The 72,089-nt window shown below is 48.1% G+C and overlaps 2 pseudogenes; both read right to left on the bottom strand.

Annotated features, from left to right (window-relative positions):
• Nucleotides 1-32,545: 32,545 nt before the first annotated feature.
• On the bottom strand, nt 32,546-49,099 carry LOC128845991 (olfactory receptor 11A1-like; annotated as a pseudogene).
• A 13,453-nt stretch (nt 49,100-62,552) lies between these two features.
• Nucleotides 62,553-63,529, bottom strand: LOC128845990 (olfactory receptor 6N1-like; annotated as a pseudogene).
• Between the last annotated feature and the right edge of the window lie 8,560 nt (nt 63,530-72,089).

The following is a 72,089-nucleotide window of genomic DNA, read 5'->3' as shown; positions in this document are numbered from 1 at the left end:
AAGATGTGATAAACCCTCCTCACCTAGGGTGAATGTTTAACTAACAGCATGGAGAAAATACCAGCATCTAGTATGTATAAGTGTTGCACTGCTGAACAGTAGGTTCCAACAGGTTAAAAGAACGGTCCCCAATCTCACGTTCCTATATGTTACATGTACACAGTGAGGGACTATAAACACTCTGCCTCAGTCACTCCATGCAGATTATGTCCATTTCTTCTTCACATCAACACTGACATATTCAGTGGGAATTTTCAACTTAATTGCAGTGGGGGCTGTTTGTCTAAATCACTTGGGCAGCTTTGAAAATCTCAGCCTCAGTTATGATCTAGGAATCACTGCAGATTTTTTTGAATGCCACATATTTACTGTATGTTTTGCTAAAGACATCCCTGACCTCTTTGTTTCTCAGGCTGTAGATGAGGGGTTCACCAGGGGAGTCAGGACCGTGTAGCAAAGGGAGAGCATTTTCTTTAACACTCTCAGTGTATCAAGTGTTGGTAGCATGGAGACACTCATTATGGTCCCGTAGTAAATTGTCACCATGATGAGGTGAGAGTTACAGGTGAAAAAGGCCTTCTGCCTCCCCATGGTGGATGGGATTCTCAGGATAGTGGCGATGATACATACATAGGATGTCAGGGTTAGTAAGAATGGAGGCAGGGTGAATATACCTGCTAGGATAAAATCCAGCAACACCATCAAATATGTGTCACTGCAGGCAAGTTTTATCACTGGGATGACATCACAGTAGAAATTGTCAATTTCATTCGGGCCACAGAATATTAACTGTGACATGACTAATATAAAGATGGTTGTAGCCAAACAACCATTTAACTAGGACCCAGTCTTCAACTGGAGGCAAAACCTGTCATTCATCAGAGCTGAATAATGCAGGGATTTACATATCACAAAATACCGATCATAAGACATCGCTGCTAGAAGATAGTATTCTGTAGCTGCCAGAACACCAAAGTAGTAAATCTGTGTGATGCAGCCACTGACTGAGATGGTTTTGTCCCCAGTCAGGAGACGGGCCAGCATCCTGGGCAGGATAGTGGAGGTATAGCAGATCTCCACGCAGGACAAGTTCCCCAGGAAGAAGTACATGGAGGTATGAAGGTGCTGATAAGCCACAATTAGCACCATGACAAGGATGTTTCTGGCCACTGTTGTGATGTAGATCACTAGGAACAGCAGAAAGAGAAAAATTTGCAGGTCAGGGATATCCCCGAATCCCAAGATGATGAATTCCGTGACGGTTGTTTGGTTTCCCCAGTGTGTGTCAGCCATGGCTTGAGTCTAGGAATAATAAAACGAACTGTGCAATTGAATCAGTAGAACATCAAGTGTCAGGAATTCATTCCATAAGTTTTCAAAAACTCCTCCCCTGCTTCAGGTTACCCGCTGAAATGTTAAGGTTAAATAGAAACTTCAAAGCAAAGTGCCAGGAGTCTCAGTCTGAGAACAGAACTGTGGTATCCCTGCAGACACACCCTCTGCTGTATCAAAGCCATAACTACAACAACAACAGCCCATTTCTCTGGTAGCCCAGTTAGTGAGGTGACAGTTCAGACCCCTTCTTGATCTGCTTTCATATCCCGTCTACTGACATACTGGGGTTTAACAATGATACTTCAAAGCAGCATTGCACTGGTAGCCATGGCCAGAATCATGTCATGTCTTAGGAGAGTTAAAAATCAATAAGTCCATCAACTGAAATCTTGGACTGTGATTTTCAATACCATCTAGTGTCTGTTAGAATTTATGGGAATTAATCTAATAAAAGATCTTGGCATATTGAGCATTTCAGTGTTCTACAGGAAAAGGAATAATTATTTTCATCCCCGAACAAGAGATCAGTTTTTCATAAATTATGAAGTGGAGTCAGTTCTTCCTTACTTCATGTAAAGTCAATAATGAAGAGGAGGAGATGAAGCCCAAGATTTGGTGGGGATGGGGGACTTCAACTATCCGGATATATGTTGGGAAAATAACACAGCAGGGCACAGACTATCCAACAAATTCTTGGACTGCATTGCAGACATTTTATTTCAGAAGGTTAAAAAAGCTACTAGGGGGGAAGCTGTTCTAGACTTGATTTTAACAAATAGGGAGGAACTCGTTGAGAATTTGAAAGTAGAAGGCAGCTTGGGTGAAAGTGATCATGAAATCATAGAGTTTGCAATTCTAAGGAAGGGTAGAAGGGAGAACAGCAAAATAGAGACAATGGATTTCAGGAAGGCAGATTTTGGTAAGCTCAGAGAGCTGATCGGTAAGGTCCCATGGGAATCAAGACTGAGGGGAAAAACAACTGAGGAGAGTTGGCAGTTTTTCAAAGGGACACTATTAAGAGCCCAAAAGCAAGCTATTCCGCTGGTTAGGAAAGATAGAAAATGTGGGAAAAGACCACCTTGGCTTAACCACGAGATCTTGCATGATCTAAAAAATAAAAAGGAGTCTCATAAAAAATGGAAACTAGGACAGACTACAAAGGATGAATATAGGCAAATAACACAGGAATGCAGGGGCAAGATTAGAAAGGCAACAGCACAAAATGAGCTCAAACTAGCTACAGGAATAAAGGGAAACAAGAAGACTTTTTATCAATACATTAGAAGCAAGAGGAAGACCAAAGGCAGGGTAGGCCCACTGCTTAGTGAAGAGGGAGAAACAGTAACAGGAAACTAGGAAATGGCAGAGATGCTTAATGACTTCTTTGTTTCGGTCTTCACCGAGAAGTCTGAAGGAATGCCTAACATAGTGAATGCTACTGGGAAGGGGGTAGGTTTAGCAGATAAAATAAAAAAAGAACAAGTTAAAAATCACTTAGAAAAGTTAGATGCCTGCAAGTCACCAGGGCCTGATGAAATGCATCCTAGAATACTCAAGGAGCTAATAGAGGAGGTATCTGAGCCTCTAGCTATTATCTTTGGAAAGTCATGGGAGACGGGAGAGATTCCAGAAGATTGGAAAAGGGCAAATATAGTGCCCATCTATAAAAAGGGAAATAAAAACAACCCAGGAAACTACAGACCAGTTAGTTTAAATTCTGTGCCAGGGAAGATAATGGAGCAAGTAATTAAGGAAATCATCTGCAAACACTTGGAAGGTGGTAAGGTGATAGGAGACAGCCAGCATGGATTTGTAAAGAACAAATCATGTCAAACTAATCTGATAGCTTTCTTCGATACGATAACGAGTCTTGTGGATAAGGGAGAAGCTGTGGATGTGGTATACCTAGACTTTAGTAAGGCATTTGATATGGTCTCGAATGATATTCTTATCAATAAACTAGGCAAATACAATTTAGATGGGGCTACTATAAGGTGGGTGCATAACTGGCTGGATAACCATAGTCAGAGAGTTATTAATTGTTCCCAATCCTGCTGGAAAGGCATAACGAGTGGGGTTCCTCAGGGGTCTGTTTTGGGACCGGCGCTGTTCAATATCTTCACTAACGACTTGGATATTGGCATAGAAAGTACGCTTATTAAGTTTGCGGATGATATCAAACTGGGAGGGATTGCAATGGCTTTGGAGGACAGGGTCATAATTCAAAATGATCTGGACAAATTGGAGAAATGGTCTGAGTTAAACAGGATGAAGTTTAACAAAGACAAATGCAAAGTGCTCCACTTAGGAAGAAAAAATCAGTTTCACACATACAGAATGGGAAGAGACTGTCTAGGAAGGAGTACGGCAGAAAGGGATCTAGGGGTAATAGTGGACCACAAGCTAAATATGAGTCAACAGTGTGATGCTGTTGCAAAAAAAGCAAACATGATTCTGGGATGTATTAACAGGTGTGTTGTGAGCAAGACATGAGTCATTCTTCCGCTCCACTCTGCTCTGGTTAGGCCTCAGCTGGAGTATTGTGTTCAGTTCTGGGCACCGCATTTCAAGAAAGATGTGGAGAAATTGGAAAGGGTGCAGAGAAGAGCAACAAGAATGATTAAAGGTCTTGAGAACATAACGTATGAAGGAAGGTTGAAAGAATTGGGTTTGTTTAGTTTGGAAAAGAGAAGACTGAGAGGGGACCTGATAGCAGTTTTCAGGTATCTAAAAGGGTGTCATACGAGGAGGGAGAAAACTTGTTCACCTTAGCCTCTAAGGATAGAAAAAGAAGCAATGGGCTTAAACTGCAGCAAGGGAGTGTGACAGTGTACCCCATAAGGCTTTATGGGGAGGGGGTGCTTATAAATGTATGTATGACATAACTGGAATATGTTTTGTGCTGCCTGTGCCATGTAACATATCTCCGTAAGGGTTATGGTCTACTATATCTATTCATCCTATTTGTACATATATATCATTTTCTACTCGAGGTTAAGAATATGGGCTGTATGCTTGCCTGATTTCTAAGTAAGCTTTGTGAGGCATTTGGTCAGCTTCTTTAGGAAGGAATTTGCCAGGTTAAGTACCTGATCAGGAGACACTTAGGGAACAATGCATCTTGGAATGCTCCAATCCACATGAGAAGTCTTCCTGGAGACATGCAAGATGCCATGTGGACAATGGCGTCGGCCTGCAAAGACTGAGTCATGCAGGGGCATGTGACTTGCCCAGGTGACTCCAAAACTCCATCTTGGAGCTGGGCTTTGCATAGGAGGGAGGAGGGAGGTCTCCACCCACAAGAGAGAGTCTACTTAAACCTATGGGAGACCCCTCCAGGTTGTCTTCAGCTGGCTAAAGAAGGAGCCTCTCCACCCCCCCCAGGATACTGGAAGGAGACTGAAACAAAGGACAGTAACTACAGGGGGTGTGAGTGATTGCTGGACCCAGGCTAAAAGGAGCTTAGCCTGTAAAAGGGAGCACTCTGGAACTGGTGAGGAAATTATCTGTATTCAGTTTGATTAGGCATAGATCTGCGCATTTTATTTTATTTTGCTTGGTGACTTACTTTGTTCTGTCTGTTACTACTTTGAACCACTTAAATCCTACTGTCTGTATTTAATAAAATCACTTTTTATTTAGTAATTTACTCAGAGTATGTATTAATACCTGGGGGAGCAAACAACTGTGCATATCTCTCTATCAGTGTTAAAGAGGGCGAACAATCTATGAGTTTGCCCTGCATAAGCTTTATGCAGGGTAAAACGGATTTATCTGGGTTTAAACCCCATTGGGAGTTGGGCATCTGAGTGCTAAAGACAAGCACGCTACTGCGAGCTGTTTTCAGGTAAACTTGCAGCTTTGGGACAAGTGATTCAGACCCTGGGTCTGTGTCTGGAGCCAGACGGGAGTGTCTGGCTCAGCAAGACAGGGTGCTGGAGTCCTGAGCTGGCAGGGAAAGCAGAAGCAGGGGTAGTCTTTGCACATCGGGTGGCAGCTCCCAAGGGGGTTTCTGTGATCCAACCCGTCACAGTGGCGTAGTCGAGCAGGATCTGTGCACAGTTGATTGCTTTGAGATACTGGTAGTGATTTTAAGTGAGTTTTAAGTGTGGTGGCTAGAGAACAGACAAAGTGGTTACTGGTTTGTTATTTTCTGTTTGCTTATTTCAGGCAAGGGAAGTAGGGACAGAAAAGGAAGCTCTCTGTTAACTAAGAATCCCCTGAGCTGAGTGCATCTCAGTTTCAGTGAACTGCAGAGGGGTTGTGGCCCAGCACGAGAAAGCAGGACAATGAGTACCAGTGACGCTGCTATTAAACTAAAGCTGGCCAGGTTGGAAGCAAAAGAGAGAGAAAGTGAACATAAGAGACGGCTGGAACTAAGACAATTAGAAATTAGTGCCATGGAGGCAGAGGCAGCGAGAGAGGCAGCGAGGGCGGCAGCGAGAGCGGAGGCAGAGGCAGCTGCCCACGAGAGGGCTATGGAGGCCCAGAGGGAGGCCCGGAAGCATGAACTGGCTGTTATGGAGTCAAAGAGACGAAACCCTCCCCCTGCTGGCTCCACTTCCCCAAAAATCCACAAATGGGAGCGGCTATGTCCACAGTATGACGAGTCCAGCGATATCGCTGAATATTTCATCACCTTTGAGAGACTGTGCACCCTCCATGCCATCCCTGAAGATCAGAAGATGACCACATTGATAGCAAAATTGACTGGCAGAGCTCTGGACATATTCAATAAGATGCCTATTGATGATGCTTCAAACTATGGTAAATTTAAAGAACTGGTTTTGAAACAGTTTCAGGTTACACCTGAAACCTACAGGGTTAAATTCAGGAGCCTTAAGAGGGGATCTGGATTAAGTAATGTGGCTTATGCCAATGAAATGAGAGATTTGGTAGATAAATGGGTGCGGGGGAGAGGCATTACCAGCTTTGAAGGGATGTGTGATCTAGTTACTCAGGAACATTTCCTGAATATGTGCAGTGATGAGGTAAAACAGTATTTGTGGGACAAAAAGGTAAATGCAGTGGGTGAATTAGCTGAGTATGCTGACTCTTATGAACAAGCCCAAGCTGCAATCAAACACAAACCACTGGCAGAAGGGTATAAGGTTGGGGGAAAGCAGAATCACCGTTTTACCCCTGGGTCTGGGAAAAAAGAGGCTGGGCGGTCACCTCCCCATTCCCCTGGTACTCGACCCAAATTTCCTGTGCAAGCAGAGGAGCCCAAGAGGTGCTATCATTGTAAGTCCACTGAGCACCTGAGGAATAAGTGTCCCTTACTGAGTGAAGCTGCGGCTTCTCAGAGCCAGGCTGTGGCCTCTTTCCACACAGGATTTGTAAAGCTTGCTTCCACACAACCAAGCAGTGAGCATATGCATGCTGTTAAATTGAATGGTCAAATGCTTCTTGGATTAAGGGACACGGGTGCTGAGATTTCTGTGGTCAGGAGGGACCTGATCCAAGAAAAGGATTTGTTGCCAGGTAAAATGGCAGAATTAGAGCTGGTCGGGGGTTACAAAGTCCTTGCACCTTTAGCTAAAGTACACATGCAAACTCGGGATTTGCAGGCTGAACTGACTGTTGCAACGGTGGCACACAATTTTGCACCGTTTCTACTGGGGAATGATTTCTTTAGTGTGGCAGAATCTGTCCCAGGGTTGGTTAGCAGTGAGAAGGAATCTTGTGCCAAAAGCCCCAGAGGGGGGGGCCAAGTCACACAGACTGCTGGGGGAATAGGAGGGTGTCTCTTAGATTCCTCTGCAGCAGTAAAGGATGCAGATTCGGGGGCAGGGCTGATCGTAGCCAGTTCCTGTAGCTCTGGGGCTCAAGGGAAGTTCCAGAGGGAGGAGCTGGGTTCCTGTAGCTCTGGGGCTCAAGGGAAGTTCCAGAGGGAGGAGCTGGATGAAGCCAGCTCCTGTCCCCTAATCATCTCCCCGGGGGAGGGGGATGTACCACCTTGTAGCAAGGAGGCCACCACAGCTGCTGACTGCCAGGAAGTTGCAGGTCAGCAGGGGGCCGGGCCTGCCCTGGGGTGCACAGAGGTGTGTGTCCCAAAGGTGGAAGTTGGGGGCCTGGGGACCACTGTGGTGGGAACAGGCCCCAAGGACTCTATAGCTGAGTGCCAGCCCAACCCGAGTGGAAGGGGAGGGAATTTGCGGGCCAGTGAGAGGTCTGTTGTAGCTGGTAGCTGTGAGTCCACAGCTGGGGCAGGATCACCTTCCCTTTCAGGGGACACAAGAGTGTCGGACCCAGCGGGGAGCCCAAAGAGGGAAGCCCAAATGGAAGGTCAGGGGGGGCCAGAGAGTCCACCCACCTTTTGTGGGGAGGGGCTTTCCCAGGAGGAGGGTGAAAAGTCTGCATTCGAAATGCCAACCCCCTCTCCTGTGGATCAGGTTTTAAGGGAAACCTGGGGGTCAGGTCTCCAGGATGAGGGGGTCTATCCAGCTGACCCATTGGAAACAGAAAGTGGAGTGCCCAAAGGGGTCCAGAGCACCCCAGGGAAAGCTGCTGTTCTTGCTACACTTGCAAGAGATAAAACTCTCTCTCCAAGACAGGGGGGGGGGAAATCTCTTCATGGGAGGAACTTCACGAGGGAGTGGGGCCCAGCCCAGAGAAACTCCAGAGGGAGGGGCCGAGGACAAGTATGGTTGTAGTACACCCTGTCCTGGCCAAAGACCCAAGCACATGCCCGAACTAGAAGTCTTCCCCAAAGAGGCAGAGGAATCTGCATCAGAGGGTCTACCAGAGGGCACAGAGAACTGGGAAAATGCAATAGATGCTAAACAAGTCAAATTGAGTGAACGAAGCCTGTCCACTGTAGATTTGCTGTTAACCTTGTGTCTTTTGCTAATTCACCTATGGGTTAAAACAAAAGAATTCACACCAGTGGTAAACCCTTTAAAGATGTGGAACATATCTGATTTGTGGAATAAGCTGTTATACATGCTGGGGATGGTGAAAGGACAGCCCCACCAGCATGTTACTTTACAGCCCATACCTGTAAAAAGCAGCAAAAGCATAACAGGCCTATGCTGCTGTGTAGAAGGGGAAACTGAGGCACACCGCCTCATGGCATTGGGGGCTAAATGCCAAGATACCTCCACGTTAATGAGTATTGCTGCCTGCATTCTGTTAGCAATACTACATCCCTACCTGTTTGCAAGCATCTGGGGACCAGGGACCCCAAAACGGGCTAGAACCCCCAGGAGTGACATCATATGGTTTCAAGGTACTGAAAGGAAGTGTGACCAGAAACAAACAGAAATTTTACAGGTACTGCCTCCGCCATGGACAGTGTCCAAGTCTCTGGCAGTAAGTTCAGGGGGAGGGTGTGACAGTGTACCCCATAAGGCTTTATGGGGAGGGGGTGCTTATAAATGTATGTATGACATAACTGGAATATGTTTTGTGCTGCCTGTGCCATGTAACATATCTCCGTAAGGGTTATGGTCTACTATATCTATTCATCCTATTTGTACATATATATCATTTTCTACTCGAGGTTAAGAATATGGGCTGTATGCTTGCCTGATTTCTAAGTAAGCTTTGTGAGGCATTTGGTCAGCTTCTTTAGGAAGGAATTTGCCAGGTTAAGTACCTGATCAGGAGACACTTAGGGAACAATGCATCTTGGAATGCTCCAATCCACATGAGAAGTCTTCCTGGAGACATGCAAGATGCCATGTGGACAATGGCGTCGGCCTGCAAAGACTGAGGCCTGGTCTACACTACGACTTTAATTCGGATTTATCAGCTTTAATTCGAATTAACCCTGTAACCGTCCACACAACTACGCCATTTAATTCGATGTAAAGGGCCCTTTAAATCGATTTCTGTACTCCACCCCAACGAGCGGAGTAGCGCCAAAATCGATTTTAGCAATTCGAATTAGGGTTAGTGTGGCCGCAATTCGATGGTATTGGCCTCCGGGAGCTATCCCACAGTGCATCATTGTGACCGCTCTGGACAGCAATCCGAACTCGGATGCACTGGCCAAGTAGACAGGAAAAGCCCCGCGAACATTTGAACTTCATTTCCTGTTTGCCCAGCGTGGAGAGCACAGGTGACCACAGATACCTCATCAGCACAGGTAACCATGCAGGCTGATAATCGAAAAAGAGCACCAGCATGGACCCTGAGGGAGGTACTGGATCTGATCGCTGTATGGGGAGAGGATTCAGTGCTTGCAGAACTTCGTTCTAAAAGACGAAATGCAAAAACTTTTGAAAAAATTTCCAAAGGCATGATGGAGAGAGGCCACAATAGGGACTCTGAGCAGTGCCGCGTGAAGGTCAAGGAGCTCAGACAAGCCTATCAAAAAACAAAGGAGGCAAACGGTCGCTCCGGGTCAGAGCCGCGGACATGCCGCTACTACGCCGAGCTGCATGCAATTCTAGGGGGGGCTGCCACCACTACCCCACCTTTGTTCGTGGATTCTGGGTCGGGGATAGTCTCGACGCCTGAGGATTCTGCCGATGGGGTAGAGGAGGAGGAGGAGGAGGAGGATGAGCTTGCAGAGAGCACACAGCACTCCATTCTCCCCAACAGCCAGGATCTTTTTATCACCCTGACTGAAGTACCCTCCCAAGCCTCCCAAGCCAGTACCCAAGACTCTGACCCCATGGAAGGGACCTCAGGTGAGTTTACCTTTTAAAATATAAAACTTGTTTTAAAAGCAAACGGTTTTTAATGATTACTTTGCCTGACTTTGCATTCGCGGTCAGTTCAGCTACTGGAAATGTCTGTAGCTACTGGAAAAGTCTGTTAACGTGTATGGGGATGGAGCGGAAATCCTCCAGGGACATCTCCATGAAGCTCTCCTGGAGATACTCTGAAAGCCTTGCCAGAAGGTTTCTGGGCAGTGCATCCTTATTCCCTCCTCCATGGTAGGACACTTGACCACGCCATGCTTGCAGCAAGTAATCTGGTATCATTGCCTGACAAAGCCTGGCAGCGTATGGTCCCGGTGTTTGCTGGCATTCAAGCAACATCCATTCTTTATCTTGTTGTGTAATCCTCAGGAGAGTGATATCACTCCTGGTAACCTGGTTGAAATACGGGAACTTAATTAAGGGGACAGAGGTGGCCGTTCCTACTGGGCTGTTTGCCTGTGGCGGAAAATAAATCCTTCCCTGCAGTTAGCCAAGCGCAGATGGGAAATTGGCCCTGAAGTTTTCCGCGTTTGGCTAGCAGGGATCTTCCCTGTTACCAGCCACGCGGTGGGGGGAGGGTACCGTGATCATCCCAGAGAATTCATGGCGGGGGGGGGGTCGGCGGCGGGGGGGGGGTAGTTTGGTGCCTGCAGGGATCTTCCCTGATACCAGCCACGCGGTGGGGGGAAGGGTACCGTGATCATCCCAGAGAATTCATGGCGGGGGGGGGGTTAGTTTGTTTTCTGGTGCTGCTGAATGTTAATAGAAAAACCGCAGCACTCTACTTGCCTGAAGGGGCCCAGACAAGCCCCCCCACACTGCCCCCCCCCAACTGGCTGAGATTGGCCAGGCTTCTGCAGCACTCTACAGGCTATGCTTGGTATGTGGGAAAGGAGGGTGCAGAAGCTGTAAAACAATGGCTTACCATGGCCGCATGCAAGCCGAATTCTGTTGCCCAGACCTGTGATCTCTAGCAGCAAAGCCACAAGCACTCAGCATTAAGAGGCAAAATGCGACCTTGCACAGAAATCACATGTGCTATGTAATGTGAACAGTGTTGGTCACCGTGAAAGAGTATAAGCATTGTTCTGCAAAATGTAGCTTTTAAAACAATTCTCTCTTTTTTCCCCTCCCTACAGCAGCTGCAAATTCCTCAAGCCTCCCTCCTCCATCCCGAAGGTTATCACAGATAAGGCGTCGTAAGAAGAAGACGCGGGAGGACATGTTTTCTGAAATTATGCAATCCAGCAGGAGTGACAGAGCTCATCTGAATGAGTGGAAGGAAACAGTTTCAAAGTATAGGAAAGAAGTCAGTGAACGTGAGGAGAGGAGGGACCAACGTGAGGAGAGGAGGGACCAACGTGAGGAGAGGAGAGACGATCGAGATGAGAGATGGCGGCAGGAAGACCAGAGGATGAAGGATGCAACGCTGGGGCTGCTCCGGCGTCTGGTGGAGGTTCAGGAACGGCTGCTGGAAAACAGACTGCCGCTTCAGCCCCTGTTCCACCCTCCCCCCTCCCCATGTTCCGTATCCTCCTCACCCAGACGTGTAAGAACGCGGGGGGGGGGAGGCTCCGTACACCTTCCCATTCCACCCCAGTAGACAGCCCAAGCAAAAGGCTGTCATTTTTTTAACCTTTTCTTTGTGGCTTTTTCCTTCCCAGCAATCCTCCTCCCAAATACCACCCGGGTTCCCTCCCTCTTTTTCTAATCTATTAATAAAGAATAAATGATTTTTAAATGATAGTGACTTTATTTGGTTTGAAAGAAAGATGGGGGAAGGGGCAGGGTGGGTTCCTTACAGAAAATCAGTCAGTAAAGGGGGAGGGTTTTCATGAAGGAGAAACAAACAGATATTTCACACGGTAGCCTGGCCAGCCATGAAACTAGTTTTCAAAGCTTCTCTGATGCACAGCGCTTCATGGTGTGATCTTCTAATCGCCCTGGTGTCTGGCTGCGCGTAATCAGCAGCCAGGCGATTTGCCTCAGCCTCCCACCCCGCCATAAAGGTCTCCCCCTTACTTTCACAGAGATTGTGGAGCACACAGCAAGCAGAAATAACAATGGGGAGATTTCTTTGGCTGAGGTCAGAGCGAGTCAATAATGAACGCCAGCGACCTTTTAAACGGCCAAATGCACATTCTACCACCATTCTGCACTTGCTTAGCCTGTAGTTAAACAGCTCCTGACTCCTGTCCAGGCTGCCTGTGTATGGCTTCATAAGCCATGGCATTAAGGGGTAGGCTGGGTCCCCAAGAATAACTATGGGCATTTCAACATCCCCAACTGTTATTTTCTGGTCCGGAAAGTAAGTCCCTTGCTGCAGCCCTTTAAACAGAGTAGTGTTCCTGAAGACGCGAGCGTCATGAACCCTTCCCGCCCAGCCCGCGTTGATGTTGGTGAAATGTCCCTTGTGATCCACAAGTGCTTGCAGCACCATTGAAAAGTACCCCTTGCGGTTTATGTACTCGGTGGCTTGGTGCTCCGGTGCCAAGATAGGGATATGGGTTCCGTCTATTGCCCCACCACAGTTAGGGAATCCCATTGCAGCAAAACCATCCACTATAGCCTGCACATTTCCCAGAGTCACTAACTTTCGTAGCAGCACCTGAGTGATTGCTTTGGCTACTTGCATCACAGCAGCCCCCACAGTAGATTTGCCCACTCCAAATTGATTCCCGACTGACCGGTAGCTGTCTGGCGTTGCAAGCTTCCACAGGGCTATCGCCACGCGCTTCTCAACTGTGAGGGCTGCTCTCATCTTGGTATTCTGGCGTTTCAGGGCAGGAGACAGCAAGTCACAAAGTTCCATGAAAGTGCCCTTACGCATGCGAAAGTTCCGCAGCCACTGGGAATCGTCCCAGACCTGCAACACTATGCGGTCCCACCAGTCTGTGCTTGTTTCCCTTGCCCAGAATCGGCGTTCCAGGGATAGAATCTGCCCCATTAACAACATGATCTCCAAAGCACCGGGGCCTGTGGTTTCACTGAATTCTGTGTCCGTGTCCGTGTCCATGTCCTCATCATGCTTGTCGCTGCGCTGCCGCCGCCGCTGCCTCCTCGCCTCGTTTTTCTGGTCCTGGCTGAGCATAAACTCCACGAGAATGCGCGAGGTGTTTGCAATATTCATGAGTGCTGTCTTGACCTCAGCGGGCTCCATGCTTGCCATGGTATGGAGTCTGCAGTGTTCACCCACCCAGGAAAAAAGGCGCGAAAATGGTTGTCTGCCGTCCGTTGCTTTCATGCAGGGAGGGAGGGAGGGAGGAAGTGAGGCTGTACCCAGAACCACCTGCGACGATGTTTTTTGTCCCATCAGGCACTGGGATCTTAACCCACAATCCCAATGGGCGCGGGAGACTGCGGGAACTATGGGATAGCTATGGAATTGCTACCCACAGTGCAACGGTGCAGAAATCGACGCTAGCCCCGGTACTTGGACGCACACCACCGAATTACTGTGCTAGTGTGGCCGCACTCATTTCGACTTTATACAACCTGTTTCTCAAATCCGAATTATCTAAATTCGGATTAATCCCGTAGTGTAGACATACCCTGAGTCATGCAGGGGCATGTGACTTGCCCAGGTGACTCCAAAACTCCATCTTGGAGCTGGGCTTTGCATAGGAGGGAGGAGGGGGGTCTCCACCCACAAGAGAGAGTCTACTTAAACCTATGGGAGACCCCTCCAGGTTGTCTTCAGCTGGCTAAAGAAGGAGCCTCTCCACCCCCCCAGGATACTTGAAGGAGACTGAAACAAAGGACAGTAACTACAGGGGGTGTGAGTGATTGCTGGACCCAGGCTAAAAGGAGCTTAGCCTGTAAAAGGGAGCACTCTGGAACTGGTGAGGAAATTATCTGTATTCAGTTTGATTAGGCATAGATCTGCGCATTTTATTTTATTTTGCTTGGTAACTTACTTTGTTCTGTCTGTTACTACTTTGAACCACTTAAATCCTACTGTCTGTATTTAATAAAATCACTTTTTATTTAGTAATTTACTCAGAGTATGTATTAATACCTGGGGGAGCAAACAACTGTGCATATCTCTCTATCAGTGTTAAAGAGGGCGAACAATCTATGAGTTTGCCCTGCATAAGCTTTATGCAGGGTAAAACGGATTTATCTGGGTTTAAACCCCATTGGGAGTTGGGCATCTGAGTGCTAAAGACAAGCACGCTACTGCGAGCTGTTTTCAGGTAAACTTGCAGCTTTGGGACAAGTGATTCAGACCCTGGGTCTGTGTCTGGAGCCAGACGGGAGTGTCTGGCTCAGCAAGACAGGGTGCTGGAGTCCTGAGCTGGCAGGGAAAGCAGAAGCAGGGGTAGTCTTTGCACATCGGGTGGCAGCTCCCAAGGGGGTTTCTGTGATCCAACCCGTCACAGGGAGGTCTAGGTTGGACATGAGGAAAAAGTTCCTAACTGTCAGGGTGGTTAAACACTGGAATAAATTGCCTAGGGAGGTTGTGGAATCTCTATCTCTGGAGATATTTAAGAGTAGGTTAGATAAATGTCTATCAGGGATGGTCTAGATAGTATTTGGTCCTGCCATCCGGGCAGGGGACTGGACTCGATGACCTCTCGAGGTCCCTTCCAGTCCTAGAATCTATGAATCTATGCAGAGGAACTGGCAATGCATTTTGTGTTTTAGATTAGAGTTCCCTTTGTTAACTCTGAAACAATAATATCCTGGCTCTCTTCAGGGTAGATTTCAGGACAGGGCGAAACCAGGCTGTTGTGCAGCTCTAATTGGGGAGTGACTCTGCGCACTTCGTAACGACTGAGGGCTGATAATACAGGAACAAGAAGGGCACTGGGGAAGAAAGATGCTGCCTCTGAACTCAGAAACCATCTGGCATGTGCTACAATGGGATCTTGGCTAGTAACATTTTATCACCACTCCCCCACCATTGGGACTCACACTGAGCCAGATTCCAGCTGGAGTCTAGTGGCCATAGCCCCATTGGAGTCAGTGGTTCAGATCTTTGGCTGAGGACCTTTCACAAGAGGTATCTCAATTTCCCCATTGTTAAGTGGTGCTATTATCATGGACTGGCACTGCTGTGGGAAGGTGAGGCCAAAACTCTTAATATTTCACAAAACACATTCATGCCCCGGTTTCGAAGGTGATATAGAAAGGTAGTCAGGAAACTAACCTGGATGGCTCAAGCTTGAAGCAATGAGCTCGTATGTCTCTGGGTTTGGCCGCCAGAACTCAGATTCTTCAGCAGCAGTTTTTGTCTCATCATTCTGCAGAATCTGGATCTTCTCAGTCGACAGACCTGCATGTACATGAACAGACGAACAGCTGCCGTGATCTGTCTTAGCACAGGCTCTTCCCCCTCAATGTACAAAGTGCAGATGTCTCCTCAGACTTGTATCCTTCTCCATGGCATGCTTTGTCTCCCTTGAGTCCATCTCTGAAGGGATGAGCCTGGGGAGTTAGCTCTGTGTTTTCCGTGCAGACGGTACAAACAACTGTCCTGATGCAATGTACCTCCCAACCCAGAGGAATTGACTTTCTGCTACCTGCTGTCTGAGGTCATTGCTCTGAATGACTGAAATGTAACAGAGCCCATGGAGTGCATGACCCTGCAGAGACTGACTCTGCTCTGTAATCTTTACTCATATCAGTTGTCCCATAACCTTCAATTACAGTGACCATACAGCAAGTGTGAAAAATTGGGACGGGCTGGTGGGTAATAGGAGCCTATATAAGAAAAGGACCCAAAGTTGGGTCTGTCCCTATAAAATCAGGACATCTGGTCACCCTATCTTCAATGGCAAAAAAGTGGATGAGTAACAATGGCTAAAATCAGTCAGGTCTGGCAGACTGGGTGTTGAAGCTGTGAAGTTTAATGAAAGCACAGGAAACTGAATGTAAATTAAATTTAATCTGTAGTTTAAAATTGAAATATTTGGATGAAAGGAACTCTCTCTCTCTCTCTGTATCACACACAGACAGACACACAAACCAAACTGAAATTTTTATCCCAAGGAACTAGGATGTGCTTAGTAATTACCATTGTATATTTATTTATTTAACAATATTGTCTCCCTTCTGCTAAGCAGAAGTGGAATTGCAGGTCTTGAGGTGAATTATTGCCCATTGTCCATCACTTATCGTTATGGGATACTGAAGTGAGCAAAAATGCACTTCCGTTTGCTGATTACACTGTGACTTGTTATGTCTTTCAGTACATTATTATTAGTCTGGAGAAGAGAAGATAAAGGGGGGACATGATAATTTTCAAATCAATAAAAGGTTGTTACAAGGAGAAGGGAGAAAAAATGTTCTCCTTAACCTCTAAGAACAGGAAAAGAAGCATTGAGCTTAAATTGAAGTAATGGTGGTTTAGATTGGACATTAGGAAAAACACTGAAATAAATTGACCAAGGAGGTTGTGGAATTTCCATCATTGTAGATTTTTAAGAGCAGGTGAGACAAACACCTGTCGGGGATGGTCCAGATCATACTTAGTCCTGCCATGAGTGCAGGGGACTGGACCAGATGACCTCTTGAGATCCTTTCCAGTCCTACACTTCTATGATTCTATGTTTTCTATATACCTGGGAAAATAGTCCACTATGACCAAGGAATGATGTCCTCTGCATACACATAAATGTGCAGCTAGTTTCTTCCAAGAGCTCTCTGGTAGAGATATTTGTATAGTGTCTCATTCAGCATTGTTTCTTAATTTGATTTATACTGTATTTCCTTTCAAAAAGTCCAGTATCATCAAATCCTCTCTTGAGTTCTTCCACCTTTCTCACTAGGCCCGGCATGACTGCCTTGCTGCATCTGACAAGGTTGTTGGTCTTTGATTCTTGAATACATGCACTCTGAATGCATAGGCTTCTGTCTTTGTAAGTTGTTTCTGTTGCAAAAGGTCCATGAAGTTCAGAATACCTCCAGGGCAAGTCAGAGCTGTGTCAGGTGACCTCACCTCATATTCATCATAGTTGTATGGTTATGATATGATTATGACATAATTATGATACATCTTGTACAAGACATGTCTTGTGAGGTGTCTATGGGAAAATTATGATTTAATGAGTATGAGTATCCTATTTATGTGCATGTGTCATTTTTATATCTGAAGTTATGAATATTGACTAGGTATCTATTTCAAATGTGCTTACTCTAGGTAACACACATAGCTACCCCTTCAGGTACAACAATGAAGAAGCTAGACAGTGCTGATGGCTAAGCATTAAAGACAATGGACCATGGAAGAGCTGAGCCTTCCTGTAAATGTTTCAGCCAGCCTGTAAGTAATGGCTGCTATGAGCCAGCAAGGCACTTGACACTGAACCACTTGACTAAACCACTTGACACTGAACTCCATTTTGGTACCTGTATTTTTCCACACATTGGACTGGGAACTGAGTTTGAAACAAAAAGGTTCCTGTCTTATGGAAAAGCTATGTAAGGTGGGTTGTAACATCGTCTCTTGGCCTCACTCCCCACACAAGAGAACTACTGAAAACATCTGAGGAACAAAGAGTGAACTGGGGGAATTGCTGCTCCCAGGCTAAAGGGATTTCTAGCCTGTATATGGAAACTTGGAGGATGGCTTGTATCATCAGTTAGGGTGAGAAATTGCTAATTCAAACCCTATCCATCTAGTAGGTTATGTTTAGTTTGTATTTCTGTTTATTTGCTAGGTAATCTGTTTTGATCTGTTGGTTATCACTTATAATCTATTTTTCTGTAGTTAATAAACTTGTTTTATGCTTTTTCTTGACCAATGTGTTTCAAGTGAAGTGTTTGGGGAAAATCTCGCCTTGTTGTGCATATCTTTACTACATCAAGGGGAAAGCAAACTATATTAATGAGCTTACGTTGTACAGATCCCTGTGCAGTGTAAAATGGTATAATGCTGGCTTTATACTCCAGTGGGGGTGCATGGCTGGGGAGCTGTGAAATTGGCTGTCTGTCCTTGAGTGGCTTAGGTAAAGTGCTCACGTAATTTAGTTGGGTTGTGGCACCATCTGCTGTCATGCTGCGTGATAACAGGGCTGGGAAAGGCTGTCTCTGTGTCACCAAAAGAGCAATATGACAGTGGCCAGCCCACCTGGACAGTTAGAGGGCACAGCAGTTCATCGGCTCCCAGACTGCACTCCAGGGCTGAAAACCCATCACAACCTCATCTTTGGGAGGGGTTGAAGGTGATTGTAAGTCCATTCTGCAACGACTGTGGAGCCGACTCCTGAGTAATTTTTAAAGTCATAGCCTTGCCTTGAATATTCATTTTCACTGTCCAGGCAGACTCTGTCATCAGAGTTGACAGATCCCAGAAACAATGGCTTGTGATTGTCTGTGATATGAATCAACTCCCTGACTGCCTGGGTGAGGCAAATGGCTGCAAAATGCCCATATTTCATGTATTTATTACTCCATGCACTCAAGTTCCTGTTTACAATTTATAACCTTGTCATAACTATAAAGGGAAGGGTAACAACCCTCCTGTGTACAATACTATAAAATCCCTCCTGGTCAGAGACTCCAAAATCCTTTTACCCGTAAAGGGTTAAGAAGCTCAGGTAACCTGGCTGACACCTGACCCAAAGGACCAATAAGGGGACAAGATGCTTTCAAATCTTGGGGGGGGGAAGGCTTTTCTTTATGCTCTTTGTTTTGGGGGGGTTGTTCGCTCTTGGGACTAAGAGGGACCAGACATCAATCCATGCTCTCCAAATCTTCTGAACAAGTCTCTCATATTTCAAACTTGAGAGTAACAGCCAGGCAAGGCATGCTAGGTTTATCTTTATTTTCTCAACTTGTAAACGTTCCTTTTGCTAGAGGGTTTATCTCGGTTTGCTGTAACTTTGAACTTAAGGCTAGAGGGGGTTCCGCTGGGCTCGTTGAATCTGATTACCCTGTAAAGTTATTTCCATCCTGATTTTACAGAGATGATTTTTACCTTTCTTTCTTTAATTAAAAGCCTTCTTTTTAAGAACCTAATTGATTTTTCCTTGTTTTAAGATCCAAGGGGATTGGATCTGGACTCACCAGGAATTGGTGGGGGAAAGGAGGGGGGATGGTTAAATTCTCTTTGTGTTAAGATCCAAGGGTTTGGATCGGTGTTCACCAGAAAATTGGTGAAGAAGTCTCTCAAGGCTACCCAGGGAAGGGAGTTAGTACTTGGGAGTGGTGACAGCAAAACATGCAGGGCAGCTTTAGAACCTGTGGGGCTCGATTCTGTGGTCCGGGTCTTCGGCGGCAGCAGGTCTGTGCCGCATCTTCCGTGGCACTGAAGGACCCCCCGTTGCCAAAATGCTGCTGAAGACCCCAGAGCAGACACCCCCCACTGCCGAAATGCCGCCGGAGTGGACCACCGCCAGGTGAGCCTAAGACGCGGGGCCCTCTTACCTGCAGGGCCTGATTTTGGGGAATCGGGGGAATCGGCCTAAAGCCGGCCCTGCCAACATGGCTACAACAGAACTGCATACAAGTTTCTCTAATATTAGCAGTTTCCACCTCACCATTCCACAACAGAGCCAATCGGAGTTAATAGCAACATTTAACATTGAGGAAATTTAGGTGCATGTCTTGTAAAAGGTCCTCAACTGGGGATCTAGCCCATTGACTCCAATTGAGCTATGGCCAATTGACATCAACGGGGGATCTGGCTCAGTGTGAGTCCCCATGGGAGACAATTGGTGCTAAAATGTTACTAGCCTAGATCACATGTAGAACATGATAGATTGTTTCTCAGTTCAGGGGCAGCATCTTTCTTCCCCAGTGCCCTGCTCATTCCTGTATTATCAGCCCTCAGTCGTTACGCAGTGCGGAGAGTCATTCCTCAGTTAGGGTTGCACATCAGCCTGGTTTTGCCCTTTCCTAAAATCCAACCTCAAGAGAGCTGTATGTTATTATTGCTTCAGAGTTAACACAGGAAATGCGAATCTGAAACAGAAAAGGCATTGCCAGTGCCTCATCATGTCACCACCATCATCATTATCAGTACATGAAGTAAGGAAGAACGGACTCCAATTCATAATTCATGACATAAACTGATCTCCTATGGGGGTGAAAATGTTCATTCCTTTTCCTGTAGGACCCTAAAATTCTGAATTTACCAAGATCTATTATTAGATTAACTCCCATAAAGCCTAACAGAAGAGCCGTGCTTAAGGAAACTAGATGTTATTGAAAAATCTCAGTCCAAGATTTGAGTTTATGGACTCATTGATTTTGACTCATCCTAAGACATAACATGATTCTGGCCATAGCCATCAGGGCAATGCTGCTTTGAAGAATCATTTTTAAACCCCAGTGTGTAGGTGAGATATGATAGCAGATCAAGATGGGGTCTGATCAGTCACATCACTAATTGGGCTTTGTGACAGTGTTCGGACTCACCACCCAGTGCCTCCTGCTGGTCATCTCCAGGAATTAGCTCAGTCCCGTGGAGCACCCTCTCCTGGTGGTGTCCCAACTGCTGTCTCGCCCTTGGTTGGCGTCTGAGCCCGCATCGCTCTCCAGCTTGCGGCGTCCTCTTCCAGACCACTGCCCTCCAGCAGTGTCCCTCAATCCATCCACACTCCCTTCCGGGGGCGGGGTGATCAGTAGTCTTCCCACACCCCAGTCTCTTGTCCAACCACACCCCCAAAGTCTAATCCCTCTTGTCAGGGATCTGGCATAGTCTATGACGGCCGCTCCCTATGATGGATGGCTAGGTGTACTGCAAGGGAGAAAGGGAGGGACCCAGGCCAGCCCTCTACTCTGGGTCCCAGCCCAGAGACCGTCTGGTGTCAGTCTTGCTGTCCTCCTTCTCTCTCCTTGTCCACTTCCCTGGGCCGCTGCCCCTACAGTCCCTTGCACCCGCTAGGCCCTTCCCTTCTGCTCCCCGAGGCTGGCCAGCACTGCACTGTCCACAGTGCAAGTCTCCCAGCTCTGGAGACTGACCTTCCCCTGTTGAAGGCCTGGGACAGATTGACTCTCCTTTCCCTGAGCAGCCTTTTTCTAGGGTTGAGCCTGGACTTGATTGGCTGTCTCCAATCTGGGTCCTGATTGGCTCCCAATAAGTCCTTCTCTAATTGGCTGCCTGTCTGTGTGGGTGCACTGGCCTGCTGCAGCGCACACTCTCAGGGAGAGGTCAGTCCACTTAGGCTGCCCTGCTGGCTGGAGCTCTCCCTTTCTGGCTGCTCTGGGCTGCTGCCGTTGGCTGGAGCTCCCTCCTTTCCTGGGCTGTTGCTGCTGGCTGGAGCCCTCCCTCCCTTCCTGGGCTGCTGCTGCTTCTGCTGGCTGGAGTTTTCCTCCCTGGACTACCGCTGCTGTTGCTGCTGAGTGGGGGTGCCTTGCCAGCCTGCCCCCCCACACACACCTCTGGAGGGAGACGCACGGGCCCCACCACCACCTAGGGGTTCCTCCTGCCTGACCAGCTGAATGCTGCTCGCTGCTGCTGTGTCGGAGCCGCTGCCACCATCAAGGAGACAGAAGAGCAGGATTCCTACCGAGGGGTTTGTTTACAAACTGAGTGACTCTTAACATCTCTGCTCCTGGGGTGGTGGTGACTCCTGTTGCTGTCGAGGGGAGCACAGGGGAGAGGCGCGGAGCCCTCCCCCTCGGCCATCTGCTCCCCCTACCACCGCTGCCCCCTCCAGCACCCCACATACCACCTGGACCTGCTCTTCACCCCTCAACATGGCTGTTTGTTCTCCCCTTTCACCACCTGGGACTATGTTCAGCAGTGAGCAGCAAGGACTGAGCTACACAAGCGCATGTGGGCGCACATGCCTCCCCACCTTGGACTTACCATACCCCCCAGCTGCATTTGGCTGGTGGGGCCCCCTCCCTGCTGTTCCCCCTGCTGCCCCTGTGTTAGTTTGCCCCTCCACCCCTCCAGCCTGCCCCGTCCACCACCTGCTTTGACCATTAAGGGGTTTCCCCTTCTGTTGGTTTGCCAACCCTGCCCCAGCCCTTCAGTATTTGTTACCTGCCCTGCTCCAAACTATGGGCTTTGGTTTGGTTGCCTGTCCCACCCTTACCCTGGAAGCTCCTACCTGTGATTTTCCTGGCATCTTTCTTTTTCTGCCCTCCCTTGTTCCCTTCCAGTTCGGTCCTTCTTACCTGTGTGCCCATGACCCCTCCATAAGCGCTTGTGTCCCCTTTTAGTTTTGCCCCCACCACTGTTCACAGCCTCCCCACTGATATTGTAGTCCCTTCCCTTCCCAGTGCAGCTGGAGGAGCCGGTATCCCTACCCAGTACCTGTGCCCCCCTTTTGCCACTGCATACCCCACCGCCGGCGTCCTCCCCTGCCTGCAGCCTAGCGGGGAGGAGCAGTTGCTTCTTCCCTTTCCCCCAGTTCCCCCTGTAGTTACCTGCTTACTGGTGCCCTCCTTCTCTGTACACAGCTTAGCAGGAAGGAGTGGTTAGCCCGGTTCCCTCTCCCCCATCCCCCCTGCCCCACCTGCTGGACCCTCCTCCCCTGCGTGTTGCCTAGCAGGGAGAAGTGGCTGCCCGTCACCTGACCTGCATATTGGGGACTCCTCTTGCCACTGTAGAGGAGGACCCTGCTCCTGCCTCTGTCCCAACCCCTGCTTCGACCTCCACCCCTGCTTTGTCCCTGCCTCTGCTGACCCTGTGGTTCCCCCCTTGCCACCGCCCCTGCCCGCCCCAGCGGCTGGCCTCTCAGACACCCCTAGCCCCAACTCCGCCGCTGCCATGGCAGCCCCTTCCATTGGCAAAAAGGGCCAGGGGAATAAAAAGGGCAAAGGCCCCACCCGGAAACCAAAACCTGCCGCTGGCGGGGCCACCCTCTCTGCCGTGGTCCCGACACCTGCCGTGGCCCTTCCTTCCCCTGCCGTTCCTTCCACCAGCTCTGGAGGCATTCCATCTCAAGCCCCCGGAGCATACGCCCAGGTAGCTGCCGCCCCTCCATGCCCCACCACACCATCCGCCCCGACTGCTGCCTCCAGTACCATCCCTAGCGGCTGGGACCCCTTCCCCTCGATGACCAGGAAGCACGGCATCCACTGCCTCCTGGTGCCCGCCTCGCCCCACGTCGAAACATATGTGCGGGCACTGGCGAGGGTGGTGGGGACCACGGCCATCGTGGCGGCCTCCAAAATGTACAGAAGGTTGTATTCTTCCTGGCATTGGAGGCCACCACGCAGGAGGCGGTGGAGAAGGGCCTGGTGGTAGGGGCGTGTTTGTTCCCTTGGAACTCCTGGAGGACCTGGGCGTATGGGTGGTGTTAACCTCCGTCCCATCCTTGCTTCCCAGCGCTGCCCTGTTGCCTGCCCTCTCCACCCTGGGGAAGCCCATTTCCGTCATCAACCCTCTCCCGCTGAGCTGTAAGGACCCCACCCTCCGTCACGTCCTGTCCCTCCACCAGCAGGTCCAGATCCAACTACCACCGGTGGCGTGTGACGGAGTAGCTCTCGAGGGGTCCTTCCTGGTGCCCTACCAGGGTCCATTATACGATGGGGGAGGTCCAGTGCTTCCTCTGCCGGGTGACGGGGCATGTCCGGAGGGACTGTCCCCTGGCCTGGCACGGAGGGGCATCCGGGACCCCCGAGACCCAGGAGGGTGCTGGCCTTGTCATCGGCTACCACTGCCGCCACCCCTCCTCCTCCTGCCGCAGGGGACAGCCGAGCGGGCAGGCCTCGCCTCCATTGGTTGCAGTTCGGCGGGGCCCATGGAGGAGAGGGCAGCGAGACCCCTGCCGGTTGGGGGGGGGGCGCTCCAGTGGGAGGTTTGCCTTCCCCTCACTGTCCTGCCCTTGCCGCCCCGAGCCCCGAAACCATCGCCCTTGCTCCCTGGCCCTGCCCCCGCTGACCGGCCCTCCACTTCCACCTTGGAGGGCTGGGTACTCATCCAGGGGAAGCGCAGCACCTGCAAATTGTGGCCTCGATCCCTCCCCTCTGATGAGGAGGGAGAGGAGGCCCCCCGAAAGATGCTGTGGGGGGCCGGGGTGGCTACATCTTCCGCTGCACCCCTGGACGGAGCCCAGCAGGAGTGCCGGCCATAGGAGCATGGCAGCAGACAGAGGCAATCCTGCTCTCCTTGTTGAGTCCCCCACCGAAGGACGGCAGCAGATTGGCTGCTGCATCCCCCTCCACGCTGAGGGATGAGCTGCGCCGCTTCCTGAAGGACACCTGTGGCTCAAAGGGCAAGGTGCAGCTCGCTCTCCAGCGCTGGGGGGACTTCCATCACATCCTCCAGGCCATGAGAGCCCTATTGGGGGAGGGGAGAGGGACCAGAAGACAGGACATCACGGCCTACCAGAGGACCCGCAAGTTCCGCAACTCCCTCATGACCTTTGGGGTCGAACATGGGTTGTTGCGGGGCCCACTGGAGGCTGTCGATCACCCTGCCCGTGAGGATCCGCCCCAGCCCTCCCTATGAAAGCTGTCATCTTTGCCACATTAAACACCCGGGGCTGTAGGGTGGGTCTCCGCAGGAGCCAGGTGCTCTCCTTCCTTCAGGAGGGGGGTAATCTATAATCTTCCTGCAGGAGACCCACATGGCTCCAGCTGTCAAGGCTAGCTGGCAGCTGGAGTGGGGAGACGGGGTATATTTTAGCCACCTTGGCACCCAATTGGCCGGGGCGGCCACCCTGTTCTCCCCCGAGCTACGGCCGAAGGTGCTGGAGCTCACTGAGCTTGTGCCAGGCTGCCTGCTGCACGTTCGAGCCTGTGTGGAGGGGCTGACATTAAACCTGATCAACGTCTATGCCCCGAACACGGGCCCGGAACTAGTGCGTTTCTATCAGCAAGCGTCGGCCTTCCTCGGCACCCTGGATACTCACGAGTGCCTGGTCCTGGACAGGGACTTCAACACCACCCTCGAGGACCAGGATCACTCAGGAGTCGAGAAATCCCAGGCAGCCGCGGGCATCCTCAGGGAGTTTGTGGGCCATCACTCCCTGGTGGACGTCTGGCGCTACCACCACCCGGACGACAACACTACCTTCACCTATGTCCAGGTGGAGGATGATCGGTCGTGCCACTCCCAGTTGGACTGCTTTTATTTTTCATGTTTCCATCTGGCATGGGCCCATGCCTCCGGCATCCAGCCGGCCCCGTTCTCGGATCACCACCTGGTGACCGTGACGGCCTCTCTCAGTTCGAAGAGGCCAGGGCCGGCCTATTGGCATTTTAACAACAGCTTGCTGGAGGATGTGGGCTTCGTGGCATCCTTCCGGGTGTTCTGGCTGGCCTGGAGGGGGCAGCGGCATGCCTTTCACTCAGCAAGACGGTGGTGGGATGTGGTGAAGCTGCGTGCACTGCTCTTCTACCGCGACTTCTCCCGGGGTGCCAGCCGGCAGAGAGATGCGGTGATAGGGCAGTTGGAGTGGAAGGTCTTAGAGCTAGAGAGGCATCTGGCCTCTGGCCCGGAGGATCCACCCCTCTGCGCAGCGTACTGGGAGAAGCGGGAGGAGCTCCGGGCCCTGGAGGACCATCGGGCCCGGGGCACCTTTGTTCAATCCCGCATCCATCTCCTTCAGGAGATGGATCGTGGCTCCCGCTTCTTCTATGCCCTGGAGAAAAAGGGGAAAAGCATGTCACCTGCCTCCTGGCGAAGGATGGCACCCCCCTCACAGATCCGGAGGAGATGCGTGGAAGGGCCAGGGCCTTCTACGCCAGCTTTTTCTCCCCGGATCCGACTGACGATGAAGCCTGCAGGGTGCTCTGGACCGGACTCCCTATGGTCAGCACAGGCAACCGAGACCGGCTGGAGCTGCCTCTCTCTCTGGCCGAGCTCTCGGAAGCCCTCCGTCTCATGCCCACCAACAAATCCCCGGGCATGGACAGTCTGACCGTGGAGTTCTACCACGTGTTCTGGGACGTCCTTGGCCCGGACCTCGTCACCATCTGGGCCAAGTCCTTGCAAAGTGGGGTCCTCCCTCTCTCATGCAGGCGAGCCATGCTCGCCTTATTGACGAAGAAGGGGGATCCCCACGAACTACGGAATTGGCGTCCCGTCTCGTTCCTCAGCACAGACTATAAGGTCATAACCAAGGCCATCTCGCTGCGGCTGGGGTCCGTGCTGGCGGACGTGGTCCATCCCAACCAGACCTACACTGTCCTGGGCCGGACCATTTTCCATAACTTGTATTTGGTCTGGGACCTCTTGGAGCTGGGGTATAGGGATGGTCTGTCGTTTGCCCTCCTGTCCCTGGGCCAGGAGAAGGCGTTCGACAGGATGGACCACGGGTATCTCCTGGGCACTCTGTGGGCATTCAGCTTCGGACCCCAGTTCGTGGGCTTTCTCCAGGTGCTGTACGCTGAGGCAGAGTGTCTGGTCAGGCTCAACTGGACCCTGACCAAGCCGGTCAGCTTCGGGCAGGGAGTATGGCGGGGTGCCCCCCTCGGGCCAGTTGTAGGCTCTGGCGATCAAGCTCTTCCTCTGTCTACTCTGCCGGAGGTTGACGGGGTTGGTGCTTCGGGATCCGGAGCTGCGGCTGGTCCTGTCAGTGTACGCCAACGACGTGCTCCTCGCGGTCCAGGACCCGGGCGACCTGGTATGGGGGGAGGCCTGCCAGGCCGTTTACTCAGCAGTTTCCTCTGCCCGGGCCAACTGGGTCAAGAGCTCTAGCCTGGTGGTCGGGGATGGGTGTCAGGCAAGCTCTCTCCCACCTTCAAGCCATTCGGTGGAGCATGGGTCCGCTGCTCTATCTTGGCATTTATCTATCTGCCACGCATCCTTCTCCACCAAAGAACTGGCAGGATTTGGAGGCCAGGGTGGATGAGTGGCTGCGGAGATGGACAGGACTACTCCGGTGTCTCTCCCTGCAAGGGAGGGCCCTGGTGCTGAACCAGCTAGTCCTGCCCATGCTCTGGCACTGGCTCAACACCCTGAGCCTGGCCCGGGGACCCTGGCCAGGCTTCAGAGGATGGCCCTGGAGTTCTTCTGGCCGGGGCTGCACTGAGTCCCTGCAGGGGTTTTGAGTCTTCCCCTGGAGGAGGGAGGGCAGGGCCTGGTCTGCCTTCGCCAGGTCCTGCAGAGTCTCCTTTATGGTGCAGGTAGTCCGGCGTGGAGCACGTTGGTGCATGCCTTCCTCCGTCGCCTCTGAGGGCTCCGATATGACCGGCAGCTCTTTTTTCTCCACCCGAGGGGTCTTCCGTGAGACCTCTCAGAGCTGCCTGTCTTCTACCAGGACCTCCTCCAGATCAGGAAGCTCTTTTTGGCAAGGTCCTTTGTGGCCGCCGAGGGGTCGGACCTCCTCGCGGAGCCCCTGCTACACAACCCTGATCTACATGTGCAGGTGGCGGAGTCTCCCTCGGTGCGCCAGAGGTTGGTCCTGGCAGAAACCACTAGGGTTGGAAACCTTCTGGACTACGACAGGGGGGACTGGGTGGATCCCCATGTGCTTGGTTGGCGCATGGGGCTCTCAACCCTTCCGACCCCCCTGCGCGTACTCCAGGTGGTGAAGGCCACCTAGTCACCCGTTTCTCTCATCTTCCTGCAGCGGGCCCTGTGAGTGGGCGCTCCCCGCCCACCCCTCACCCTGGGCCCTCCGGACATTTTTATTTGGCCCCTGTTCAGTGAGCCCCCCCGGCCTCCCCGTTCCCACACCCCGAGCCGGCTGCGCACCCTGCAGTCGGTCCGGTTCCAGACTGTGCCTAGAGACCAACTGTACACGCTCATGCTCCACACACTGCACTTCCTCACCCTCGCGTCCTGCCCTGACACCAAATGGCGGGACTAAAGAGGGTGAGGAGTCCCAGTGGGCCAGCCTTTATTCCACCTTGGTCCCACTGCCCGCCGGGGACATCGGTTGGCGGCTCCTTCACGCAGCCATGAGCATGGGCGCGTACCTGGCACGGTTCACACCCATACCCGAGGCCTGCCCCTTTGTGGTGTGAAGGAGAACCTGGTGCACGCCTATCTTGAATGCGCCAGGTTGCAGCCCCTATTCCGGCTTCTCCAGAACCTCTTGCTGAGGTTCTGGCGGCACTTTTCCCCACACCTGTTCCTTTTTGCACACCCCATCCGTGGCCCCATGAAGTTGTGAAACCTCCTCGTCAACCATCCGGTACCCTTGTTTTGAACCTATGACCTTCACCGCAATCCCTGTTTTTCTCATTTGTTGTCCCCTGTGTTCATTTGGTCCCTGGGTCCAGTAGTCCCTCCCTCTAGGCTGGGAGAGGGGCCTTTAGAAGTGTTTCCAATAAGACTACAGGCTACCAGAGAAATGGACTGTTGTAATCATAGTTATTGCTCTGATACACCAGAAGGTGAATCTGCAGGGATACCAAAGATCTTTTCTCACACTGCGACTCCGGGGAATTTGCTCGGAAAGCTATATTTAGCCTTAACATTTCAGTGAGCAACTGGAAGCGAACGAGGAGTTTTTGAAAATTTATGGAATGAATTCCTGACACTTGATTAACTTTCAGCAATCTGTTCTACTGATTCGATTGCACAGCTTGTTTTCTGGTTCCTAGGCTCAACCCATTGCAGATACGGACTGGGGAAACCAAACGGCCATCACAGAATTCATTCTCTTGGGATTCGAGGATATCCCTGACCTGCAAATTCTTCTCTTCCTGCTATTCCTAATGATCTACATAGCAACTGTGGCCAGGAACAGCCTTGTCATGGTGCTAATTGTGGCTGATCAACACCTGCACACCCCCATGTACTTCTTCCCAAGGAACTTGTCCGCCTTGGAGATCTGCTGCACATCCACAATCCTGCCCAGGATACTGGACAGTCTCCTTACTGAGGACAGAAACATCTCCGTCAGTGGCTGCATGACACAAATGTACTTCTTTGGTGGTCTGGTAGGTACAGAATGCTCTCTCCTAGTAGCCATGTCTTATGGTAGTTATTTAGCAACATGTAACACTATTCAGCATTTATGAATACCACGTTTTGTCTCCAACTGGCTGCTGGGAACTGGATAAATGGCTGTTTGCCTGTTGCTATCTTTATATTCTTCATCTCACAGTCAGTATTCTGTGGCCTGAATGAAATTGACCATTTCTATTGTAATCCCATCCCACTGATAAAACTCTCCTGCTGGGACACACACCTGATCATATTGTTGTATTTCATACTCTCCTTTATATTCACTCTGCCTCCATTTCTACTAACCCTGATGTCCTATGTTTGTATCATCACCATGATCCTGAGAATCCCTTCCACCACTGGGAGGCAGAAGGCCTTTTCCACCTGTTCCTCTCACCTCTTTGTGCTGACAATTTTCTATGGGACCATAATGATCGTCTACATGCTACGAAAACATGATACACTGAGAGTGCTAAAGAAAGTGCTCTCTCTTTGGTATAGAGTCCTGACTCCCCTGGTTAACCCCCTCATCTACAGCCTGAGAAACAGAGAGGTCAGGGAAGCCTTGAGCAAAGCACTCAGTCAATATGTGGCTTTTAAAAAAAACATGCAGAGACATTACTGAGGCTGAGGGTTTCAAAGTGGCTTGGGGCACTTAGTGGGGGCTGATTCTCTGAAATTAAGTTGAAAACTCCCATTGAATATGTCAGGGCTGATGGGGAAAAACAATGGAGATGATCTGCATGGAGTTACTGAGGCAGAGTGTTTATGGTCCCATGCCATATCCATGTTACATATAGGAATGTTAAGTTGTGGGCAGTTCTATCGCCCTCTCATGTCCAGCAGTGCAGCACTGATACTTACAGTATGCGTGGTTTTGGCTTAACATTCGCCTTAAGTGAGGAGTGTTGATGGCATCTGATAACGCACAGAGCTGTCTTGTTGTGTAAGGCACAAACTCTAGTAAATATCAAAGTAAATCCTTGTGTACATCCTCTGTTGATCGTTTCTGTGTTAGACAACAAAATGTGGTAGCCAAATTCCGACAGCCTAGTAAAAACAAAACACTATGTGTGACCGTATCAGAAGGTTTGTTACTCCAAATTATTTCTTATGCCCTCAAGAACACAAAGGAGAATCCAGTCGGAGCCGTGGTCAGTGTGGTCCATCTCAGCAGAAGGACCAGCGAGGGAGGTGGCCATCACCGTGTTCCCATCTTGCAGTTTTTAACTGGGCACTGGTCAGAGTGGAGACAAAATTTTCACCAATTTTTTATTGCTGGCAAAATGCCATTTTCGATCAAAAATAAACGTTTGGAGGTCTCTTCCAACCCTAATCTTCTAGGATGCTATGCAGAGTAAAAATCCTGCTTTAACCATCTTAATTTAAATGAAAGGGATACAGTCATCTGGAAATGTTGAGAACCCCTGATCTCATCTAACCTCCTGTATACACAGACCATGTATTTGTCTTCTCAGAAGATGGATTAAAATGTGCCTTTTAGAAGGGTGTCTCATCTTGTTTTAAAACCTCCATATAATGGCAATTCTACCACCTCCAATTAGCAGTATGTAGACAGCTAAATAGATGGATCAAGAGAAACTGTCTGAAAATATAGTGCTAAAGAGAGGCCAAATTCTAGAGATGCTGAGCATGTTAAAATCCCAATGAATTCAATGTGAGAGACTGAGTCTAATTTCAGTGGAAGGTGGGTATGACCGGTCCGAATCACATATGCTGTCTCATTTGGATTTCATTTGAATGGCTCCATGAGAAAGGACTAATATGTGAGAGGGTTTGAAATGTGCTCCATTTCGTTGTGCCCCGCACTCCCTTATCTTGCTATCTCTGAATTCTTGTGGGAAAGGAGCTGTTAGAGTTCAAGGCAACTGCACATACCCTCTGAGGTCCAGCACGGTGTCCCAGTTCCCCAACCATTGCCACCCCAGGGTAAAACCTGGAACTGGGGTGCCACTGAGCCTTCTGCTCACCAGCCTGGACTCCCTCTTACGCTGTGCTGCTGTGACAAGATGCAGACCACCCTTGGTCTTGCACTCACACAAACCTTAGACAGCTGCAGTTACATGAAGACTTCTCCCCAGCTCCCCAGGCTAGAACGCCAGTCTAGGACCCCAGGCTAGGACCCCAGAGCTGTACCATCTTGCCAGGTCAAAAACCTGACCAGTATAAGTTTATTACCAAGTCCACCCCTCCCTCAAAGTGGAGAGGACAATGCACCCGGTTTTGTTCCTGACTAGATTCCCCAAGCGCTTCTAGCAAAAGACACTGATTTAGGTAAAAAATATAAACCAAATTTATTAACTACAGAAGATAGATTTTAAGTGATTGTAAGTAACAAGCACACAGATCAAAGCAGATTACCTAAGAAATAAAGAAGAATGCAGTCTAAGCCTTATAAACTACACAGGATTTGAATCAAGAGTGTCTCACCCTCAGGGCCAGCTCTACAGTTTTTGCCGCCCGAACTGCCAAAGCAAAAAAAAAAAAAAAGCCGCTTGGACTGTGCCGCCCCAAGCATGGATGGAATGCTGCCCCTTAGCATGTGCCGCACCGTGCTTCCTCCGTTGGTGCCTGGAGCCGGCTCACCCTGTTAAATAGCACAAATAGTCCACCAAGCTTTCTTCTTTCCCACCTGGATTCGCCTTCCCCCGTTCAGTCTTTGTTCCTTAGGTATTTCCAGGTGTTGTGTTTTAGGGGGAATGAGGCCCTGTGATTATGTCACTTCCCCCTTTTATAGCTTCTTCCATGTTTGTCCCAAACAAAGCCCCCAGTACAGTTTCTGCAAAAGTACAGTCACCAAAATGGAGTCCAATATCACATGATATAGTCACATGCCCTCGCATGCTTCAATGAGGCATGGCAGCCATTACCCATATTTTGGCTGAAGCGTCCACAGGAAAGCTTATCAGGTGAGGCTAAGATTTTCCCATGGCCCATTGTTTTTGTTGATGGGCCATTGAATTTGAATAGGCCATTTACAATGTGCTAGCTAGACTGGATTAAAAGTACCTTGTGGGTGTTACCACAGGAGCAAGCATATTTGAAATACAGGTACATAGTCAATAGATGATACACGCCTACAAATAGGATAAACATATTCAGCAACCCATAACTTTTCTATTGACACCTCACGAGACATATTTTATACAAGATGCATCATAATTATTTCAAAATTAGATCACTATGGTGAATATGGGGTGCAGAGTGTCACACCTGGCTGCCTACCTACACTGTGATATCCCTAGCACAAGACAGTCTGCTTATGCAGCCCTGTTTTGCTTTTCCTTCAGAGATGGGGCACAGTGGAATTACCACAGTTAACTTACCACACAGATCTTTAGAAGCAAGCTTATTTGTTTTTAAGGTGAAAACATTGCAGAAAAAACATTTTAAACCAATAAAAAGACCTACACACATGATAACCAGCTTATCAGAGTCCACCCTACCTACATCAAGGTTTCTGGGAGGTGATTTGTCATTCCAAACCCACCCAGGGTTTCCCTTTGGTCTCAAGTCATTTATCCAGTCCTTTGAAGAGACTGTGAATAGGTAATCAGCCAGACAACAGGTCCCCTTCCCAGGCTAATCTTCAAGAAACTCCCTTTTGCTTATTTTAGAAGTTCACACTGTATGAAGTTCCTAACATTTCTCAAGATTTGTGTGAGCCAAGTCTCCTAGAGAAGTCACATACAATCTCACAACAACATGTAAACAATTTCATTTTTATACAATGGAATGACTTAATTCAATAAAGTTTGTCCACGAGAATGCAGGTGGTTGCCCTCTGTTATATAAGCATTTTCCTGATAGGTCTTCTCAGGGCCCCCTTGACCTCTTTGTTTCTCAGGCTGTATATGAAAGGATTGGCCATAGGAGTTAGGACAGTGTAGAAGACAGAGAACAATTTGTTCAGGGTTCTCATGGTATTGGTTCTTGGTAACAGGTACACAATAATCAGGGTCCCATAGAAAATGGTAACCACCATGAGGTGAGAGGAACAAGTGGAAAAAGCTTTTTGTCTCCCAGTGCTGGAAGGGATTCTCAGGATAGTGATGATGATACAAGTATAGGATGCCAGGATTAATATGAACAGGGGCAGAGTGAATAAGGATGAGAATATGAAGGTCACAAGTTCCATCACTGCAGGAGAGTTTCATAACCAGGGTGAGGTCACAAAAGAAATGGTCAATTTCACTGGGACTGCAGAATTTTAATTGTGACACTTAGGATATGATAATAATTACTACAAAGCCATTAATCCAAGCCTCTGCCACTAGATAGAAGCAGAACCTTCCACTCATATGGCCTGCATAATGCAATTGTTTGCATATCGCTAAATACCAATCATAAGACATCATTGACAAGAGACAACACTCTGAACCCACCAGAGAAGCAAAGAAATAAAACTGTACAATACAACCACGGAGAGAAATGGTTCTGTACCCAGTCAGGAGACTGGCCAGGATCCTGGGCAGGATGGTGGAGCTATAACAGGTCTTCTAGAAGGACAAGTTCACCAGGAAGAAGTACATGGGTGTCACCGAAATATCGAGTCCACCTAGCTGAGAGCCAATAACAGGCAGACAGGGATAAGGAAGAGTTGCTTTATTCTGCAGAAGAAAGGAGAGCTTTGCACCTTAGTACAAAAACTCTGCCTTACACACATTTTACAGGTCCTTTATACACATTCAGACAAAGGCCCTTGCCGTGTTAACACTTGATTGGTGGTTGTCAGACCCGTGCTTTTGCTATCTGGTCAGTGAAAACCGGCTTGGGGACAGTTCAAAAGTTCAGGCTACTGTGTAGTGAGGTATCTGCTTCTCCCTAATGGCCACTGGTTGACATAAAGGCTGCTAGGTGTTAAGGGGGGGTCACTAGTAACTTTCACAGTCTCCCCTTCTGGCCTGACAAACCCAAATTGTCAGACCCGCTACGCAATTTGCGATCAAGCTGGAGGGACAGATACTGGGTTTTCTTATGGACAGCAGAGCTTTTGATCATAGCATTACACTGGCATTTGGCACATTGTATCATTATCCAAATAAAACATAGAAAGAAAAGAAAGAAAATAATCCATTTAACAATTGTTTGAAAGAGCCCCGTAAACCATGACTCAAGGTCTGGAAGGAGGTCCTCAAAACTAAAGGTGTGATCAAGAGATACAGCATGGAAAACAACAGCAGCATTCTTAATGGCTTGTAAATCCTGCTCAATTAAGCCGGAATGATTAACATAGAAACAACATTTTTCCCCGATGCGAGCACAAGCCCCTCCTAATTGGTTCATATGCTTGGAAGGAGCATTGAGAATGTTTGCACTTCCACCCAGAAAGTTTCCAAGTATGTCTCCATGGCCACAGATCAGAGAGTTCTCCTGATGTGTCTGTAAGGGCAGTGGGCCCAGCCTGAACATGCTAGATCCCACTGCAATGCCTTCCCAGCCTCAGTGATATTCAATATCATTTCTGTCAGCAACTTCTGGGTCATAGAACTAAGGGCAGAAATAACATTATTCCTTACTGGAATAATTTCTATGCAGGTAAAATTTCCAGTGGCAGAACAAACTCTTTGGGTATTCATTTGATTGTTCACTAATTGGGTGACCAAATAACAATAAGGGCCTCTCTCATTTAACACAGTGCAAATTCCAGGAACAGCCATCATATCTACTTCGCTATAGAACCCATCAATTGCAATTACAGATCCTTGGGGTTCACTGGTAGTGATATCATATACTTTTATCTCCACCGATCCATTTATTTTCCACTCAATTGTTCACTTATATGGGATATCCTGAACCTTAAAAATAATTTTTTTCAAACAACATTTAAATAAATCACTAAAGTATGAAGGCCTTGGCCATTGGTTTTATCAAATATGGCATTGTCTGTATTTGGATGTGTTACAGGGGTAATAGTGTAATGGAGGAGATGGCAGGGGTAGTGGCAACAAGGTGCCTTTGGTACATGTCATTTAAAATCGAATTAGGGAGGGCAATACATGCTGCAGGACTTATTCAAAACACAGGGCGCAGCCTGTAGAATAAACCCCCAAATCCAATCAATACCACATTCCCAAGCGTGGGTCCCACAAGTTTCTTAATGCCAGTGTATAATTCTTTGTTTCTTCACCAGGGTCAGTTCTTAATGTCTCTTATAGGAATCCCTGGACTTTGGTGATTCCAATGGAGCGAGCTTTCCTTCTTCTCTTTTTCTGAAACAGTGTGGTTCAGCATCATACAGGGGAGAGGTTACTAGCACATCACCCTGTAATGGTTTTGTGTCTTCTAAAAAAAAAAAAATTCAAAGGCACAGACCTAAAAGGCACAGTAAGTCTGTCAGTGGACAAGGGAGAGATTACTATCACTTCACCTTGTCTTTTTTTCCTTTTTCCTGCTGTTCAGAAGGCACAGCAGAGCTAGAAGGAGAAATAGGCTTGTCAGTCGGAGAGTCCTCCCGAGGTGGAGGGGTCTTTTTACAGTGAGAAGCATGGGTCCAGGTAGGCAGTCCTTGGCACTTCACAGCGGTGTTGGTGGTTAACAGCACTTGGAAAGGGCCTTTCCATCATGGAGCCAAAGCAGTCTTTCATTGGTGGATCTTTACATAGACTCAGTCTCCTTGTTTCAGTGAATGGCAGGGCTGCTAGGGTCTTTGGGTAGCACTTCTTTTATCTGTGAGAAAAGAAACCTAACACATTTCATTAATGCCTGGCAGTGTTTTGCAGATCTCATAGTTGCTTGGGCACATTCAGGCCCCCCTTTTCTTGGCTGTAGGCCAAGTCTCAGCTGTGGGCAGTGTCCTTGGATGGGGCCAGCATCTTATCTTTGGACTGAGCTTGCTAACTATTTTTTTTTCCTTCCAGTTAACTTGTTCTGTTCTTTTTCCTTCTCGCCTTCTTGGGTTCTTTTAACCTACAAAGGAAACTACCACTCTTCACTCATACACCTTTTCCCAACAATGAACATATACACATTGCCATTATACAGTACATTCATCTTATTATTCAATGTATGCCATGTACACCCTTCCAGTAAAATAACTTTATTACAGCGCTTTGGAGCAACAAACCAGGACAAGCACACACACTTTTGAGGAGTCCACTTGGTACAATCTCTGGTGTCCAATAGCTTTCCTCCCTCCCCAGCCTTCTGGCTAGAAATCTGAGGTAGCCAGAAGGATCCCATGGGCAATATGGAGAGTGGGTTAACCTTCCATGTCCTTGCTTCCAAAGACTGTTGGTATGCAAATTTTAACAACAATTTTGGCCATAGAACACAAAAATAATTCCTATTGTGCCAGTAAATGCATGGTACGTTGAATGCTATTTAGCTGGCATCCGTTTTCTCTGATGATCTGAAAGAAAAGAACAGAGGTCTACCCCTTCTGGGTAGTCAGTCATTGCTTAAAATATTTCCTTTATATACACATACTCTTGTTGATTTTAGACAAAACAGAGGAATTACCCCATATTTCCTTGTATTTGTTTCATAGGCAGCCCAGATTTCAATGGCTCCTACCTTATTAGTTAGGAAATTACATTAATAGAGATGCTTTCTGGCTTGCTTCCAGATCCAAAGCTATCCACAGCTTAAAAATTCTTACTTAAAAAGGGACACAATTAACTTTCCCAGACTTTTGATTGCCTTTTACTTCTAACTTCTGCTTTCAAACACACAGTGATCTGAAAAAGACAACACAACCTATATTGGTAGGTTTGCATTTCTTTTACCTCTGCTTCAATATACACTGCACATGTTCTGGGGGAAATGCACATCCTCTCCACAATTCAATTTCCACAACACTAGCCACATCAATTTTTACACAAAGTGTAACTATTTATTTTTTGAACACCGGGTAAAGGCCATTTACTTAGCATATAATACAAAGGGCTATCCTTAGAGGGTTTTACCAGAGACCCACCCATCTGCCTGCTGACACTCTAACAGAGAATTACACAGAGAACAGAGGGAATTATGGCCTAATAGGATCCTATTACAGGAATTTCTACTAATACTGACCGCTACAGGGGATGGGACAGAAGGATCCCAATTCGACCTCAGAGCTTCATCGCATGCGATGGCTTCCACTCTGAGGAATTACGAATGAGAGGCTCAGTTCCATCCACACATCTAATGCCCAAATGTATAAGGCAGAAATTCATTAACCGGTTAACCAGAACAGAACCAGACCAGAACCAGAACCAGATAGTGTCTTCTTATCCTATTAGGACTCACCTTATTGGAACACGAACCCCAGGGGCCGCGGTGAAGCAGAGAAAAGGGGCAAAACGCCCCGTTGGTGCCGTTCCCAGTTCGCCGCAGCCGTTCGAAGTCCAATGTCCGAGCTAGGAGAGTCCCGGCAGAGTCGCCAGAAACTGTCACCGAAATATCGGGTCCACCTAGCTGAGAGCCAATAACAGGTGGACAGGGATAAGGAAGAGTTGCTTTATTCTGCAGAAGAAAGGAGAGCTTTGCACCTTGGTACAAAGACTCTGTCTTACACACATTTTACAGGTCCTTTATACACATTCAGACAAAGGCCCTTGCTGTATTAACACTTGATTGGTGGTTGTCAGACCCGTGCTTTTGCTATCTGGTCAGTGAAAACTGGCTTGGGGCTTGTTCCCTCTGCCTCAAGGCAGAGGAGAGAAGACAGTTCAAAAGTTCAGGCTACTGTGTAGTGAGGTATCTGCTTCCCCCTAATGGCCACTGGTTGACATAAAGGCTGCTAGCTGTTAAGGAGGGTCACTAGTAACTTTCAAATGGGGGTGTGAATATGTTGATCAGCTACAGCTAGCACAATGATGAGGATGTTCCAGTCACAATGTAGATCACTAGAAACAGCAGGAAAGGTGGATTTGCAGTTCAGAGAGATTCCCGAATCCTAGGAGGATGAATTCCTTGACGGATGTTTGGTTTCCCTGTTCTGTGTTTGCCGCGGGTTTAACTAGAGAATTAAACAAATACGATATCAGAGTGATACCCTTTTCTTCTAGTAGAATGGCACTTAAATTCCATTAATATTTACATACCCACCAGCCTAAATGTTGGGTCAAGACACCTTTCCTGGATAACATAGGGAAGTAGCCTGCTGTCTCTGTTGGAGTCATCCAACCTCTTCCTTGTGTTACCCTGAAAAGATATGTTGATTACTGCAATCACAAATCTTATCACCATGGTCAGACATCTCTAAAGCTGGGGACATTTTTCACTGAAAAATGAGCATCTGGGTTAACTTAAATATTTTGTAAATTCATATCAAATTTGAAAATTGTTTCAGTCAAAAACAGACAGAAACTCCCAGAATACTGAAATGTTTTGTTCTGACATTTTAAAAAGAAAATATTTCAAATTTTTTATTCAGAATGACTTTTTGTTTTAAATTGCATTTCAATTTTATTCTTAAAAGGTAAAATATACCCCAAAAACTTGAAAATAAAACACAAGGTATCATGGTGGGTCAAGCGAAACATTTTATGTGACCCAAAACATTTTTCGTTTTAACTTTCCTGGTTGGCCGGAAAACAAAAAAATCTGTTGTTCACACAGTTCTATACAGATCTTATCCACATTTAGGGCTGTGTTATGTCCCAATGACAGAGCACCATTATGGAGGTCAGAAGAGTTGAATTTAACTCTTGACTCTGTGTTACACTGAGCGAGTCAATCCCACTCTCAGTCCCTCTGTTTTCTCCTGTGTAAAATGGAGATCATTTTACTGACCCCCTTTATGAAGTGTTCTAAGGAGATTGGGACCACATAATACTATCCATTTAACAACACAAAGAGCCAAAGCATTTAAGGCCAGAAGGGGGCACCAGATCATCTAGTCTCACCTCCTGTGTAGCACAGGCCATCAACACCACCCAGCACCTGCACAACTAAACCCAAAAAATGAAATGGGACCAAAGTATCACAGCCCACAGCATAGGTGCAGACTCTGTTGGTGCTCTGGGGATGGAGCACCCAAAGTGAAAAATTAGTGAGTGCTCTGCACCCACTGGCAGCCAAGCTCCCCGCCCCTCCCACCCCACCTCCTTCACCGCCTCTGCCCCTGAGCACACCCTGTCCCTGCTCCTCTTCCTACCTCCCAGCACTTCCCACCTGGCCGCCGCCAAACAGCTGTTTGGCTGCTCTGGGATGGGGGGGGAGGATCAGGAATGTGTTGCACTCAGGGTAGCAGGCAGGGAAGAGGCAGGGAGGGGTGGGAATTTGGGGAAGAAGTCGGGATAGGGCCAGGGAGGGGGAGGAGTTGGGCGGGGACTTTGAAAAAGGGGTTGGAATGGGGTTGGGGTAGTGTGGGAGGGGTGAGTAAGGGGTGGGGTCTCATGGAAGGGGTGGAGTCGGGGTGGGGCTGGGGGGAAAGGAGGGTCGAGCACTCACCAGCGGGAGCAGAAGAGGGTGCCTATGGCCCACAGGAGACAGTGCCTGAGGCCCCCACAATGGCTTGGAAATGATTAAGTGAGACAGACCCACATAATCCTGGCAAGTGACCCACACCCACATGCTGCAGAAGAAGGTGAAATACCTGGAAGAAAAATTCCATCCAGACCCGGAGCATGTGAGCAAGAACCAAGCAGCCACCTGCAAGCTTCAACCCTCCCCATCCAGTGTCCCACCTCCAGCCTTGGCCGTCCCAATGCTTCACAGGAAGGAGATTAAAAGATAAAATCAGAACACATTGGACAAGGTAGAGGAGAGGAATACCCTTCCTGAGCCCTGCAGCTGCCTGGGTAAAACCCTGAAGCATGATCTTTTAGTAACATAAGACATTAACCAGAAGTGAGTTCCAGGGCTGCTCAGACCTGTGCCCCACCATCCCAAGCAGTCCTATCACACCATTGCACTCACAAAGCAAGACCGGCTGCAATGGCCCTGGTAATGGAGCTATTTAACATGAGAAGGGATATCACGATTCAGCCTACAGAAATTAGAAAGAACACATGTAAAAGAGAAACAACTTGTGCACGTTCACAGAGCAGGTCAGTAGAGACCCAAGGCTAGAACCCACATGTTTTGCATCCTGAACCACAGACTCACCTGCTCTCCTACTACACTAGAGTTAGCCCATGCACAGCTTTCTGTGTACACTCAGAAATGAATCTAAACCCACTTTCCATGTCACAACTGGTTATTACCATTATAGATTACTATCAGCTTCCATGGGATTTGACCCAGGCTCTAACACTCAGGGTTATTTCCTTTTCCTGACAGTATATCACGGTTCTAAATTCAAGCCCAGGTAGGGATTTGAATGGTAATAATTGGATAGACACCCCCCTGCCTCAGCAAGAAATCCTGCCACCTCTAATGTGGCTGGCACAGATTCAGAAAAAAAAACAGTGTCCTACATACATCTGCCACTCCCTGCTAAGGGTCTTTAACAGCACATAACATTGCTGTACCTCTGTCATCAGACTAGGCACCAGCCTGAAGGCAAAATAACCATGTTTCAGGCATAGGGGATAAGATGTCTTGTGATGCCTTCTCGTGTCTCTAAATCTGATATAAAATATTAGTTTATCTCTGAGGTGAACATATGGCAAGTTTGAGTCTCTGATATGCCCTCTTCATGAGAAGGTCTGGGATCAGGAGTTGGGTCCTTCTCTCTGTCTTTTTCATACGTGCCTGAGCTTTAAGTAAATAGCCCTGGTTGTTCTCAGCAAAGTGCACTGGATTTACTGCTTTACTTACTGCTTTTTTGTCATTTGTCTATTCCCAAAAAGTGAATGTCTCCTCTGCGTCATTGTGCATCATTGAGAGTAGAACATGGCTCTCCCTAGGTGCCTCTGCTGATTGGCATGCTAAATTAATGAAAAGGGAAAGTAAATAGCATATTTATTTTTAGACCATGGGAATAAGGGTGTCAAATAGAGTCAAACTTTGAACCTGACAGGGAAATTGATGGAGAGAGAACAGCTTACCTTAAAAGAAAAGTTTCTCTTTAGCAGGAATATTAGACATAGTAATTAAACTACTAGATGAGGTCACTGCTCTTTCTAGTCCAAAAGGAAGGAGAAGTTACCCAATGGGACCCAAATATTCACAAAAGAAATTCAAGAAGGTACAACAAGCAGCACACTCAAAAAAGGCATGGCAAGAGAACACTGAGAAAAAAAGAAAGAATAAAAATGCAGAAATTTTGCAACATACAATAGCTTAGAATTCAAGGAGAAATGCACAAAAACATTAAGAATTACTCCTTTTTTCTATCCATCCATCTATCTATCTAATTAGATACTTATATGGTCTCCGTGAGCATAGTATCTGAGATCTCAAAATGCTTTCCAAACAAGAAAGAGCGGAGGGAATTAAGCCTCAGAAATGTGACATGACCAGGACAAGTCCACTCAACAGGTCAGTGTGACAGGTTAGACCCCCTTTCTGGGATGTCACCTGATGTACTGGGGTTTCACTGAGCCACTCCTGATCCACCAGCCTGGATTCCCTCCCCCTGTTTTGCTTAATTAGGCTCTCTGGCCTCTTGCAGCACACACGCACAGGTAGGGCCAAACCCCGCTGAAGACACAGACTGAAGTCAGCTCTGTGTGAGAGGATTCACCCAGCACTCATGTGCACACACCCTTTGGGGAATAAACCTAAAATCATACCCTCTTGTACTGTATAGAAAGATCTGCACAGTGCAAGCTCATAAAAAATTGCCCTCTCCCTCAATGTGAAGAGAAATATGCGCAACTTCTTGTCCTCCCAGTTAGAAATTGCACAAACTGAGTTTCATAATAAACAAACCAAATTTAATAACTATAAAAGGCAGATTTAAAGTGATTAGAAGGGATATCAAATATAACAAAGCAGATTACTGAGCAAATAAAACAAAACATGCATACTAAGATTAAGATCTTAAAGAGACTGGTTTCAAGAAGTAATTTCTCACCCTAAAGGTTATTTTAGGCAAGTTGCAGAGTTTCAATAGCTTAGCATTCCAATTATTTCCTCTTACAGACTGGACCGTCTGTCTCAGTCTGGACTCACCCCTGCCTTTCCCCTCAGGTTAGTTCCTTTGTCCCTTCAGGTACTTTCAGCAGTCTTTCTTCTTGAGTAGGCAATGGAGGAAAGCCAAGATTAACCCCCTCCCCAGTCTTAAAAAGGATTTACTTAATGCAGAAAACCTTTGCTTGATCACCATCCCGCTACAGAGGAAAAGTAGCAGCAGTGTCCAAGGTGGTATTTTGTATCAGGTGATCTTACCATCTGATCTTGCAGTGTCAAAACTACTATGAAACCAGGTTTATTTGCAATGTCCACAGGAAGTAAATCCAGGCAGATGGGAGATTCACATCTTCAAAGACTCATTGTCTTTTTTCTAATGGCCCATTAAGGCTGATTTATTACTGTCTGGTGGGCTTTTCCCAAGTACATACACAGATGTAATTGTTACATAGTCGATATTCCTAACTTTAGATACAGAAATGATACGTGCATACAAATTAGATAATCACAGTCAGTAAATCATAACTTTTCCAATGATATCTTACATGAGCCATCTTGCATAAAATATATATTAGATATGCTGTATTCATATCATAACAATATCTCTCTGAAAAATATGGGTTATAGTGTCAGGGTTGTTGGTTCTTCACTGAATCTCTGCCCAAGATTACTGCAGAAAACACCTAAGTCTGATCTGGGGAAGAAGGACTGAACCCAGGCTAGAAGGTGTTTTGCCTGTAAAAGAAATACCTGGAGTTCTAAGTTGCAAGCTAGAGCAGTTTGTCTTCAAGAAATTCTTCAACCTGCTTAAAACAACATTTAGGGTGAACAATTCGTGCTTGTAATCGGTTTCTTTAGCGTATTAAGCTTAGTTTGCGTGTATCCTTTGTAGTTAATAAAGGTGTTTTTGTCTTCTCTATACCAGTTTGTGCAATTCATAACCGGGGGGCAAAAAGCTGTGCATATCTTTCTGCACATTGTGGGAGGGGTTGATTTTTATGAGCTTACACTGTACAGGTCTCTGTGAAGCACAAGACAATACGATTTTTTGTTTGCACCCCAGAGGGGGTGTGCACTTGATTGCTGGGCAATCCCCAAGCTGATTGTTCCCATGCAGAGCTGATTTCAATGTCTGTGTCTTTCTGCAGCTGGGTGTGTCCCTACCTTTGTGTGTGCTAGAGGAGTTTTGAGGGCCTGGCTCAGCAGGACAGGGTAAGGGAGTCCAGACTGGTGGAACAGGCAAGCTCAGTGGCACCCCCAGTACATCAGGTGGCACCCCAGAGTGGGGGTTGCACCACATAGCAATTCCCTCCCTGAATTACTCAGAAGACCCAATTTATCTTATAGATACAAGAATTCTTGTAGTGGGTCTTCCCACAGGCTTTAGGTCGGGCTCTCAAAATCATTTTACTTTAGGGCCAGTGCCAGTCCTCAAATCCCCCCAGCGGGCCAATAATGTCACTGAAGATGTTGTTCAGAAAAGAAAACGTTTATATTGTATTTTTCTTTTCGAATTTCTTAGAAATAATAAAACTGTCATACAACTTTATACAATTCTTCCCCTGCCAGAGAGCTTTTAGTGTTCACCAGACACCTGGCAACACTTCAGTTCTATCAGTTTGTTGATGTTTGACCTCAGTGACTGAGCAGTTGAAACCTTCAGGATTGCAGCAAGGTGTGCATCAGATAATTGTGTTTGACATTTTGATATGTTTATATTTATTGTGGAAAAAAGTGACGCTGCCTCCATGGCCAACTCTGCCCAGCAACTAGTGATGGTATCGCTGTCTCTCTCCCCAGCCAATGGGAGCTGCAGTGGGCAGCACCTGCAACAGACATTGCTGGCAGCAAGTCTGCATGCATCTCTCCTCCATGGGCCGCAAGTGGGGAGGTTCTCAGGCCGCAGATGGCCCGTGGGCCGGGACTTTGAGACCCCCTGCTTTAGCTGTTTGAGGGAGTTGGAAGCTGAATATTTTGGTTACAAAGTATTGTTTGAAAAATAACCAGTCTTCTGTGTTGTTCTTCTGATGCTCCATTCCTGCACTAGCTTTCACTTGCCATATTAAAATAAAGTTAAAGGTTTTCACTCTCCTCTTGCCCACCTTTGTGTAAATCAGGCATCCCAATGAATTCTCCTCTCACTCATCTCCATGTAAATTTGGATTAACCCTCATTCTACATACATACGCTAACCGCTGTATTAATCAGGAAAAGCTACACTGAGGACAATGGATTTTCCTTTCACGTAAACTAGTGTTAATCATTTTTTCTTGTAACTTCCTCTGACTCTTTGTCTGATACCCTCCTCCTGAATTCTCACCATAGGGCCCTCACATAGAGAGTAGGATTCTGTGACTGTAACTTTAAAGAGAGGGAGTTTCCTTTAAGTTGCCCTAAAAAAGTAAATGAAGAGATGGAAAATAATCCAACAGACTGCTGCTCATTGAACCACTGGAGATGGGTCCTTTCCACTCACCCCACTGCAAATCAGTAGTAACTCCACTGAAGTCAGAGCAGCTGATTCTCCTCTCCTTTAATTCCATTTAAACAGGAGTAAGTCAATATGGCTAATTATTTTTTACTCACACCAGTGTAAACCAGGAGTAACTACACTGAACTCAAAATGGGCATCTTTAGTATTGAGAAAATTTTCTGGCCTGTGCAATACAGAATGTCAGACTAGATGGTCATAATGGCTCCTTCTGTCCATAAAAATCTGTTAATTCTTGTATAGTAGTTGTGCTGCTGGTTGTACAACTTGAGGCCTAAATGCGGTCCTAGTCACAGTCTTTCCGCACAGACACGACCCATGCATAGAGATTAGATCTAATTCTCCTCCAGTAGGAACCACCAGCATCTTTCTCTTTCTGTCTCTAGAGCCTTAAGCAGCTTTCCACTGGAAAAAGTTAATTCAATGGAATCAAAATGTTCTGCGGGAATGTGTCGAACTTGTCAAAACCTTTGGAGGAAACCAGCCAATCATCTAGTTGGCTAATGGATGGGGAAGTGGGATGCTCAGCTCATCCAGCTCCCTCCCTGGTGGACTGCTGAGCTGTTTGTGTCCCTGGGCTCTCCTGTTAGCCAGACCCTAGGCTGTGCAAGATCCCCAACTCAACAGCTCCCCAGCTCCCTGAGATCTCTGGCTCTTTGAGATTCCCAGTTACTCAAGTTCCCTGAAATCCCCAGGTTGCCATCTGTTGGGTGGCTGGCACCCTTCGCTGCCCAGCCCTAGTTTGTCCAGATCTCCCAACTGCCCCAATCCCCAGTTTGGTAAACTTCCTAAGCTATTCCCTCCCCAACTGCCCACCTGATAGGCTGCCAGCTGAAGCCCTTCTGGTGACATCATCCTCACAGCCAGGCATTGACTCTAAGATGCACCTGTCTCTGCCTGGTACCCTCTGTACCCTTGACTGTAAGAATTGAAGAGAACACAACCTGCACTCAAAACTCCTTCAACCTTACTCCCAGAGGCTTGTAGTCTCTTCAGATCTGCTCAGGGTCAGACCTCGTAGTATCCAGGGCTGGCTCTAGGCACCAGCAAACCAAACATATGCTTGAGGCAGTACATTTTCAAGGGCAGCATTCTGGCCAATTTTTTTTTTTTTTTTTTTGGTACTTCCGGCAGCAAATGCCTAGAGCCGGCCCTGGCAGCAGCAGCGCATCGTGCATGGGGGGGGCTCCCTGTAGCTGCTGCGGTTCATGCCGTGGGGGAGCAGCACCCACACCTTGTGGCTGGGCCGGGCAGGCTTCGAGCGGGGGACACTCAGGCTGGGGGACACCCCACGGGGCACATGGAGCCGCCTGCAGGTGCCGCAGAGCGGCCGCCCCCAGCGCTGCAGCCAGGGCTGGGCGAAGCAGCCCAAGCCGCCCAGGGACTGTGGCAAGGCGGCCAGAAGCAGCAGCAGCAGGGCCATAGAGGGCGGGGCACTGTCGTGCGCGGCCTGCATTCCACTCTCCGGAGCTCCACTGCCTCTGGAGCTACCCTGCCCTGGCTCCTCAGCCCTCTGTGGGGTCAGTCCCCCGGCTCTGCCCTCCCAGGTCCCGGCCGATACAGGAGGCAGGAGCCCTGGATGGAGGGACCCTGGGCTGAGACGCGGCCCAGGAGCCTCGCTGCTTATCCCGACCCTGCCAGCGCCGGACCGGCTGGAGATGAGGGGGGAGCAGGCAGAGTCATCACTGGTGCGGGGGAGCCCAGGGCTGGGACGGCAGGGGGTGTGGGTGGGGGGGGAGAGAGAGCCCATGGCTGGGGTGGCAGGGGGTGTGGGTGGGATGGGGGAATAGAGAACCCAGGGCTGGGGCGGGGGGCAGCCAAAAATTGTTTTGCTTGGGGCAGCCAAGAACCTAGAGCCGGCCCTTTCTCCCAGCTGGCAGCACTACGCAGTCGCACCTACCCCAGCCAACCCCTTGCTCCCATGGCTCATGAAGCCTGGACAGTAATAAGGAGCAGTTCAACTATAGGCTGAGCAAGTGCAGAATGGTGGTAGAATATTGCCTTTGGACGTTTAAAATCTCGCTGGCGCTGTTTGCTAACTAGGCTGCTTGCGATTAGAAGAGCACAGCAAGGTGCGCTGCACATCACAGAGGCTTTGAAAACCAGTTTCATGACTGGCCAGGCTTCAGTGCGACAGTTGTGTGTGTTTCTCCTTGATGCAAACCCGCCCCCTTTGTTGATTTTAATTACCTGTAAGCCATGTCATCAGTCGCCCTTCCCTCCGTGAGAGCAACAGCAGACAATCGTTTCGCACCTTTTTTCCGCACAGATGCCATACCACGCCCGCTAAGATCACCATGGCAGTTATGAGCAGTGTAAACACCACGCGTATTATCCTGCAGTATATGCAGCATCAGAACATGCAAAATCAGGCGAAGAGACGACGGCAGCGTGGTGACGAGAGTGATGAGGACATGGACACAGACTTATCTCAAAGCACGGGCCCTGGCAATTTGGACATCATGGTGGTAATGCGGTAGTTTCATGCCGTGGAACGCCAATTCTGGGCTCAGGAAACAAGCACAGACTGGTGGGACCACATAGTGTTGCTGATCTGGGATGATTCCTAGTGGCTGCGAAACTTTTGCATGCATAAGGACACTTTCATGGAACTTTGTGGCTTGCTTTCCCCTGCCCTGAATCGCAAGAATACCAAGATGAGAGAAGCCCTCACAGTTCACAAGCAAGTGGCGATAACCCTGTGGAAGCTTTTAACACCAGACAGCTACCGGTGAGTGGGGAATCAATTTGGAGTGGGCAAATCTACTGTGGGGGCTGCTGTGATCCAAGTAGCCAACGCAATCAAAGAGCTGCTGCTATCAAGGGTACTGACTCTGGGAAATGTGCAGGTCATAGTGGATGGCTTTGCTGTAATGGGATTCCCTAACTGGTGGGGCGATAGACGGAACGCATATCCCTATCTTGGGACCGGACCACGAAGGCAGCCAGTACATAAACAGAAAGGGGTACTTTTCAATGGTGCTGCAAGCACTGGTAGATCACAAGGGACGTTTCACCAACATCAACGTGGGATGGCCGGGAAAGGGACATGACGCTCGCATCTTCAGGAAATCAGGTCTGTTTGAACAGCTGGAGAAAGGGACTTACTTTCCAGACCCGAAAATAACCATTGGGAATGTTGAAATGCCTATAGTTATCCTTGGGGACCCAGCCTACCCCTCAATGCCATGGCTCATGAAGCCATACACAGGCACCCTGGACAGTAGTCAGGAGCTGGTCAGCTGTTCAAGCTGAGCAAGTGCAGAATAGTGGTAGAATGTGCATTTGGATGTTTAAAAGTGCGTTTGCACAGTTTACTGACTCGGTTAGACCTCAGCAAAACTGCTCAGTGAAGAGGGAGAAACAGTAACAGGAAACTTGGAAATGGCAGAGATATTTAGTGACGTCTTTGTTTTGGTCTTCATCGAGAAGTCTGAAGGAATGCCTAACAATGTGAATGCTAATGGGAAGGGGGTAGGTTTAGCAGATAAAATAAAAAAAGAATAAGTTAAAAATCACTTAGAAAAGTTAGAAGCCTGCAAGTCACCAGGGCCTGATGAAATGCATCCTAGAATACTCAAGGAGCTAATAGAGGAGGTATCTTCATTAAAAACTTAGATATTGGCATAGAAAGTATGCTTATTAAGTTTACAGATAATACCAAACTGGGAGGGATTGCAACTGCTTTGGGGGACAGGGTCATAATTCAAAATGATCTGGACAAATTGGAGAAATGGTCTGAGGTAAACAGGATGAAGTTTAACAAAGACAAATGCAAAGTGCTACACTTAGGAAGGAAAAATCAGTTTCACACATACAGAATGGGAAGAGACTGTCTAGGAAGGAGTACAGCAGAAAGGGATCTAGGGGTTATAGTGGACCACAAGCTAAACATGTCAACAGTGTGATGCTGTTGCAAAAAAAGCAAACATGATTCTGGGATGTATTAACAGGTGTGTTGTGAGCAAGACACGAGAAGTCATTCTTCCGCTCTACTTTGCACTGGTTAGGCCTCGACTGGAGTATTATGTCGAGTTCTTGGAACTGCATTTCAAGAAAGATGTGGAGAAATTGGAGAGGGTCCAGAGAAGAGCAACAAGAATGATTAAAGGTCTTGAGAACATGACCTATGAAGGAACGCTGAAAGAATTGGGTTTGTTTAGTTTGGAAAAGAGAAGACTGAGAGGGGACATGATAGAAGTTTTCAGGTGTCATAAGGAGGAGGGAGAAATCTTGTTCACCTTAGCTTGTAATGGGAATTTGGCTTGCAGGCAGCCATGGTAAGCCACAGTCTTCTTGCTTCTTTAACCTTCATAACACGTGGGAATGGTTTCCAACAGCAACGCCCTCATTTCACATACCAAACACCCATTGGGTTGGCCATTTAAAAAGGAGGGGCTGCAGTTTTTGGATTAACATGCAGCACAAACCCAACTAACCCCCCCCCCACACACACACACAATTCTCTGTGATGATCGTTTCACCCCTCCTCCCACAGGCTTGGGAGTACATCCAGGAGAGCTTCATTGAGATGTCCCTGGAGGATTTCCGCTCCATCCCCATACACGTTAACAGACTTTTCCAGTAGCTGTACTGGCCGCGAATGCATCCCAAGCCTTCAGGGCAAATTAATCATTAAACACACTTTCTTTTAAACCATGTTATTATATTTACAAAGGTACACTCATTAGAGGTCCCTTCTCTGTCTTCTTGGTCTGGGAGCCCGCCTTCGGTCGGTTGGGAGGTTATTAGATCCAGGGTGAAAAACAGTTCCTGGCTGTCGGGTAAAATGGTTACTCCTCTTGCTTGCTGTGCACTATCTTCAACTACCTCATCATCATCATCTTCCTCGTCCCCAAAATCTGCATACCTGTTGCATGAGAATCCATTGACGGAGTCCATGCACAGGGGTGGGGTAGTTGTGGAGGCACCCCCTAGAATGCATGCAGCTCATCATAGAAGCGGCATGTCTGGGGCTCTGACCTGGAGCGGCTGTTTCCCTCTCTGGCTCTTTGGTAGGCTTGCCTGAGCTCCTTAAGTTTCACGGGGCACTGCTGCAAGTCCCTGTTATAGCCTCTGTCCTTCATGCCCTTGGAGATTTTTTCAAATGTTTTGGCATTTCGTCTTTTGGAACGGAGTTCTGATAGCATGGATTCATCTCCCCATACAGCAATCAGATCCAGTACCTCCCGTTCGGTCCATGCTGGAGCTCTTTTGCGATTCTGGGACTCCATGGTCACCTGTGCTGATGAGATCTTCATGGTCACCTCTGAGCTCGCCATGCTGGCCAAACAGGAAATGAAATTCAAAAGTTCACGGGGCTTTTCCTGTCTACCTGGCCAGTGCATCTCAGTTGAGAGTGCTGTCCAGAGCGGTCACAATGGGATAGCTCCCGAGCCCATTACCGTCAAATTGCATCCACACTACCCCAAATTCGACCCAGCAGGGTCGATTTCAGTGCTAATCCCCTCATCAGGGAGGAGTACAGAAATTTTAAGAGCCCTTTAAGTCGACTAAAATGGCTTTGTCCTGTGGACGGGTGCAGGGTTAAATCAATCTAACGCTGATAAATTCATGGTGTAGACCAGGGCTAAGCCACCAAGTACAATCCCTGCAACACAGCTGCCTTAGTCTGTGCTATCTTTCCCTTGGGATTGTTCAAAAAGACAGGAAAACATTTGTCTCCATGGTCGTCCATGGGTCTTTTATTCTAAAAATTTCAATGGAATACAGCAGACCCCAGTCATGCTTTGTCCACAAAATCATTTCACATACGTATCCAAAGTACCCTCCATTAAAACTTCAGAAAAACCAAAGTGTGAAAGGGGGGGCAGGGTGGAAAGCAACCAATTAACCCATTGAGGTTGTTTTAAAGTATAGGCTAATAGCAGCAAATTTAGCAAACTGTGGTGGAGAAGAAGAAGAAAAAGAAGAAGAAGAAAAGGCTATAGTTAGCTCTGAGCAAAGAGTAGGGCTCCCTGGGTTAAAACAGTTGCCTTTCCTGGAGTAGCACCACACTTGAAAGATTAGTGGCAGCCTTCCATAATGCTGCCTTTACTTCAAACCTCTTACAAATGGACTTAAGTGCCTCCTTTCCCTGGAAGACATCCTGTCCCCATGGGCACGGACATTCTTCTGCTACCCATTTACCAAGGAGGGTGGGCTCCTCAGCCAGCCCCCATCCCTCTGGGTCCCCAACACCTTCCCCATTTCCTTTTTAATCTCATCCCAGGTTGACCACCATACCTGGAATGGGCTCTGATTCTTTCATATCCATCTATTTTAAAAATCTGTTACCTAGCTTGCAAGAACCCGAACCAACCATCATGAGCGCCTGGCATATCCCTGCCAAGCAGCTGCGTGGATTGTTGGCAAGAGGGACTTACCTGGCCACTATTCACCTGTCCACCATTATCAGGGCACCAAGATCTTAAGGGTTTCCCCTTCACCCCTCCCCCGGTTCTTGTCACGCAGACACAAAGCAGAAGCCCAGAAGTCTGAAGTGCAGGCAGTACAATGTTTATTGGGGTTAGTTTCAAGCAAGTATGTCCATAACTCTGATGCCGCAGAGCCTTGTTTCCCAGTGTCCCTGTTCTCCCCTCCTCCTTCTTCACAGGCCCAAATATACCTGCCATGCATGCCCACAGTCCCACCCCTTGCAACTTATATTCTTGAGTCTGGGAGCTTTGGTATCACCTGTTTTGTATTCCACAGGAGGAGTAAGGAATGAGGTTCTGCTTTGATCAGGTACAGGCATTTCTTTGGCTTTTACTATTTCTTATACCTTCCCCCCCATTCCCCTTGTCCCTCCCAACTGGTTGCTTCACCTTATCTAGGGAGTGGAGTTGAGGCAGGACTGTCCTTCAAGTGTACACTCATATATTAAACTCCGACTCTACTCAGCAACACTTTAGCTCTATTCCTCATCTCTTCTCATTGTGCTAAAAGCCCCATATGGTTCTGGGAAATGCAACACACAGCATCTTTGTTCCTCATTCACACACATTAATAAGGATATAAAAGTATCAAAACTCAAACCCAAAATTCGATCCCAGGCTAACAAAAAGGCCAATGTACTAACGTGGTAAATGTGAACTAATTCAGACAGTGAGGATCCCTGTGAGTTTACAAAAACAACAAAGAATCCTTTTGGCAGCTTAGAGACTAGCAGTTCCCATTGGCTGTAGTTTCCAGCCAATGGGAGCTGTGGGGGCGGCGCTTGGGGCAGGTGCAGCATGCAGAGCCCCCTGGCTGTGGCTACATGTAGGAGCCAGAGGGGAGACATGCCGCTGTTTCCGGGAGCTGCGCGGAGCACCGGAGTGGGGCAAGACCAGGGCCGGCTCTAGATTTTTGGCCGCCCCAAGCAAAAAATGTTTTGGCTGCCCCCCACCCCAGCCCTGGGCTCTCTCTTCCCCCCCACCCACACCCTCTCCCGCCCCAGCCCTGGGCTCCCCCCCACCAGTGATGACTTTGCCCTCTCCCCCCTCACCTCCAGCTGGTCCAGCGCTGGCAGGGTCGGGGTAAGCAGTGGGGCTTCCGGGCCACACCTCAGCCCAGGGTCCCTCCATCCAGGGCTCCCGCCTCCAGGACCAGCCGGGACCTGGGAGGGCAGAGCCAGGGGACCGCCCCTGCAGAGGGCTGAGGAGCCAGGGCAGGGTAGCCCCAGAGGCAGCGGAGCCCCGGAGAGCGGGACGCAGGCCCCGCACGGCAGCGCCCCGCCCTCTATGGCCCTGCTGCTGCTGCTGCTGCTGCTGCTGCTTCTGGCCACCCTGCCACAGTCCCTGGGCGGCTTGGGCCGCTTTGGCCAGCCCCAGCTGCAGCGCTGGGGGCGGCCGCCCTGCGGCACCTACAGGTGGCTCCGTGTGCCCCGTGGGGTGTCCCCCAGCCTGAGTGTCCCCCACTGGAAGCCTGCCTGGCCCAGCCACAAGGTGTGGGTGCTGCTCCCCCACGGCGCGAACAGCAGCTACAGGGTGCCCCCCGCATACAACGCGCTGCTGCTGCCAGGGCTGGCTCTAGGCTTTTGCTGCCGGAAGCACACAAAAAAAATGGCCAGAATGCTGCCCTTGAAAATGTGCTGCCCCAAGCACGTGCTTGGTTTGCTGGTGCCTAGAGCTGGCCCTGCTGGCAGCTACGGAATGCTATTTCCTAGCAGTGATGTCTTATGGTTGGTATTTAGCGATGTGTAAACCCCTGCAATATTCAGCTCTTATTAATACAAGGTTTTGCCTCCAACTGGCTGTGTTGTATAACAGCTACCCTGATAGAGGGTGAGGGATGGGAAATAGTGGCTATACTGTATAATGGGCACTAGGGGCAGCAGAGGGTGGGTGGGAAGAGGCGGCTATACTGTATAATGGGCACTAGGGGAAGCAGAGGGTGGGGGCAGGGAAGGGGCGGCTATACTGTATAATGGGCATTAGGGGCAGCAGAGGGTGGGGGTGGGGAAGGAGCGGCTATACTGTATAATGGGCAATAGGGAGCAAGCAGTAATTTTGAAAAAAAATAGAGTGAGAGAGAGTCTCAAAGAGCTTCCAATCTTAGTAGACAAAACAAACCCAGCGTGTGGAAAGGGCTATAATGAGGCAGGGAAGGATTTTAGATTGGTATTGGTAAATTTGGATTTTACCGCAGACAGAAAAAGGACAATAATTTTTCCATCCAGCATAATAAAAATGTGCAGATAGGCAAAGTAAGAAACACGATGCTTGAGAACTTATTAAAGTTTGATTTAAGGATATATTTTGACATATGATGTTGAGTATTTGTATTCTAACAGTTATAAAGCTTTAACTTTTTGAGTCTCAACAGCTCCTGTCGTTAAAGAATTGTCTGATCCCCACTACATAATTTCACCCAACATGGTGAAAATTTAAATGAATAAAAAGAATAAAATTGCTTAAAAATAAACATCGAGATTACCAGTGGAAATGATAAAAAAAAGTGAAATGAGTTCAGCCAACCCAAGATATAGCGAACACACAGAGGAAAGAGAATCTCAGTGTCTAAATGTCACATAAGAGGCAGGCATTTTTGGTTTTAAGTGTGATTATTGCATTGGTTTGTGGTTTAGTTAGGAAGGATTTTTCTACATGGAAAGACAAAAGTAACAGGGGGAGCTACGCTGCAAGAGGAGATGAGGGACAGAGAGAAAGGAAACAGTTGGAATCCATGAAGGCAGGAGAAAGTACTTAGGGCATTACTCTCACATTTGGCCTTAGAATTGGGTGAAAAAAATCATTTCAATAGTTTATTTGCCAAAAATGCACTTTTGGTTGACCCAAAACTCTTGGACATCAATTTGCCTATAATTTTCAGCCCAAAACATTTGAGGGGAGGCGGAGTTAATTCACAAAGGGGCTGTTCATGAAATGGGTGGAGAAGGTAAGAGAAGAAGCACTCTCTCTTTCAACTTGTAGCCCAGTGGTTATGACACTTATCCGGGATGTTGGAGACCCAGGTTCAAATCTCAAGACCATTAAATATTTACTATTGACACAAAGTGGGACAGCTTTAACGGGACAGTTTGAGAGACACCAATCCAGAGAGGCCTGTACCTTGCTGGACAGGACACTCAGCAGAGAGAGAGAAGGTCTTCATTCAGATCCCTGTTCCAGGTTTGAGATTTGCAACTGGGTATCCCATGTTGCAGGTGAGCTCCTAACCACTAGACCAAAGGTTATTAAGTCAAGCAGCACCTCTTTCTCCTCTGTCCATTTAATGTAGGGTACCTAAAGTGCCTTTCAAATCTAGCCTTTCAAAAAGCCTGGAAGCAAAATATGTTGGCTGAATGACACTTTTTTTTCAACCCAAATGGACTTTCTGTTGCTTTCTGTGGTTTGCTGAAAATTCCAAAAAAGTTCAAATTCAGTTCAACCTGACTCTGTTTTTTCCTTCATTTTCTGGAACTGTCACTAAACCAAAACACAGTTATTGACTCACTTCTAGTCGTTCCGGTCCCTGCTCCATCAGAGACTTCCCATTGGACAATGGAGATCTCTGTTCCCCAGCTGTACAAAGGAAGTAACAGCAGCCGGGCCTGTTCCCCATCTCTTAGGGGTGTTGTAAGGATAAATATATTATAGACTCTGGTCCAGCCAAGTATTACAGCAATGGGGGGGAGGGATAGATAAATTTCTTAGGGAGGGGCAGGCAGTCTCCTGAATAAGAGCCTGAACACACGCAGAGAAGGTGAAAGTTCCCTTGTGTCTGACATTGGAATTACACCACTAACTTGGCTGTGAATGGAACCAAACACTCGGTGGAAATGGAGCAGAAATATGAGAAAGGGAATGCAGCTGGGATGGAGATGGGGAGAGACACTCAGTGAGAGGCTGTCTGACAATGACTAACGAGCGGCCCTGCCCTCCCTGTTCAGGCTCAGTCAGCGATGGTGGCAGAGTCGGGGAAAGGGATCAGGGTTAGCTGAGTCTGACCTGAACTCAGGCCATTGTTTGGCAGCGAAGGGGTGGGAGGGCAGAACAGATCGAATGGCATTTTAGCAAACAAGATGGAGCCTCTTTCACACCAAATCTCCCTGTCTCCGTCCTCACAGTGGGAAGGACATTTATCTAGGGGTAACCTTCCTGAAAATCCATTTCAAAGGGTGACTGGCCTATAAAATGGAGGGTCTAAAACACACCAGGGATTCCTTCACTATCTAGCTCTATCACTCTCGCTGGTTCTGTCACCTGAGAAAACAAAGGAACCAGCCTTTGGACTTTGGAGGGGTTCTGAGCTGAGAATTTGGTTCGCTCTGTTGCTGGAAACATTTGGTTAGACTGTCACCTTGAACCAAATCTAGTTTGTTAAATTACTATACAATGTTTTATCTTCATTTCTCTTATAAACATTATTGACTTTAATGCCTTCTACTTCTCTCTTAACACCTACCTCTTTGTAGTTAAATAAACGAATCCAGTGTTGTGTTTAAACAGAACTGTTTGGTAACTCCAAGGAAGTTATAAAACTGCTGTACATTGACCCTTATAGACCCAACGGACCTATAATACCTGAACTGTCCTGGAGAGAGCTGGTCAGTGAAGAATACAAGTTTTGGAGGAAGATCCAGGGCTGGGAGTGTGATTGGGTCAACCTGCAAGTGCTAACCAGGGCTGGCAGAGGCCAGGGTGTGGCTGGTGTTTGCAGACAGGCTTCTGCGGCAGAGCTGCTGGACCAGGGCCGTGGCAATTCATAGACACTTGGGGTGTGACCTGAATGCTGGTGGATGGTTGTGAGCAGGGCCGGCTCTAGGGACCAGCAAACCAAGCACGTGCTTGGGGCAGCACATTTTCAAGGACAGCATTCTGGCCATTTTTTTTTTTTTTTTTTTTTTTTGCTTCCGGTGGCAAAAGCCTAGAGCCGGCTCTGGCAGCAGCAGCGTGTCATGCATGGGGGGCGCCCTGTAGCCGCTGCGGTTCGTGCCGCGGGGGAGCAGCGCCCACACCTTGTGGCTGGGCCAGGCAGGCTTCGAGCGCGGGACATTCAGGCTGGGGGACACCCCACGGGGCACACAGAGCCGCCTGCAGGTGCCGCAGGGCAGCCGCCCGCCAGCACTGCAGCTGGGGCTGAGTGAAGCGGCCCAAGCCGCCCAGGGGCTGTGGCAGGGCGGCCAGAAGCAGCAGCAGCAGCGGGGCCATAGAGGGTGGGGCGCTGCCGTGCGGGGCCTGCTTCCCGCTCTCCGGGGCTCCACTGTCTCCAGGGCTACACTGCCCCGGCTCCTCAGCCCTCTGCCAAGGCGGTCCTCCAGCTCTGCCCTCCTGGAAGCGGGACCCCTGGATGGAGGGACCCTGGGCTGAGGCGCGACCCGGGAGCCCTGTTGCTTACCCCGACCCTGCCAGCGCTGGACCAGCTGGAGGTGAGGGTGGAGTGGGCAGAGTCATCACTGGTGGGGGGGAGCCCAGGGCTGGGGCGGGAGGGAGTGCGGGTGGGGGGAAGAGAGAGCCCAGGGCTGGGGTGGGGGCAGCCAAAAAATTTTTGCTTGGGGCGGCCAAAAACCTAGAGCCGGCCCTGGCAATACAGGTGGTTGGTGTGCAAGGGGATATGGTGGGGATGGTGAGAGGCACTACTTTGGGGGTGGCGGGTGTCCCAGGCTGACGTCCTGACATGCTTCAGTAGGATTTGGTATTTTTATTACTCACGCATTTATTTTCATCAAAAATGGGTTTGTGCTGGGAATAAAAAAATGGTGAAAATTATGTCTCCCTCCACCTCCAGTTAGAAACTCCATGATTTGACCATGGTTATGGCCACCTCCCTCTGTGCCCCTTCCACTTAGATGGAAAACACTGACCTCCAGTCTGTCCTTGGGGGCACAAGAAATGTTTTACAGCAACAAACCTTCTGATACTATCACCCACACTGTTTTATTTGCATTAGTCTGTAGGAATTTGATTACCAGATGTTACTGTCCAACACAGAGTAACAATGAACAGGGCCGGCTCTAGGTTTTTTGCCGCCCCAAGCAAAAAAAATTTTGGCTGCCCCCCACCCCAGCCCTGGGCTCTCTCTTCCTCCCCCTTCTGCACCCTCTAACACCCCAGCCCTGGGCTCTCTCTTCCCCCCCCACCCGCACCCCCTGCTGTCCCAGCCCTGGGCTCTCTTCCCCCCCCACCCGCACCCCCTGCCGCCCCAGCCCTGGTGCTGGTGCCACCAGTGATGACTCTGCCCGCTCCCCCCCTCACCTCCAATCAGTCCGGTGCTGGCAGGGTCGGGGTAAACAACGGGGCTCCCGGGCCGCACTTCAGTCCAGGGTCCCTCCATCCAGGGCTCCTGCCTCCAGTACCGACCGGGACCAGGGAGGGCAGAGCTGGGGGACCGCCCCGGCAGGTGGCTGAGGAGCCAGGGCAGGGTAGTCCCAGAGGCAGCGGAGTCCCGGAGAGCGGGATGCAGGCCCGGCACGGCAGCGCCCCACCCTCTATGGCCCCGCTGCTGCTGCTGCTTCTGGCCGCCCTGTCACAGTCCCTGGGCAGCTTGGGCCGCTTCGCCCAGCCCCAGCTGCAGCTGCAGCACTGGGGAGCGGCCGCCCTGCGGCACCTGTAGACGGCTCCGTGTGCCCCGTGGGGTGTCCCCCAGCCTGAGTGTCCCCCGCTCGAAGCCTGCCCGACCCAGCCACAAGGTGTGGGCGCTGCTCCCCTGCGGCACGAACCGCAGCGGCTACAGGGCGCCCCCCACACACGACGCGCTGCTGCTGCCAGAGCCGGCTCTAGGCTTTTGCCACCGGAAACAGAAAAAACAAATGGCCAGAATGCTGCCCTTGAAAATGTGCTGCCCCAAGCACGTGCTTGGTTTGCTGGTCCCTAGAGCCAGCCCTGACAATGAACAGCAGAGGCGAACAGCAGAGGCTAACAGCGGGAGTTTGCCTGGGAGCTGTCCAAGAGGAGGTACGCTAAGTGCTGCATTAGGGGGGCTGTGTTGGTGAGTATCTGAGTGCCTGCTGCTGGGACAGTTGGTCAGTTTGACCGTGTGCTTGATTGCTTGCTTGTTTGTTTGAAAAGTGTGAATTGGGAGTGCTTTGTTCCAGGTGGGCCTTGAGTGGGCCTGACTGGTATATAAGGGCAGTCAGCAGCGAACCAGCTGAGCGGCGAACAGCAGAGGCTAACAGCGGGAGTTTGCCTGGGAGCTGTCCAAGAGGAGGTACGCTAAGTGCTGCATTAGGGGGGCTGTGTTGGTGAGTATCTGAGTGCCTGCTGCTGGGACAGTTGGTCAGTTTGACCGTGTGCTTGATTGCTTGCTTGTTTGTTTGAAAAGTGTGAATTGGGAGTGCTTTGTTCCAGGTGGGCCTTGAGTGGGCCTGACTGGTATATAAGGGCAGTCAGCAGCGAACCAGCTGAGCGGCGAACAGCAGAGGCTAACAGCGGGAGTTTGCCTGGGAGCTCGCGTGGGGAGAGCGCACCGAGGCTTTCATCTGCAGGTTTCTCTGAGTAGTTTCTGCAACAGTTGAGGAAGCTCTTAAGAGGACGGTGATATGGAAGGTGAGCGATCAGCTGTTGTAACCTGCACAGGTTGTGCTATGTTTGTCTTTCTTCCACAGGACAGAAGCGACTTTGTCTGTACAAAGTGCAAGCTGGTCGCCATATTGGAAGAGAAGGTTCGAGGGCTGGAGAAACGAGTATCGACTCTGAGTTGCATAAGGGAAAATGAAGATTTCCTGGACAGACGTCAGGAGATGCTTCTACGGCCGCAATGTTCTGAAGATTCAGAGCAGGCGCAGCAGGGACAGAAGGATTGTGAGGAGGTTTGGCAGCATGTGACCTCCAGAAGGAGAAAGAGGAGCGTCCATGTACCAGCAATGGAAATACAGGTGAGCAATCGTTTCCATGTTCTCTCTACAGGTACTAATGCGGAGAATGGACTAGATGACCCATCTGAGGGAAGGGAGCAGAAGGAGACTCCACCGATTGGAAGGCAAAAGATGCACTGTCCTAAGGATGGGGGTTCCATGACCACCACTCCCAAGAGGAGGAGGAGGGTGGTGGTGGTCGGGGACTCCCTCCTCAGGGGGACTGAGTCATCTATCTGCCGCCCCGACCGGGAAAACCGAGAGGTCTGCTGCTTGCCAGGAGCTAGGATACACGATGTGACTGAGAGACTGCCGAGACTCATCAAGCCCTCGGATCGCTACCCCTTCCTGCTTCTCCACGTGGGCACCAATGATACTGCCAAGAATGACCTTGAGCGGATCACTGCAGACTACGTGGCTCTTGGAAGAAGGATAAAGGAGTTTGAGGCGCAAGTGGTGTTCTCGTCCATCCTCCCTGTGCAAGGAAAAGGCCGGGGTAGAGACCGTCGAATCGTGGAAGTCAACGAATGGCTACGCAGGTGGTGTCGGAGAGAAGGCTTTGGATTCTTCGACCATGGGATAGTGTTCCAAGAAGAAGGAGTGCTAGGCAGAGATGGGCTCCACCTAATGAAGAGAGGGAAGAGCATCTTCGCCAGCAGGCTGGCTAACCTAGTGAGGAGGGCTTTAAACTAGGTTCACCGGGGGAAGGAGACCAAAGCCCTGAGGTAAGTGGGGAAATGGGATCCTGGGAGGAAGCACAAGCAGGAGAGCGCAAGAGGGGAGGACTCCTGTCTCATGCTGAGAAAGAGGGACGATCGATGAGTTATCTTAAGTGCCTATACACAAATGCAAGAAGCCTGGGAAACAAGCAGGGAGAACTGGAAGTCCTGGCACAGTCAGGGAACTATGATGTGATTGGAATAACAGAGACTTGGTGGGATAACTCACATGACTGGAGTACTGTCATGGATGGATATAAACTGTTCAGGAAGGACAGGCAGGGCAGAAAAGGTGGGGGAGTTGCGTTGTATGTAAGAGAGGAGTATGACTGCTCAGAGCTCCGGTATGAAACTGCAGAAAAACCTGAGAGTCTCTGGATAAAGTTGAGAAGTGTGAGCAACAAGGGTGATGTCGTGGTTGGAGTCTGCTATAGACCACCAGACCAGGGGGATGAGGTGGACGAGGCTTTCTTCTGGCAACTAGCAGAAGTTGCTAGATCGCAGGCCCTGGTTCTCATGGGAGACTTTAATCACCCTGATATCTGCTGGGAGAGCAATACAGCGGTGCACAGGCAATCCAGGAAATTTTTGGATAGTGTAGGGGACAATTTCCTGGTGCAAGTGCTCGAGGAACCAACTAGGGGCAAAGCTTTTCTTGACCTGCTACTCACAAACAGAGAAGAACTAGTAGGAGAAGCAAAAGTGGATGGGAATCTGGGAGGCAGTGACCATGAGATGGTCGAGTTCAGGATCCTGACACAAGGAAGAAAGGAGAGCAGCAGAATACGGACCCTGGACTTCAGAAAAGCAGACTTTGACTCCCTCAGGGAACAGATGGGCAGGATCCCCTGGGAGAATAACATGAAGGGCAAAGGGGTCCAGGAGAGCTGGCTGTTTTTTAAAGAATCCTTATTGAGGTTGCAGGAACAAACCATCCCGATGTGTAGAAAGAATAGTAAATATGGCAGGCGACCAGCTTGGCTAAACAGCGAAATCCTTGCTGATCTTAAACGCAAAAAAGAAGCTTACAAGAAGTGGAAGATTGGACAAATGACCAGGGAGGAGTATAAAAATATTGCTCAGGCGTGCAGGAGTGAAATCAGGAAGGCCAAATCACACTTGGAGTTGCAGTTAGCAAGAGATGTTAAGAGTAACAAGAAGGGTTTCCTCAGGTATGTTAGCAACAAGAAGAAAATCAAGGAAAGTGTGGGCCCCTTACTGAATGAGGGAGGCAACCTAGTGACCGAGGATGTGGAAAAAGCTAATGTACTCAATGATTTTTTTGCCTCTGTCTTCACGAACAAGGTCAGCTCCCAGACTGCTGCACTGGGCAGTACAGTATGGGGAGAAGGTGACCAACCCTCTGTGGAGAAAGAAGTGGTTCGGGACTATTTAGAAAAACTGGACGTGCACAAGTCCATGGGGCCGGATGCGCTGCATCCGAGGGTGCTAAAGGAGTTGGCGGGTGAGATTGCAGAGCCATTAGCCATTATTTTTGAAAACTCATGGCGATCGGGGGAGGTCCCAGATGACTGGAAAAAGGCTAATGTAGTGCCCATCTTTAAAAAAGGGAAGAAGGAGGATCCGGGGAACTACAGGCCAGTCAGCCTCACCTCAGTCCCTGGAAAAATCATGGAGCAGGTCCTCAAGGAATCAATTATGAAACATTTAGAGGAGAGGAAAGTGATCAGGAACAGTCAGCATGGATTCACGAAGGGGAAGTCGTGCCTGACTAACCTAATTGCCTTCTATGACGAGATAACTGGCTCTGTGGATGAGGGGAAAGCAGTGGATGTGTTATTCCTTGACTTTAGCAAAGCTTTTGATACGGTCTCCCACAGTATTCTTGCCGCCAAGTTAAAGAAGTATGGGCTGGATGAATGGACTGTAAGGTGGATAGAAAGCTGGCTAGATCATCGGGCTCAACGGGTAGTGATCAATGGCTCCATGTCTAGTTGGCAGCCGGTTTCAAGCGGAGTGCCCCAAGGGTCGGTCCTGGGGCCGGTTTTGTTTAATATCTTTATTAATGATCTGGAGGATGGTGTGGACTGCACTCTCAGCAAGTTTGCAGATGACACTAAACTAGGAGGCGTGGTAGATACACTAGAGGGTAGGGATCGGATACAGAGGGACCTAGACAAATTAGAAGATTGGGCCGAAAAAAACCTGATGAGGTTCAACAAGGACAAGTGCAGAGTCCTGCACTTAGGACAGAAGAATCCCATGCACTGCTACAGACTAGGGACCGAATGGCTAGGTAGCAGTTCTGCAGAAAAGGACCTAGGGGTCACAGTGGACGAGAAGCTGGATATGAGTCAACAGTGTGCTCTTGTTGCCAAGAAGGCTAACGGCATTTTGGGCTGTATAAGTAGGGGCATTGCCAGCAGATCGAGGGACGTGATCGTTCCCCTTTATTCGACATTGGTGAGGCCTCATCTGGAATACTGTGTCCAGTTTTGGGCCCCACACTACAAGAAGGATGTGGAAAAATTGGAAAGAGTCCAGCGGAGGGCAACAAAAATGATTAGGGGTCTGGAGCACATGACTTATGAGGAGAGGCTGAGGGAACTGGGATTGTTTAGTCTCCAGAAGAGAAGAATGAGGGGGGATTTGATAGCAGCCTTCAACTACCTGAAGGGGGGTTCCAAAGAGGATGGAGCTCGGCTGTTCTCAGTGGTGGCAGACGACAGAACAAGGAGCAATGGTCTCAAGTTGCAGTGGGGGAGGTCCAGGTTGGATATCAGGAAAAACTATTTCACTAGGAGGGTGGTGAAACACTGGAATGCGTTACCTAGGGAGGTGGTGGAGTCTCCTTCCTTGGAGGTTTTTAAGGCCCGGCTTGACAAAGCCCTGGCTGGGATGATTTAGCTGGGAATTGGTCCTGCTTTGAGCAGGGGGTTGGACTAGATGACCTCTTGAGGTCCCTTCCAACTCTGATATTCTATGATTCTATGATTCTATGAATGAACAACAAGGAATATACACATGGATTTGCATTTTTATTTAGTGGAGTTTGTGCCTTACAGGACAAGACAGCTCTGTGCATTATCAGATGCCATCAATGCTCCTCACATAAGGTGAATGTTAAGTCAACACCACGGAGAAAAAAAAAGCATCTTGTATGTGTCAGTGCTGCACTGCTGTACATGAGAGGGGGATAGAATTCTCCACAACCTCACATTCCTCTTTGTTACATAGACACAGCAGGGGACCATAAACACCCTGCCTCGGTAACTCCACGCAGATCGTCTCCATTGCTTTCCCCCATCAGCCCTGACATATTCAATGGGAGTTTTCAACTTGATATCAGTGGGGGCTCTCTGCCTAAATCTCCCGGGCAGCTTTGAAAACCTTGGCCTCAGTAATGATCTAGGAGTCTCTGCATGTTTTTTTGAAAGCCACATATTGACTGAGTGCTTTGCTCAAGGCTTCCCTTACCTCTCTGTTTCTCAGGCTGTAGATGAGGGGGTTCACCAGGGGAGTCAGGACCGTGTAGCAAAGAGAGAGCACTTTCTTTAGCACTCTCAGTGTATTGAGTGTTGGTAACATGGAGACACTCATTAGGGTTCCGTAGAAAATTGTTACCACAATGAGGTGGGAGGAGCAGGTGGAAAAGGCTTTGTGCCTCCCAGTGGTGGAAGGGATTCTCAGGATGGTGGTGATGATGCACACGTAGGATGTCAGGGTTAACAGGAACGGAGGCAGAGTGAATACACAGGCTAGGATGAAATTCAACAACATGATCAGGAGCGTGTCCCCACAGGAAAGTTTAATCAGTGGGATGGGATCACAATACAAATGGTCAATTTCATTTGGGCCACAGAATATGAACTGTGACATGAGTAATATAACAATGGTAATAGCCAAACAACCATTGAACCATGACCCAGCAGCCAACTGGAGGCAAAACCTGGCATTCATCAGAGCTGAATAGTGCAGGGGTTTACATATCGCTAAATACCGATCATAAGACATCACTGCTAGCAGATAGCATTCCGTACCTACCAGACCACCAAAGAAGTACAGTTGTGCGATGCAGCCACTGACTGAGATAGTTTTGTCCCCAGTCAGGAGACTGGCCAGTATTCTGGGGAGGATGGTGGAGGTGTAGCAGATCTCCAAGCAAGACAGGTTCCCCAGGAAGAAGTACATGGGGGTGTGAAGGTGCTGATCAGCCACAACTAGCACAACCATGAGGGTGTTTCCGGCCACAGTTGCCATGTAAATCACTAGAAACAGCAGGAAGAGAAGAATTTGCAGCTCAGGGAGATCTCCGAATCCCAGGAGGATGAATTCTGTGATGGCCGTTTGGTTTCCCCAGACTCTGTCTGCCATGGGTTGAGTTTAGGAACCAGAAAACAAGTCGTGCCAGTGAATTGGAAGAACATAGAGCTGAAAGTTAATCAAGTGTCAGGAATTCATTCCATGAGCTTTCAAAAACTCCTCCCCCGCTGAAATGTTAAGGCTAAATATAGATTTTAGAGCAAAGTGCCAGGATTCTCAGTCTGAGAACAGATCTTTGGTATCCCTACAGATTCACTCTCTGCCATACCTGAATAATAACTATGATAACAACAGCCCATTTCTCTGGTACCCCAATTAGTGATGTGACTAATCAGACCCCTTCTTGATCTGCTGTCATATCCTGTCTGCTGACATATTGGGGCTTAGCAATGATACTTCAAAGCAGCATTGCACTGGTGGCCATGGGCAGAATCATGCCATGTCTTAGGAGGAGTCAAAATCAATAAATACATCAACTCAAATCTTGGACTGATATTTTCAGTAACATCTAGTGTCCTTAGGCACCGATCTTCTGTTAGAATTTACAGGAGTTAATCTAATAATCGATGTTAGTAAAATCAGAATTTTAGTGTCCTACAGGAAAAGGAATAAATATTTTCACTTCCACAAGAGATAAGTTTATGTCATAAATTATTAAATGGAGTCAGTTCTTCCTTACTTCATGTAATGATGATGATGGTGACATGATGAGGCACTGGCAATGCCTTTTCTGTTTCAGATTCACATTCCCTGTGTTAACTCTGAAGCAATAATAACATACAGCTCTCTTCAGGGTGGATTTTAGGAAAGGGCAAAACCAGGCTGATGTGCAACCCTAACTGGGATGTGACTCTCACACTGCGTAATGATTGAAGGCTGATAATATGGGAACAAGAACGGACCTGGGGAACAAAGATGCTGCCCCTGAAGTCAGAGCGCATCTGGCATGTTCTGAATGTGATCAGGGGACTCACACTGTCCCAGATCCCAGTCAATCGACCATAGCTCCATTGGAGTCGATGGGCCAGATCCCTGGCTGAGGACCTTTCACAGGACATGTATCTCAATTTCCCCATTGTTAAATGGCGCTGTTAACACCAACTGGCTCTGCTGTGAGAAGCTGCAGCCAAAAGTGCCAAAACTCAAAAGTTGCATGCAGTTTTATTCAGTCCTAGGATATTAGAGACGCAAGGTGGGTGAAGTAATAGAGCTAAAGGAGAGCTCTGTTTTGTTCTAAAGCTTGTCTCTCTTACCACCAGAAGTTGGTCCAAGAAAAGACCTCACCTCACCCCTCTTGTCTTGCTAATATTCACAAAACATACACATGCCCTGTCTGGAAGGTGCTATAGAAATGCCGTCAGGAAGATGGAGCTCACCTGTAACCACAGGAGAAGCTTGAAGAGATGAGCTCTGATATCTCAGGGTTCAGCCGCCAGGACTCAGGCTGGTTCTTCTCAGTAATTAGACCTCCACCTACCTGAATGGACGAATTGCTGCCATGACCTGTCTTAGAACACGCTCTCCCCACTCCGTTTACAAAGTGCAGACATCTCCTTATACTTGTATCCTTCTCCGTGGCAGGCTGCATCTCTCTTGAGTCCACCTCCGAAGGGGCTGAGCCTGGGGAGTTGGCGCTGTGTTTTCTGTGCAGACGGTACAAACAACTGTCCTGATGCAACCAATCTCCCACAGCCAGAGGAATTGCCTTTCTGCTCCCTGCTCTATGAGGTCATTGCTCTTCATGGCAGAAATATAACACAGTGCCCATGGAGTGTATGGCCCTGCAGAGACTGTCTCTGCTCAGTAACCTTCACTCATGTAAATTGTCCCATTGCTCTCAATAGAACAAGTGCATGAATAATAATGCTTGAAATCAGTCAGGTGTGCCAGATTGGGGGTCGAAGCTGTGCAGTTTAACAAACACAGAGATGATTGAATGTAAAGTAAATTTAATCTGTACTTTGCAAATGAGAGATTTGCATGACAGGAAATCTTTCTATCTTGCGCTCTTTCCCTCTTTCACACACAGACACACACACACAAACCTAATGGAAATATTTCTCCCACAGAACTTGTATGTGATTAGTGCCTGCTAATGTTTATTTATTTATTTCCCAATATTCTCTCCCTTTTACTGAGCAGCACAGAAATCAGGGCCTTGCCGATTGGTTTGCCATGGGAGGAGAATCTAGTGATCTGGAATCTGGTAATTGCTTAGTGTAACTTGTTTATTGACACTATGTGCACCAGTCCTGGAGCAGAGATGGTCACAAATACCATGCAGGGAATCCCATCTTTAAGGAATCTCATCCCCATGCTTCAGGAGCAGGGCTAGCCTGCAGGACCTTTCCCCACACAATGAGTTCAGCCAAGAACCCTAAGGGTGAATGCTGGGCCATCCCCAGTGAGTGGGAGCTGGACAAGGGCAAGGTACGATCCCCCTCTGGATTGCACAGCACCTGCCTGAGGAGTGTATCTTGAAGCTCAGCTCTAGTGCTGTTGCCTGAACTAAATGTTTACATACAGAAGTACCTCAGAGTTATGAACACCAGAGTTATGGACTGACCAGTCGACCGCACACCTCATTTGGAATCGGAAGTACGCAATCAGGCAGCAGGAGATACAATAAATAAATAATGCAGTACTACAGTACAGTATGGTGTTAAACAAAAACTAATTAAAAATAAAGGGAAAGTTGAAAAACAGATTTGACAAGATAAGGCAACCTGTTTCTGTGCTTATTTCATTTAAATTAAGATGGTTAAAAGCAGCATTTTTCTTCTGCATAATAAAGTTTCAAAGCTGTATTAAGTCAATATTCAGTTGTAAACTTTTGAAAGGACAACAATAATATTTTGTTCAGCATTATGAACAACCTCCATTCCTGAAGTGTTCTAACTCTGAGGCTCTACTGTATTTCTGATGGGACGCCATCTGGTGGACAGTTTGCTAATCACTATTCCAATCACCTTTGTAGTTCCCATGTAGTTCCTGGTGTGTGCTGAATGGGTTGCTTGTCCATTTCTCTCTGTTGGATTCTCATTATGGAGACATTCCTGCCTCTCCCAAAGGAACAGAAAATAAATAATTTGAAATGGGAAATAAAATTTCTGGGATTCTCAGTCCTGTGGCAAGTGCCTCCAAATGGAAATATTTTGTTTCAGAAATGCTGCCACTGCAGAGGGACAAAATAACAAAAACCAGGTGCCTAAGCCACTGCCAGCTATTGGAATAGTCTATCAATTACTTTGCTTATTGCTAGGAATAGTTATTTAGTAGATCTTTGCAGTAACTTGGGTTAGTTAAGACAAATTCAGAAGGGAGCAGGGGTGAACCTGACCCTCTGTGCTCTGAACCTAACCTTCTGGGCCATTTTCTTGGAGTATGGGGGTTCAACTCTGTGAAAAACAGGCAGTCTGGAAATATGTACACCTGCCGGACTAATGACCCAAAAACCACAAAACCCGCATCCTGTTTTGGCATGCCTTCTCACCTTTACTTTTACTCCATTTGACCAGCTATGCAATACTCTTGATTGACATGTTTTTGTAATTTGTGGGGTACAAAAGGGGAATTAGGAGTCTGGTTCAAGAAGATCGCTTTGTAGACACATCAAGAAGTTCTCCAGACAGACAGGTGGCCACTGGAACTCTATTGCTGAAATTACACAAACATAAAAATATAAGAATGGCCATACTAGGTCAGACCAAAGGTCCATCTAGCTCAGTATCCTGTCATCTGACAGTGACCAATGCCAGGTGCCCCAGAAGTAAAGAACAGAACAGGTAATCACCAAGTGATCCATTTCCTGTCACTCATTCCAAGCTTTTGGAAAACAGAGGCTAGGGACACCATTCCTGCTCATCCTGGCTAACAGCCATTGGTGGACCTATCCTCCATGCATTTATCTAGTTCTTTTTTGAAACCTGTTATAGTCTTGGCCTTCACAATATACTCAGGCAATGGGTACTTCCTTTTGTTTGTTTTAAACCTGCTGCCTATTAATTTCATTGGGTGACCCTAGTTCTTGTGTTATGAGAAGGAGTTAATAACACTTCCTTATTTACTTTCTACACACCAGTCATGATTTTTATAGACCTAAATCATATCCCCGCTTTACTCATCTCTTTTCCAAGCTGAAAAGTCACATATTTGTTAATCTCTCCTCATACTGAAGCTGTTCCATACCCCTAATCATTTTTCTTGCCCTTTTCTGTACCTTTTCCAATTCCAATATGTCTTTTTTTTAATTTATTTTATTTTATCTTTTTGGAAGGCGCAACCGCATCTGCATGTAGTATTCAAGATGTGGGCATACCATGGATTTATATAGAGGCAATATGACATTTTCTGTCTAATTATCTATCCCTTTGTTAATGATGCCCAATATTCTGTTTGCTTTTTTGACTGCCACTGCATATTGAGTGGATGTTTTGAGAGAACTATCCACAATGACTCCAAGATCTCTTTCTTGAGTGGTAACAGCTAATTTAGACCACATCATTTCATATGTATAGTTGGGATTATGTTTTCCAATGTGCATTACTTTGCATTTATCAACACTGAATTTCATCTGCCATTTTGTTGACAACTCATCTAGTTTTTAGAGATCCCTTTGTAGCTTCTCACAGTCTGCCTGGGACTTAACTAGCCTGAGTAGTTTTAAATCATCTGCAAATTTTGCCATCTCACAGTTTACCCCTGTTTCCAGATCATTTATGGATATGTTGAATAGGACTGTTTCCAGTACAGACCCCTGTGGGACACCACTATTTACATCTCTCCATTCTAAAAACTGACCATTTATTCCTACCCTTTGTTTCCTATCTTTTAACCAGTAAATAATCCATGAGAGGACCTTCCCCCTTATCCCATGACAGCTAATTTTGTTTAAAAGCCTTGTGGTGAGGGACCTTGTCAAAGGTTTTCTGAAACTCTAAGTACACTATATCCACTGGATCCCCCTTGTCCACATGCTTGTTGACCCCCTCAAAGAATTCTAGTAGATTGGTGAGGCATGATTTTCCTTTACAAAAACAATGTTGACTCTTCCCCAACAAATTATGTTCATCTATGTATCTGACAATTTTGTTCTCTACTATAGTTTCAACCAGTTTGCCCGGTACTGAAGTCAGGCTTACCAGCCTGTAATTGCCAGGATCACCTCTGGAGCCCTTTTTTAAAATTAGCGTCACATTAGCTATCCTCCAATCAGTTGGTACAGAAGCTGATTAGAATGATAGGTTTCAGAGTACAGTTAGTAGTTCTGCAATTTCACATTTGAGTTCCTTCAGAACATTTAGGTGAATACCATCTGGTCCTGGTGACTTATTACTGTTTAATTTATCAATTTGTTCCAAAACCTCCTCTAATGATACCTCAATCTGGGACAGTTCCTCAGATTTGGCGCCTAAAAAGAATGGCTCAGATTTTTTTTCATAGATTCTAGGACTGGAAGGGACCTCGAGAGGTCATCAAGTCCAGTCCCTTGCCCTCATGGCAGGACCAAATACTGTCTAGACCATCCCGGATAGACATTTATCTAACCTACTCTTAAATATCTCCAGAGATGGATGTTCCACAAACTCCCTAGGCAATTTATTCCAGTGTTTAACCACCCTGACAGTTAGGAACTTTTTCCTAATATCCAGCCTAAACTTCCCTTGCTGCAGTTTAAGCCCATTGCTTCTCGTTCTATCCTTAGAGGCTAAGGTGAACAAGTTTTCTCCCTCCTCCTTATGACACCCTTTTAGATATCTGAAAACTGCTATCATGTCCCCTCCAACTCTTCTCTTTTCCAAACTAAACAAACCCAATTCTTTCAGCGTTCCTTCATAGGTCATGTTCTCAAGACCTTTAATCATTCTTGTTGCTCTTCTCTGGACCCTCTCCAATTTCTCCACATCTTTCTTGAAATGCGGTGCCCAGAACTGGACACAATACTCCAGTTGAGGCCTAACCAGTGCAGAGTAGAGCAGAAGAATGGCTTCTCATGTCTTGCTCACAACACACCTGTTAATGCATCCCAGAATCATGTTTGCTTTTTTTGCAACAGCATCACACTGTTGACTCATATTTAGCTTGTGGTCCACTATAACCCCTAGATCCCTTTCTGCCATATTCCTTCCTAGACAGTCTCTTCCCATTCTGTATGTGTGAAACTGATTGTTCCTTCCTAAGTGGAGCACTTTGCATTTGTCTTTGTTAAACTTCATCCTGTTTACCTCAGACCATTTCTCCAATTTGTCCAAATAATTTTGAACTATGACCATATCCTCCAAAGCAGTTGCAATCCCTCCCAGTTTGGTATCATCTGCAAACTTAATAAGCGTACTTTCTATGCCAATATCTAAGTTGTTGGTGAAGATATTAAACAGCGCTGGTCCCAAAACAGACTCCTGCAGAACCTCACTTGTTATGCCTTTCCAGCAGGATTGGGAACCATTAATAACTACTCTCTGAGTACGGTTATCCAGCCAGTTATTGTATTTGCCTAGTTTATTGTTAAGAATATCATGCAAGACCGTATCAAATGCCTTACTAAAGTCTAGGTATACCACATCCACCGCTTCTCCCTTACTCACAAGACTCGTTATCCTATCAAAGATTTGGGGATCTCCCTCAAATCCTCAGCCATAAAGACCGATGCAAAGAATTCATTTAGTTTCTTCTGTCAAAGTCAGACTCAGGACTCACAATTTGTCAGACCATGGTGTTTATTAGCAAAAGCGCTCTGCTAATGCACCCAGAAAATGTGAGTGCCATACGAGGCTCAAACCACCTTATTTATACAGATAAAAGGGCGTGAGATTAACAAGATTACAAAGGGAGCAGAACTAATAAGTTTACCTGGGGCTAGACACATATTTCTTGTCCTTATTTACTCTCACCAATCTCCTGTTAATGTCCCACCATCAGCTTAAGTGGACCCATTCTTCAATACCTTAATGTTCCTCTTCCTGACAACTTTATCTCAACATTCCTCATTCCTGCTTAAAAGAACATACAGCATTTGTTTAATTCATTCTACTTCTACAATATAATTCATTCTACGTTCACAATCCCTCCTTTTGGTCAAACTACACAATGACCAACAATTATTGGGTTCCACATATCAACCATTCTTTGTCTCTTTGTTCATCAGTGATATTTAGAATCATCATATTAGCACTCTGGTTTGGGGCAGCTATCTGCGTGAAATGTCTTACACAATTTTGGATACAACAGAAGATTAACTGAAAACATACAAAAATCATTAGGATTCCAAACAGGATAGTCAAGGATCCCTGAAACAACCAGCCTCCTATGCCAAAGAAATTGAACAGGTTACTTAGCCACTTCCATAAAGAACTTGGCTCTTCATGGGGAAGATATGAGATCTGTTCTAAGTGGCTAGTGTGATCTATTATCTCATTGGTGTTGTCAGGTATATACACACAACATTCTTTTCCAATGAGAGCACAGGTCCCTCCTTTGGCTGCCAGCACTATGTCCAATGCCTGATGGTTTTGGAGGGCCATCTGTTGGATTGCCCCTGTTTCTTTAGCCAGGGCTCTTAAACTTTCTCCGGTTTCATTTGCCATTATTTCAACTACTGCTTGTAACCTCAGGAGCCTTTTTGCATGGTGTATTACTCCCCCAAATGGGATAAAGGAACTGCCAATAGCCTCTTCCCAGGTTAAGGGGCTTATGTTATTTACATACCATTGGGCATCTGATAAATCCCTTCTTTTCCACGTGAAATTACGGAGGCATTCTTGTGGGAAGGACTCTAGCACTCGCAATTGTGGGAAGAACTGGTTGGGATAACAGATACCTGACTAGTTAGCTGGTAATGCGGTATAAGCTTTGGTCCCACAAACCCAATGATGCCCTATCAAGGCCAGAAAGGGTCGGTTGCACCCATTTGCCATGTAGGTGCCTGCAAAGAAGGAATAATATCCCCCAAAGGGCACATGGTAATTCTCCTTACGAGGAGTGGTGTTATTTGCATGGCATTGAAAGACTGTATTGTTCTCACTAAGGTTACTGTAAGGAGAACATGAGATTGATTTCTCTGTTTGATCCCAGGTTGAGAAAAAATCATATCCCCATACCTGGCCTGCCACGTTTTAGTTTTGTTTGAATAATCCCATACACCATTGGCCACAATATGCTGAAGGCAACTGCTCCTTTCCAGATCCAACCCTGTCCCATTACACACCCAACACCAATGACCTTTTCCCTCCACCACTCTTATCCATTTAGATACATTTATTCCCACCGCTTCCCAAGTGACATTGCTGTTCCATGTTTTGTTAAACGGACGAGGTCCTCCAGTGAGGTCTGGGGAATTGAGTGGGATTGCCAGGACAGGAACACCAGCTTGAGAGTGGGCTGGGATGTGGCTGCAGACCCAGCAATTAGAGATATTAAGGGTCTGAGCTATCCACACTTGCTGCTGGATAAAAGAATTGTCATCGTGGACTCCCCAAACCTTAAGACACCAGCAGCCAAGGAACAGGAGCCACCAGAGGCACATGCTGGAGGCAAAGGCCTTCTGGTTCTGACAACCTCAACTGAGGGAACAACAGTCATGGTTTTACCTCCACCAGGCAGCAGGCACCAGGCT

Source organism: Malaclemys terrapin, chromosome 12, assembly GCF_027887155.1.
Source record: "Malaclemys terrapin pileata isolate rMalTer1 chromosome 12, rMalTer1.hap1, whole genome shotgun sequence".
Taxonomy (NCBI): domain Eukaryota; kingdom Metazoa; phylum Chordata; order Testudines; family Emydidae; genus Malaclemys; species Malaclemys terrapin.
The sequence above is the reverse complement of the archived record's forward strand: the minus strand, read 5'-3'. Positions and strand labels throughout refer to the sequence as shown.